The 72089-nt window shown below is 38.1% G+C and overlaps 1 protein-coding gene and 2 pseudogenes across 1 annotated transcript; all 3 read left to right on the plus strand.

Moving 5' to 3' along the window:
* Positions 1 to 3577: 3577 nt before the first annotated feature.
* LOC138080185 (olfactory receptor 4P4-like) lies at positions 3578 to 4492 on the plus strand (annotated as a pseudogene).
* Positions 4493 to 17108: 12616 nt separating this feature from the next.
* LOC138080186 (olfactory receptor 4P4-like) lies at positions 17109 to 18078 on the plus strand (annotated as a pseudogene).
* Positions 18079 to 27212: 9134 nt separating this feature from the next.
* Positions 27213 to 28140, plus strand: LOC138080188 (olfactory receptor 4P4-like). Its single transcript, XM_068973138.1, is given in 2 exon segments — positions 27213 to 27656; positions 27658 to 28140. Coding segments are annotated over 2 exon segments (927 nt in total).
* Positions 28141 to 72089: the final 43949 nt, after the last annotated feature.

Here is a 72089-nt window from a genome sequence, read left to right on the forward strand (position 1 = left end):
TAAAGAAATTATATCTGTAATCAAAAGACCAGATCACATCCCTGTGGAAAAAATTCATACTTCTCTGTGAGTTCAGGATGGATTCAGGGGTACCTAACTCTTGGTTTCCCTTGCAAAACAGCAGAGCTTCTCCCAGAAAAACAATCCTGAATATATTTGCAGAGAATTAATGTAGCTTTGTTTGCATCATGGGTTTGTAGTCTCCCATTTCATTTCAGGTTTATATGATTGAAAAAGGTTAGCACAGTGCTTACCAAAAGTGGAGAATGTACCCAGCAGATATTTTCCAGAAGAGCTGGAAACTAACCTGAAGACAACTCAAAATTGTCCTGATGTTTTTGCTTGTATTAGGCTAATAGCATATTATTTGCCTTTTGTTCTCCTTAACTGTTATTGTAAGGTTATACATTTAATTGTGGTATAGCGATAAGAGTACATGCTTTGGTGATGTTTAGCCTTAATTATATATTGCAGGCTGAATTGGAGTAGGGGAAGTAACATTAAAATTTTGAAATGTTTAGGTTGTCTATGACTTTTGAGCATCTAATCTACAGAGATCAAATGATGATTTTCCTAAAATAAATTAGACTGATTGAAATTGGTAAAGCTAAGTCAATGGTAGGGAAAGGAATCCTGTCTAGTTGTTATGCAGTAGGTACCATACTAGGAAGCTTCACATTATAATTTTATGTACTTCTCAATATTCTCTTTAAGAATGTATCGATATTATAATTGCACATATAAGGATCCTGAAGTTTAGACAGATTAAACATCTTTCGCAAAGAATCTCAAAAGAGTACACTTTGTTCTTGTTATAAGTTCTTAATAACAATTTTATGGAAAACAAAATATTTAAAATAATTTTGGAGAGTAAAATTGGTAGTATCTAAGCTTATGCAGGATGACAGTTGTTTGTCTTCCACTAATTCAGAAATAAATATTTGACACAATGGTACCATTTATTCAAACCCTAATATTGAAAAATTGGGTAATAAATTGGCCAGGCATAAGGATCTACTATTTCATCTAATGGCAAATATGCGTGTGTTGAAAGCCTATAAGGGCCTGACAATCTTGATGGAATTTACTATTATATATGGAGTTTGAATCAATGTGATTAGTTCTCTTTATTTTACACTCCTCACCTTTTCTAATTATTTTGCTGTTGTCTTTCTTAAAAACTATTTATACTTGCATAAATGTAATATATGAGTTTAATGTTTTGAAAATTTTTCTTCAGTCAAAGAAAGGTTAATTTTTTCATGATTATAATTTTATCCCCTCAATTTATTCATTAGATTAATTTTGTTATTGCCAGAATCTGTAGAAATACTTAATTGATAGTTCACCATAATTTCCTTAACAACATTCAATCAACAGTAAATAGCTAATCCTTTAACTGTACAAATTGGGACACTGAAAACTACGGTGGTCAAATTGTAGGCAAGATGTTGCAAATGGGTTTGAAATCATAAATGCTAATCTACATCTTAATTCTTTTAACTTCATAGATGTATTTTTAGAGTGACCTAGCGTATCACCTGTAATCTATATTGCAAAGAATTTGAAATATAGATTCAAATAATTCCCCCACTGCTCTCCTTTGTGATTCCTTGTCTGCTCTGTTTCCATCCAGAAGAGGTATCAGCAATCTAAATGTAAACCAGATTATTTCTATGAGCTCCTGTTTATCAGCTTTCTGATTTGGGAAATTGATTCAGTTACTTTTTCTCAGATTCTTTTGTAATGGAATAAAGGGATCATGTTCCCATGATTAAGCCATTCTAATAACTAGGCTCCTTCTTTAATAGTTGTCTTCATATCAGTGTACTTAAATTTATTAAAAACATGTTTTTATTTTATTGCTTATAATAGACATAACTTATAACTATAATTGTGACATTTTTTAAATGAACCACACAACATGAATACATGCTATTTAACTACCATGATCACTGAAAAATCTGAGGAAGAGATCTGCTGTCATTTTGTTTAAAATGGAGATTAGCAAAGAGAAATGTTAAGGATATCATATGACTATATCAAAAACTCCTTCCTCATGGAATCAAATAGATTAAACTAAAATGATACCAACTGTGTTTTATTGTCTTATCTATTCACTAGTTAAAATCACTTTAATTATTACCAGTAATATAGCTACACAGTGTGGTTAATGATGAATTTGTTAATTTCTACATAACTCTACAACAAAAAAATATATATTTTAAAAACATGTCTTTGATGGCTGGATATGGTCTTCACACCTGATCTAGGAGTAAGGTAGGAAGACCTTCTGGGTTTACCAGGGTGGAGAGCAGCATTTAGATGAGTTCTACTGTATGTAGTGCATATTTTTCCACTCCTGTATACTTTATGTCTTAAAAATCATGCAGAAATATGATGCAAGCAGATTCATGAATCAATCCCTCATTTGTACAACACATAATAGTCGAACACTTACTGACCATAAAGTATGCTTTATCATTTTATAACATCATCTTTTACTGAATTTCAGTGATTAAACACTAAAATATAAATATATAAAACACATAAAAGGTGCAGAAATTAAACATACCTATGTAATTATGAGCAATTTTCTTTTTCCTTTACTTATTAAACCACTAATTTTTAACAACTGTACAGTTTACTACAAAAGCAGTGACTTTAACACTTAAAGGTTAAATAGAAAAGATGCATATATTTTACAGGTATTTTTAGGATGTCAATCATTGACAGCCTTCCAGTGTTTGTGATCATGTATTCTAGTTATTTGACTTTTAAGATTGATTTGACTTATAAGACTTATTTGACTTATAAGATTATGTTTCTTTCACTAGTGGGAAAGAAATCAGCTATTTTGCAAATAAATTGTCCACTCAAGCACTTCAAAATTCAGAAAAAGATGTCATAAATTTGTTTATGCACTTATACATGAAGAAAATGCAGGGGGTAGCCAACATCCTGTTGGAGAAAGAAACATTATATTAAAAAAAAAAACTGTATCACGTACAAAAACATACATGCTTAATATATCAATATGTCACTTACCCAGAAATGAGTAAATAAATATTCATTTTTCCCTAAATATTATGCTGTTGCTGCTTAAACAATTCAGATGTGTCCAACTCTGTGTGACCCTATGGACTACAGCCTGCGAGGTAGGAAATAGTGATATGTTAATCATTAAATTCAAAAACTGAGGAATACTGAAGAGAATACATATTTAATTCCATCAATAGAATAGAATATTTTGATACAAAAGGAAGCTGTGGGGCAAAAATGTCTATAATTTCCCATAATAAATACAGTAAATACCTTATGAATTTGCTTCAATGATATGTTAATGGTTATAATTTTATAGTAAACTTGCTATAATTTTACTGTAAGTGTTTCATCCAAATGCATGTGCTGATTTTTCTTTCAGGTACTTAACAATTTTTGCATACTGCTGCTGCTGCTGCTGCTAAGTCACTTCAGTCCTGTCCGGCTCTGTGCGACCCCATAGATGGCAGCCCACCAGGCTCTCCTGCCCCTGGGATTCTCCAGGCAAGAACATAATACACATTAAATTTGCCATATGGAAAATCAGAGAAATGTATCAGAATTCATTTTTGTGGGGCTTTCCTCTGACCAAAATATACAGATTTTTTGCTTTGTTTTCTTGTTATTCTGTTATGTTGCCCTGTTGGTGGGAAATCTTCTGATCCTTGTCTCCATCCGATGCAGTGTCCTTTTTCACCAACCAATGTACTATTGCCTCAGCCACTTATCCTTCATGGACATCTGCTATACCTCTTGTGTTATCAGTGACCTGCTCCTGGGAAGGAAAACCATCTCTTATGGTAACTGCATGTTCAGGTCTTTTCCTTGCACTTCTTAGGAATGACTGAAATCTGCATCCTTACAATCATGGCCTTTGATCACTGGGTTGCCATCTGCAAGCCTCTCCACTACATGATTACCATGAACAGGAAAAGGTGCAATATCCTCATCCTGGCAGCTTGGGCTGGTGGGGCTGTCCATGCCTTTTCTCTGTTCTCTGTGACAATCAGTTTGGCCTTCTGTGGCCCCAGTGAAATTGACCACTACTATTGTGACATTTTTCCTTTATTAAAAGTTGCCTGTACTGATACCTATGTCACTGGTGTCCTTGCAGTTGCCAATTCAGAAATGGTTGCCTTAGTAACCTTTGTTCTCTTGTTTGGGTCCTATGTCATTATATTATTCACCTTAAGAAACCATTCAGCTGAAGAAAGGCACAAAGCCCTGTTTACTTGTGGGTCTCACATCACTGTGGTTGTCTTATTTTTTGGTCTTTCAATCTTTGCCTATTTAAGACCCCCTAAAACTTTCCCTGAGGACAAATTTTTTTCTCTCTTTTATATCATCATTGTTTCTATGTTCAATCCCTTAATCTACTCTCTGAGAAACACAGATGAAAAAGGCTATTAGAAAAGTTTGTTCTCAAGATATTTTCAGAGGGAAAACATAATTGATTTCTTCTACTTGATCAGTCCTGTGTTTTCATTGGAAGGACTGAAACTCCAATACTTTGGCCACATGATGTGAAGAGCTGACTGATTTGAAAAGATGCTGATGCTGAGAAAGATTGAGGGCAGAAGGAGAAGGGGATGACAGAGGATCAGATGGTTGGATGGCATCACCGACTCAATGGACCTGGGTTTGGGTGGATTCTGGGAGTTGGTGATGGACAGGGAGGACTGGCGTGCTGCAGTTCATGGGGTCATAAATAGTCGGACACGACTGAGTGACTGAACAGAACTGAACTCTATATGTTAAAAACTTTATGCAAGAGTAAACGGGGGCTTGGAATCATAGCGTTCTATGGCTTTGAGAATGATCTGAACTCAAATTGTCTACTCTATAAATGTCAGCGGTGGTGAGATGAAGAAATATAAGTGTCAATTTCTCTAACCCATAGTGAACCATGAGGCTAAAGAGAATTTTCATAATCATTCACATGTAAACTTGGGGACAAGTCAAGTTGCTGATATTCTCTGGACATGGGGAAAATTAAGAAAATTTAAGTTCATAAAGCTCTTCTCTGGTGGCTCAGCAGTAAGAATCCATCTTCAATACAGGAGACACAGGTTCGTATCCCTGGGTTGGGAAGATTCCCTGGAAAAGAAAATGGCAACCCACTCAAATATTCTTGCCTGGGAAATTGCATGAACAGAGGAGCCTGGTGGGCTGCAGTCCTTGGGGTTGGAAGAGTCAGGCCCAATTGAGTGACTAAACCACCACAAGTTCATAAAGGAGACATTATTTTTCAGTATTGAGCTCTGTTTGGTGAAATAGTTAGAAATTAAAGAAAGTGGAGAAAACCACTAGACCATTCAGGTATGACCTAAATCAAATCCCTTATGACTATATAGTGGAAGTGAGACACTGATTTCAGGGACTAGATCTGACAGACAGAGTGCCTGATGAACTATGGACGGAGGTTCATGACATTGTACAGGAGACAGGAATCAAGACCATCACCAAGAAAAAGAAACACAAAAAGCAAAATGGCTGTCTGAGGAGGCCTACAAATAGCTGTGAAAAGAAGGGAAATGAAAAGCAACGGAGAAAAGGAAAGATATAAACATCTAAATGCAGAGTTCCAAAGAATAACAAGGAGAAATAAGAAACCCTTCTTCAGCAATCATCACAAAGAAATAGAGGAAAACAACAGAATGGAAAGACTAGAGATCTCCTCAAGAAAACTAGAGATACCAAGGGAACATTTCAGGCAAAGATGGGCTCAATAAAGGACAGAAATGGTATGAACCTAACAGAAACAGACAATATTAAGAAGAGGTGGCAAGAATACACAGAAGAACTGTACAAAAAAATCTTCATGACCAAGATAATCACGATGATCTGACCACTCACCTACAGCCAGACATCCTGGAATGTGAAGTCAAGTGGGCCTTAGGAAGCATCACTATGAACAAAGCTAGCATAGGTGATGGAATTCCAGTTGAGCTATTTCAAATCCTGAAAGATGATGCTGTGAAAGTGCTGCACTCAATATGTCAGCAAATTTGGAAAACTCATCAGTGACTACAGGACTGGAAAAAGTCAGTTTTCATTCCAATCCCAAATAAAGGCAATACCAAAGAATGTTAAAACTACCACACAATTGCACTCATCTCACACGCTAGTGAGTTAATGCTCAAAATTCTCCAAACCAGGCTTCAGCAATACACTAGCCGTGAACTTCCAGATGTTCAAGCTAATCTTAGAAAATGCAGAGGAACAAAAAATCAAATTGCCACCATCCACTGGATCATCGAAAAAGCAAAGAGTTCCAGAAAAATGCCTATTTCTGTTTTATTGACTATGCCAAAGCCTTTGACTGTGTTGATCACAATATACTGTGGAAAATTCTGAAAGAGATGGGAATACCAGACCATCTGACCTGCCGCTTGAGAAACGCATATGCAGGTCAGGAAGCAACAGTTAGAACTGGACATGGAACAGCAGACTGGTTCCAAATAGGAAAAGGAGTATGTCAAAGCTGTATATTGTCACCCTGCTTATTTAACTTCTATGCAGAGTACGTCATGAGAAATGCTGGACTGGAAGAAACACAAGCTGGAATCAAGGTTGCAGAGAGAAACATCAATAACCTCAAATATGCAGATGCTGCTGCTACTGCTGCTAAGTTGCTTCAGTCATGTCTGACTCTGTGCAACCCCGTAGATGGCAGCCCGCCAGGCTCTGCCGTCCCTGGAATTCTTCAGACAAGAACACTGGAGTGGCTTGCTATTTCCTTCTCCAATGCATGAAAGTGAAAATTGAAGGTGAAGTCGATCAGTCGTGTCAAACTCTTCGCGACCCCATGGACTGCAGCCTACTAGGCTTCTCCATCCATGGGATTTTCCAGGCAAGAGTACTGTAGTGGGTTGCCAGTGCTTTCCCTGCAGATATGCAGATGACACCACCCTTATGGCATAAACTGAAGAAGAACTAAAGAGCCTCTTGATGAAGGCAAAAGAGGAGAATGAAAAAATTGGCTTAAAACTCAACATCCAGAAAACTAAGATCATGGTACCCGGTCTCATCACTTCCTGGCAAACAGATGGGGAAACAGTGGAAATAGTTGCTGACTTTATTTTGGGGGGCTCCAAAATCACTGCAGATGGTGACTGCAGCCATGAAATTAAAGGCGCTTACTCTTGGAAGGAAAGTTATGACCAACCTAGACAGCATATTAAAAAACAGAGACATTACTTTGTCAACAAAGGTCCGTCTAATCAAGGCTATGTTTTTTCCATTGGTCATGTATGGATGTGAGAGTTGGACTATAAAGAGAGCTGAGCACCAAACAGTTGATGCAGCATTTGAACTGTGGTGTTGGAGAAGACTCTTGAGAGTCCCTTGGACTGCAAAGCGATCCAACCAGTCCATCCTAAAGGGGATCAGTCCTGGGTGTTCATTGGAAGGACTGATGTTGAAGCTGAAACTCCAATATTTTGGACACCTAATGGGAAGAGCTCACTCATTTGAAAAGACCCTGGTGCTGGGAAAGACTGAGGGTAGGAGGAGTAGGGGATAACTGAGGATGAGATGACTGGATGGCATCACCAACTCAATGGACATGGGTTTGGGTGGACTCCGGGAGTTGGTGATGGACAGGGAGGCCTGGTGTGCTGCATCCCATGGGATCGCAAAGAGTCGGACACAACTGAACTTCAGTTCAGTTTACTCAGTTGTGCCCAACCCTTTGAGACCCCATGACTGCAGCCCACTGGGCTTCCCTGTCCATCAGCAACTCCCAGAGCTTACTCAAACTCATTTCCATCACATTGGTGATGCCATCCAACCATCTCATCCTCTGTCATCCTCTTATTATCACTAATTATTTGTTTGTTTTGTTTCCTTCTGGGTTTTTCTCCACTTCCCAAAACTGTTCCCAAGCACACAGTTTCTCAGCAAGTTCACAGCCCCAGGACAAACGTGCCCGTCACCTTGCTGCACCATCAGACCCTAGTGGAGCAGACATTTGCATCCCAGGCCTTGTGCCTGCCTGTCCATGACAAGGCTCCAACACATTTGCTCTATCGAGCATTCACCAGTCAACATCTTCCAGCCTAGGTCCAAATTGTCGTTGTTTTTTTCCTAGTTTCTTCTCTAAAATTTATACACACCTCAGACCACAGACACCCTGTATCCAGCTTGTTCTCTGTACTCATTCTCTGCATATGCTCTGGCCTACCTTAGCCTTTCTACTCTCTAGAGACACTTCCTGCTTGTTCTGTGATGGTGGCAGTTCTGGCTGCAGCTACATCAACATGTGCTCCAATTTTGAATTGCACCAATGCTGACTCCCAATTTTGAGGAGAGATCTTCTCTACATTCATTCATTAGTTATTAATCCTCAATCTTAGGTTACTTTCAACACTTCTAATGGCATATCATAAATTGAACATATTTAAACTGCACAATTTGATCAGTTTTGACAAATGTGTAGTCCTCCGAAACCATCCCCACAATCAAAATAATGAGAGTGTCTATCACTCCAAAGAGTTTCCTTGTGCCCAATGTAGCCCTCCTTCTTGTGCTTTACTGGACTCCTTTTCTCTGGTAACTGTTGATTTGCTTTCTGTCTCTATAGATTAGTTTGCATTCTCTAGATATTTATATATATTTAATCATATAGTATAAATTCTGTTTGCTAGTTTCTTTCATAATAATGATTTAAAGATTAATCCATATTGTTGCATGCATCAGTTGTTCATCCCTTTTGATTGATGAGGAAATGAATGCAAATCCCATGAATGCAAATTTTACAATTTGTTTCTTCTCTATGTTCTTAATAGGCATTTGGGTTAGGTCCAGTTTTTTCCTATTACAAATAACGCTATGTTCATTCATGTACAAGTTACTGATTTGGGATATAGTCTTGAAAGGTAAATATGTAGGAGCAAAATGGCTGGTCTTATGCACACTTAATATTTTAGGAAACTGCAAGCTACTTTGGAAAAGTGAGTGATTGTACCAGTTTACCTCCCCACAAGAAGTTTAAGAGTGTTCAAGATGCTCTTCAGTACTTGATATGTCACTTTTCTAAATTTTAGCTGTTATTAGAGTGGTGAACTGCCTTCTCATTATGGCTTTAATTTGTATTCATAGATGACTAATGCTGTTAAGCAAATTTTTACCCACTAATTTGACATTCAAATATCTTTTTTGGTGAAGTGTCTTTTCAAATCATCTGCTAATTTTTAAAATTTTTATCCAGATTGTTGAAATTTTAGGCATAACATTGCTTATATTATTTACTTATTACCTTTTTAATATCTGTTTATTTATAGTGCTATCATATCAGTTTTAGAATATTTCTCAAATAACTGATTTTGCTTTCATTTTCTCTCTATTGTATTTTTCTGGTGCTTTATTTTTATTGATTTTTCACTCTGATCTTTATTTCTTTGTCTAATTTTAAGAGGGAAATTGAGGACAAATGTGAGAATATTTTTCTTTTTCATTATAGTTGTTTGCTGCAACAAATTTCCCTATAATTAATGCTTTACCAGCATTGCATAGACTTTGTTGCATTTTGTTTTTATTTTAATTTATAGAAATCTACTTTGTAATCTCCTTTTGATTTCTTCTTTACCCTTGAGGTCCATTTGTACAGATGATTCTGAGTGTATACACCCTGCAGGACTAAAACTACTGAATGGAAAGTGCTCAATAGTAATGGGAATAAAAATACATATATTTTGTTGGTTTCTAACTTCATTAAGCTATTTAAAACTTCAATAAACAAATGTGGAGCCTATTCCAACCTATGAATAACAGGAATTTTGTTTTAAATTTTAATTATTTTGACAATTTTCTTTTAAAAAAAATATTTATTTACTTTCATTTTTGGCCACACCATGAAACTTGTGGGATCTTAGTTCTCCGACCAGGGACTGAACCCCTGTCTTCTGCATTGGTAGCACAGAGTCTTAACCAGTGAACTGCCAGGGAAGTCCCACAGATTATTCTTTTTCCTTTGTCTCTCACACCCCAACGCTTCATTGCAGCCATGGCACTGCATTGTTGTTTGTTGCTGTCGCTGGTCCCAGAAAGTAGTGAAGTGACAGATGATTGATTAAATTGTTAACTGACTCATAGGTATCTTCTGTTGTTTTTGTTCATAAAAAATGTTGGGACTCTGAATATCTCTTTCTGATTTTCCTCTAACCTCTTTTCTTCTTTGGTCTGGAGACAGAGGTCTTCTTCAAAGCAAACTCGGTGCTCCCAAAGGATTACCTAGGTTCCTTTCTGTTCTTCACAGGAGGAAATTAGACAGAACTGGCAGAATTTACTGAGCTTTTTTGGATCTGAATAACAGTACTGACCTCTAGAGACACTGCCCAGAACTTCGCTAACACAAAAAGTTAAATACATTTATATTCTGAGAATTCCCAGAAGGCTGTGAAATATAATCTTGGACAACTGATTAGCGTTCCTTGGTTAGAATATTTAAGGAATGCTTTTGGGAAAACAATTTATTTAACTTTCTAAGTCAAAATATTCTTATGGCTTCTTCTCAGGTTATGTTTGGTTCATGTAGAACAAGTTTCTTTCAGGCACAGGCATCAAAGAGATGACTCTGAGGGCATGGATGTGAGTGCTGCTTTAGCAGATATTTGAAAAAATATTCTTGTTTACTCTTTAGTATAAGCAGGTGTTGGTGAGTCATCAGCATTTAAAATCCTAGATCATCTTCTTGTGGAATGAACAAATGTTTCTCTGTGAACACAGGATAGTTTTCAGGGGTATTCAAACCACCACTCACTCTGTATAACAGTAGGATTTTTCTTCCTGAAAATCCAAGCAATATTTGAAGATATTTTTAGAGAATTGATCTAGATTTGTCTGAATCACTGCTTTATAGACTTACATTTAATTTTAAGTCTATACGTAAATGCTAGTGAATGGTTAGCAAACTGTGTAAATGAAGGCGTTGGGGGGGGGCAGTTGTGTGACCAACACATTTTCCTGAATAAGTTAAAACTAACTTGAAGACCATCTGCAAATTACGTGCAGGTAATCATCTTTACAGTATTTGTTTTAGGCTCACCAGCTCTATTTGGCATTAATTGTGTTACTTTAAGGGTATATATTCTGATGTGATATATAAAACATTTTAGCAAGGGTTAAAATGAGTTTTGTTTTGATACTATATTACAAACAGCATGTGTGCTTTGGATAATACATTTAAAAATGATGAAATTTTCAGTTTTTCAGTGATCCTCCAAACTCTAATATTTGAAGAAATTCCTATTTTTTTAAATATCAGTTGCCTATAATTGTCTAGATTCATCAGACTCAGGTTAAGCAAATGTATGGTTAGCCACAGGGTAATTTATATATATATATATATATATATATATGAAACATATCCTACTTCACTTCCTGAAGAATAGTTTCACAACACTGATAGTACCTCATGAAGGGTAAATAGGATAGTTAAGCAGTACTACAGCAGGTGCAAATTAACTTTTTAACTTAATATTGGTGGCATGAAATAACAGTCTACTTACTTCAAATTAAATATCAAAAAACTTTGCAGGGAGGAAGTGAGATAGCCAGGTTGAGTTTATTTTTTCAACAGAAATTCAACTTGGGTTTTGTTTGGGTTTCATTTATTTCAAGTGATTTCATTGAAATGTATGTCTATGCCTTTATTCAACGAAAGAAGAATGTAAAGAAAAGATACAGCATTGTTATGTATGGATTTTGTTTTATAAACTCATGTGTTCTTCTCTCATTGTTTGCTGGAAAGATGTGTTTATATCACAGGTGTAGTTGTTGAAATTCAAGTTTAAAGTACATTGTGTTATACAACCAAGAACAACTTGTGTGAATGAATAAATCCAAAACAGTTCTTTTTATACTGAAGATTTCATTGTAAATAGTAAAATAAAGGAGAAAGCAATGGCATCCCACTCCAGTACTCTTGCCTGGAAAATCCGACAGATGGAGGAGCCTGGTAGGGTGCAGTCCATGGGGTCGCTAAGAGTCGGACACAACTGAGCGACTTCACTTTCACTTTTCACTTTCATGCATTGGAGAAGGAAATGGCAACCCACTCCAGTGTTCTTGCCTGGAGAATCCCAGGGACGGGGCAGCCTAATGGGCTGCCGTCTATGGGGTCGCACAGAGACGGACACCACTGAAGAGACTTAGCAGCAGCAGCAGCAGCAGTAGCAAAATAAAGTAAAACATATAAAGCATCAAGAATAAGATGTGACAATCGCCCAGATTCATAAAGGATGATTAATTATCCAATCTAAACTGGACGGTCTTTTTAGGTTTAAATGTCCTCTTCTATATAAAGCATAAATATAAAAAACTGAAACAAAAAAGTAACTAACTTTCAGTTTACATTATTTCACTTGATATTAAACATCTGAATATCAGAAACATCTAGGTGACCAATATCCTCTCTGTAGCCATCAGAAGTTTACCAATGCTTGGATAAAAGTGGTTTTTCCTCCATTTTATTTTGGTATCTTCATCATATCTAATTTTGACCTTATCGCTTTTGCATCTCACTTGATTTTTGACTTAATAATGTTTTCTTTTCTTCACTTATGTGTTCAATGTCTTAACCTTCATGAAGGTCATTATTCTACTAGTGCCTTCAAGAAAGCTGATAACCTATTTTTATAAGATCAAAACATTAATATCTGTAGTGTTTAGATTGAAAGCTTGATGTTATGAAATGATTTTAAATCACAGACGTGCTACACCATGCATCTCTTCTTATAATTATCATAGTATGTTTTATAGTGATCTGGGAGTCTGTCATCTTTCATGAGATGAAAGTAACGATAATTCTTTTACTGCTATCTTTTATATGTGCCCCTTTCCTGTGGAAAGCAATGATATACATAGTAAGACCTGGAAGATCTAGTTTATAAATGCTGCGGTTTACTGGTTCTGTAGTTTGGGATATTCACTTATTTTATTTTAATAAATTCATTTGATACTGAAAATAATATTTGGATTAGATGAGTACTTTTACTCTTATGCTGCATAAAACTAGACATTTATTTTCAATAAATTTTAAGTCACTTTAGTTCCTTGTACTTTCAGTCAAAGGAATGCAATATAATATTTTTTCATAAATTAGTTAATTGCAATTGAGGTGATACATTTAAAGATATAACAAAACTAAATTTTATGGAGTTTATGGTATAAATTGACATTTTGTGGAATATAGGGTATAAATGGTACATAATTTAAAATATACAACCCTATTGTCTTCATGTTAATAAAAAGGAGACTATGGATATAATCTTCATGTTTAAAACGGTGTCTTAGGGATATAATGGCACAATATGATTGTTAATACTTGCCCCTTTTAATGTAGGCAAAGATATTGAGCTAAAATTGAAAAAAAGAATTATTCTCAACATATTTTGCAATGTGATTTAAAGCCATGTCTGTTTATCAGCTAAGATAATATTAAATATCACTAGCAATACAGCTACACAATTTGGAAAATAGTAAACATGTTAACCTATTCATTTTGTTACATTGAAAATTTTGTAATAAAAGATTTGTATAAAAAGAAAAAAAAAATCAATATCTATAAATTCATAGGTTTTTTTTGACCAAAACAAAATAAAACAGATGTCAAAAAAAAAAAAAAAATTGCCTATGGAGCCCAGCATGGCTACTACATCTGACAGAGGAGTCAGGTAAACAACTACCTGCATGCTACCTAATTCCTCATGAGTGACTGGAATGAAACTGAGAAGTGTGTGTTCTCAGTAGTACATTCTTTTGTCACCTTAGTGTTAAGTCCTACCTTGATCAAAAAGAATATACTACATGCAAATCTATTAAAAAGCCATGCAACAGAAAACAACTGAGCACTTCTTGACCACACAGTTTGCCTTACATTTACATTCAGGTGACTAAATTTTCAGATTTTTGCTGTCCATAATTTATTCTAGCAGAGAGCACAAGTACCAAATTTAAATTATTTGTTAATTTCAATTATTGTATCTCTTTATTTGCGCTGTTAATTTTAACGACTATAAAATTCACCTTAAACATTATTTTACATTAAATTTAAATATGAAATATAATTTTCTTTTTTAAAATACCAACCACTGACAATTTTTGCTCTATTTTCAAATAATATCCGTCTTATAAAATAGCTAGCAAGATTGGTTTCCAAAGTTCAATATGCAATACTTACTCTACCTTCACTCTTCTATTTCAAGGGACAACACATAATCCTAATAACACAGCTCAGAATTTAGGTGACTTTTATTATATGTACTGTATTCTATGATCATATGACTACAGACAAGTCCAGGAAAGTGTTCTATATCATGGTAGGGGAATGGAGCATCATGTAATTTAAAAAAAAAATTACCTTTCTGAAGGACACATTTGAAAATTATGTTAAAAAATGTCCTTTATTAAATTGTATTACTAGCACTGTTGTTTAAGTGTTAAAAGTAAGAATGGTATAATTTATCTGTGGGAAATAGTTCAGATATTCATGACATTCAATGAGATTACATCCCAATAAATTCATCATAACATGAAAATACAAGTTGAAAATGAATTGAATACAAAACTGGTTTTAGAAAAGGCAGAGGAGCCAGAGATCAAATTGCCCAACATCCGCTGGATCATAGAAAAAGCAAGAGTGTTCCAGAAAAACGTCTATTTCTGCTTTATTGATTATACCGAAGCCTTTGACTGTGTGGATCACAATAAACTGTGGAAAATTCTTAAAGAGATGGGAATACCAGACCATCTGACCTGTCTCTTGAGAAACCTGTGGCAGGTCAAGAAGCAACAGTTAGAACTGGAGATGGAACAACAGACTGGTTCCACATAGGAAAAGGAGTACGTCAAGGCTGTATATTGTCACCCTGCTTATTTAACTTCTATGCAAAGTACATCATGAGAAACGCTGGACTGGAAGAAACACAAGCAGGAATCCAGATTGCCAGGAGAAATATCAATAACCTCAGATATGCAGATGACACCACCCTTATGGCAGAAAGTGAAGAGGAGCTAAAAAGCCTCTTGATGAAAGTGAAAGAGGAGAGTGAAAAAGTTGGCTTAAAGCTCAACATTCAGAAAATGAAGATCATGGCATCCGGTCCCATCACTTCATGGAAAATAGATGGGGAAACAGTGGAAACAGTGTCAGACTTTATTTTTTGAACTCCAAAATCACTGCAGATGGAGATTGCAGCCATGAAATTTAAAGACGCTTACTCCTTGGAAGAAAAGTTATGACCAACCTAGATAGCATATTCAAAAGCAGAGACATTACTTAGCCGACTAAGGTCCGTCTAGTCAACGCTATGGTTTTTCCAGTAGTCACGTATAGATGTGAGAGTTGGATGCTGAAGAAAGCTGAGTGCTGAACAATTGATGCTTTTGAACTGTGGTGTTAGAGAAGACTCTTGAGAGTGCCTTGGACAGCAAGGAGATCCAACCAATCCATCCTAAAGGAGATCAGTCCTGGGTGTTCATTGGAAGGACTGATGTTGAAGCTGAAACCAATGCTTTGGCCACCTCATATGAAGAGTTGACTCATTGGAAAATACCCTGATGCTGGGAAGGACTAGGGACAGGAGGAGAAGGGGATGAAAGAGGATGAGATGGTTGGATGGCATCACCGACTCAATGGACATGGGTTTGGGTAGACTCCAGGAGTTGGTGATGGATAGGGAGGCCTGGCATGCTGCAATTCATGGGTTCACAAGGAGTCAGACATGATTGAGCGACTGAACTGAACTGAACGTACTGGACATCATAGTTTAGTCCAGCTTATCTTAAACATACTCAGAATACTAACATTAGCCTGCAATTGAGCAAAATCATCTCTAATACTTTTACTACCTATTGCAGACAGCCAACCCACTGGAACAGTCTCTTATGCTGGGAAAGATTGAAGGCAAGAGAAGAAGGGGAAAACAGAAGATGAGATGGTCAGATGACATCAGTGACTCCATGGAAATGAGTTTGAGGAAACTCAGGGAGATAGTGAAAGACAGGGGAGCCTGGAGTGCTGAAGTTCATGGGGGTCCTAATGAGTTGGACATGACTTAGCGATTGAACAACAACAATAATCTAACACAAAGCCTATTTTTAACAAACTAACACAAAGGCTATTTCTAACACAAAGTCTATTTCTAACACAAAGCCTATCTCATGTAAGTTATTGAATACTCCACTAAAAGTGAAAAACAGAATGGCTGTCTGGTACGGAATGGTTGTAATTGCGTCAGTTCTTTGCCTGTGTGATCACCAGGCTGCCTGAAGGCTATTATGGCTCAGTGCTCAGACCCAACATTATAACACAGTATCATAATCACCTATAGCTAGATCAAGGAGAAAATCAAAATTCAAGTACAGTTTCTTCTTGATGCTTACTATTCTCATACTATCATAAAGTCAATAAAGTTGCAACATGAACCACCATGAATCAAGGAATGTCTGTAATGCCTGTTCTGTACTGTAAACCATGTGCTCAGTCGACTTACTGCACACCCATGGATTCACAGCCCACTAGGTTCTTATTTTTAAAATATGAATTTATTTATTTTAATTGGAAGTTAATTACTTTAAAATATTGTATTGGTTTTGCCATACATCAACATGAATTTGCCACAGGTATACACGTGTTCCCTGTCCTGAACACCCAATTTTCCAGGCAAGAAGTCTGCATTAGGTTACCATTTCCTACTACAGGGGATATTCTCGACCCAAGGATCAAACCCATGTCTCTTGTGTCTTCTGCATTGGCAGATGGGTTCTTTACCTGTAGAGCCACCTGGAAAGCCTAAACAATTATATTTTGAAAATTTAATAAAATTTATTTTTATTATTACCAATATAATAAAATATTTGAAAACAATACTGAAGAAATGAGCTATGATTCCTAAGAAAATATAATATCATTAATTTATTAACTAGCTTCAGTAATTTGTTAAAATTAACTTTAATGTCTTGTTAGCAGCTTTTATATGACTGTGATCATATTGTAAATATTTTCTTTCTCTCTTTTTTTTTTTTTTTCAGTTACTCAACTCTTTGCAGATAGCATACAATACATGGAAGGTCAGAGGAACATCTCAGAATTTATTTTTGGAGACTTCCCTGTAACAAAAACATACAAATATTTTGCTTTGTGTTCTTATTTTGTTACATTGCCATCTTGGTGGGAAACCTTCTGATCCTTGTCTCCATCTGATGCAGCCCTCTTTGTCACCAACCAATGTACTATTTCCTCAGCCACTTATCCTCTATGGACATCTGCTATACCTCTTGTGTGACACCCAAACTGATCAGTGACCTGCTCCTGGGAAGGAAAACCATCTCTTATGGTAACTGTATGTTATAGGTCTTTTCCTTGCACTTCTTAGGAATGACTGAAATGTGCATCCTTACAATCATGGCTTTTGATCACTGGGTTTCCATTTGCAAGCCTCTCCACTACATGATTACCGTGAACAAGAAAAGGTGCAATATTCTCATCCTGGCAGCTTGGGCTGGTGGGGCTGTCCATGCCTTTTCTCTGTTCTCTATGCTAATCAGTTTGGCCTACTGTGGCCCCAGTGAAATTGACCACTACTATTGTGACATTTTTCCTTTGTTGAAAGTTGCCTGTACTGATACCTATGTCACTGGGGTCCTTGTGGTTGCCAATTCAGGAATGGTTGCCTTAGTAACCTTTGTTCACTTGTTTGGGTCCTATGTCATTATATTATTCACCTTAAGAAATCGCTCAGCTGAAGGAAGACACAAAGCCCTGTTTACCTCTGGGTCTCACATCACTGTGGTTGTCTTACTTTTGGACCGTCAATCTTTATCTATTTAAGAATCCCTACCACTTTCCCTGAGGGCAAAATATTTTCTCTCTTTTATACTATAATTGCTCCTATGTTCAATCCCTTAATCTACACTCTGAGAAATACAGAGATGAAAAAGGCCATGAGAAGGGTTGGTACCAAAAGATGTTTCAGAAGAGAAGCATACTTAATTTCCCCAACTCAATGTGTTAAAACCTCTATGTGGAAGTAAAAGTGGACTTGAGAATCAGAGAACTCAATTAACTTTCAAATCAAAGAGCCCAAATTATTTACTCTATAAATGTCAGAGATGATGAGCTGAAAAATTATGACAAAAATGACAAATCTGTTGGTCACTCTGAGATTTGGTAGAGACTTATGTGATTAAAAATGTATTAGCTTAAAGAAACAGTTGCTATGTTATATAGAGTATGCAATTTTGAGCGTTAACTAAAAAAAAAAAAAATAATTTGGTTATGATATTTGTAGATGAAGACTAAATAGGAAATACCTAAATTTGCTTTCAAGTTAATTCTTTGAAGACGTATCTAACCTAACACTCTGCCTCAGGTAGTTTCACTGACTTATGTATGGTTTTAAGGCATCTTACATATTTTTTCATATATTAATTATTACATATAATCCATAAGGAAATAAAACAAAAACAAAACAGAGACAGAACTATGAAGGAAATAAACCTGTGCTCTGTACCTAAATCAAGAAATAGAGCACAGTAACCATCTCCAAAGTCCATCACCTGTTCCTTCCTGTCCTCACTGCTTCCTTCACCTAGGACTAGCTGCCCTTCTGACTTTTATAGGTACTATCCTCTCTGCCTGGTGTCGGTTATGGAGAGGACATGACCACTGCTAGAGCAATTAGATGGGCTTGGGCATCAGAAGTTCCTCATTTGTCCACCCATTCTTGAATTTGAGTTCTATTTATTGTCCAAATTTTTGCCTTTTTATACTGTTCATGGGGTTCGCAAGGCAAGAATGCTGAAGTGGTTTGCCATTCTATTTTCTGGTGGACCACATTTTGTCAGAACTCTCCTTCATGACTCGTCCATCTTGAGGGGTCGTGCATGGGATGGCTTATAGTTTCATTGAGTTAGACAAGGCTGTGATCCATGTGATCACTTTGTTTAGTCCATCCTAAAGGAAATCAGCCTTGAATATTCATTGGAAGGACTGATGCTAAAGCAGAAGCTCCAATAATCTGGCCACCTAATGTGAACAGTTGACTCACTGGAAAAGACTGATGCTGTATGATCTTTTTAATGTGTTGTTGGATTCTGATTGCTAGAATTTTATTGAGGATTTTTGCATCTATGTTCATCAGTGATATTGGCCTGTAGTTTTCTTTTTTTTGTAGTATCTTTGTCAGGTTTTGGTATTAGGGTGATGGTGGCCTCAGAATGAGTTTGGAAGTTTACATTCCTCTGCAATTTTCTGGAAGAGTTTGAGTAGGATAGGCGTTAGCTCTTCTCTAAATTTTTGGTAGAATTCAGCTGTGAAGCTGTCTGGACCTGGGCTTTTGTTTGCTGGAAGATTTCTGATTGCAGTTTCAATTTCCGTGCTTGTGATGGGTCTAAGATTTTCTATTTCTTCCTGGTTCAGTTTTGGAATATTGTACTTTTCTAAGAATTTGTCCATTTCTTCCACGTTCTCCATTTTATTGGCATATAATTGCTGATAGTAGTCTCTTATGATCCTTTGTATTTCTGTGTTGTCTGTTGTGATCTCTCCATTTTCATTTCTAATTTTATTGATTTGATTTTTCTCTCTTTGCTTCTTGATGAGTCTGGATAATGGTTTGTCAATTTTATTTATCCTTTCAAAGAGCCAGCTTTTGGCTTTGTTGATTTTTGCTATGGTCTCTTTTGTTTCTTTTACATTTATTTCTGCCCTAATTTTTAAGATTTCTTTCCTTCTACTAACTCTGGGGTTCTCCATTTCTTCCTTTTCTAGTTGCTTTAGGTGTAGAGTTAGGTTATTTATTTGACTTTTTCTTGTTTCTTGAGGTATGCCTGTATTGCTATGAACTTTCCTCTTAGCACTGCTTTTATAGTGTCCCACAGGTTTTGGGTTGTTGTGTTTTCATTTTCATTAGTTTCTATGCACATTTTGATTTCTTTTTTGATTTCTTCTGTGATTTGTTAGTTATTCAGACGTGTGTTGTTCAACCTCCATATGTTGGAATTTTAATAGTTTTTCTTCTGTAGTTGAGTTCTAATCTTAATGCATCATGGTCAGAAAAGATGGTTGGAATGATTTCGATTTTTTTTTTTTTAATTTATCAAGGTTAGATTTATGGCCCAGGATACAAGCAACTTATGCAACTCAATTCCAGAAAAATAAATGACCCAATCAAAAAATGGGCCAAAGAGCTAAATAGACATTTCTCCAAAGAAGACATATGGATGGCTAACAAACACATGAAAAGATGCTCAGCATCACTCATTATTAGAGAAATGCAAATGAAATCCACAATGAGGTACCACTTCACACCAGTCAGAATGGCTGCAATCCAAAAATCTGCAAGCAATAAATGCTGGAGAGGGTGTGGAGAAAAGGGAACCCTCCTACACTGTTGGTGGGAATGCAAACTAGTACAACCACTATGGAAAACAGTGTGGAGATTCCTTAAAAAATTGCAAATAGAACTGCCATATGACCCAGCAATCCCACTGCTGGGCATACACACCAAGGAAACCAGAATTGAAAGAGACACATGTAACCCCGATGTTCATCACAGCACTGTTTATAATAGCCAGGACATGGAAACAACCTAGATGTCCATTAGCAGATGAATGGATGAGAAAGTTGTGGCACATATACACAATGGAGTATTACTCAGCTGTTAAAAAGAATACATTTGAGGCAGTTCTGATGAGATGGATGAAACTGGAGCCAATTATACAGAGTGAAGTAAGCCAGAAAGAAAAACACCAATACAGTATACTAACACTTATATATGGAATTTAGAAAGATGGCAATGACGACCCTGTATGCAAGACAGCAAAAAAGACACAGATGTGTATAGCGGACTTTTGGACTCAGAGGGAGAGGGAGAGGGTGGGATGATTTGGGAGAATGGCATTGAAACATGTATACTATCATGTAAGAATCGAATCGCCAGTCTATGTCCGATGCAGGATACAGCGTGCTTGGGGCTGGTGCACAGGGATGACCCTGAGGGATGTTGTGGGGAGGGAGGTGGGAGCAGGGTTCATGTTTGGGATCGCATGTACACCCGTGGTGGATTCATGTCAATGTATGGCAAAACCAATACAGTATTGTAAAGTAAAATAAAGTAAAAATAAAAAAAAAATAAAAAAGAAAACCACCAAGTTATAAAATCTTACAATAAAATTAAGGCCATTTAAAAAAAAAAAAAAGGAAAAGACTAATGCTGGGAAAAATAGAAGGCAGGAGGAGAAGGGGATCACAGAGGACAAGATGGTTGGATGGCATCACCCACTCAATGGAAGTGATTTTGAGCAAGCTCTGGGAGATGGTGAAGGACAGGGAAACCTGGCTTGCTGTAGTCATGGGGCTGCAGAGTCAGACACAACTGAGCGACTAAACAACATCATCCCCATAGGTGGAGATGTTTTCAAGGATGCAGACTTGAGATAATAAAGTGTTATTGAGACCATCTGGACTGAATATGTGAATGAACCCAGGAAAGGCCTCTATATGATCTTAAATTTTCTGACATAAAGAGGCAAAGATCTGCTTGTCTTGTAGCCATCCATGACGAGCCCCCCATGTAAGTCCCCTTATTTAAAGTGCCACCTTCCAATCTGGAGTCGTCTGCCTCTTCTTTCAGTCTCTCACTGCCTCCTTAATGGGGGTCAGTTTGCCAAGCAACACCTGGAAATGTTAGGCAAATTATAAATTAACTTATCTCATTGATTTTACTCATAGGTAAATTTAGGAGACTTAGTGCCTTTCTCACTAGGACCATGTTAAGATGAAAGAGAACCTTTAGTATATGACACACAGTAAATCCTCACTATGCATTTGCTATTATTTATTTTGCTCATATAGCACATTGTAAGGCAACTGAATCTTCAGAAACACATGGGAAAGAAGGAAATAAGAAAAGAAAGGCATTTGGAAAAGATATGTTTGGGGAAAAATTAAAACATGTTCAACTGAAAAAATTTTATATTATTTTTGAAAGTTTTCAAAATTCGTAAAAATAATACCAAGCTTTATTAGTTTATAATTTTTTAGGAAATCAATACTTGAAAATAAAGTAAAACCCATTCTAACTCTCACAGGGAAGACAATCTTTTTCCAATAAGTTTTAGCTCAACTCACTGCTTAGCCATGTCCAACTCTTTGTGACCCCATGAATTGCAACCCACCAGGCTCCTCTGTCCATGGGATTTCCCAGGCAAAAATACTCAAATGGGTTGTCATTTCCTCCTCCAGAGGATCTTTCTGACTCTGAGAGTGAACCCTAGTACCAGAGCTGTCCTTTGTTTCTCACTCAGATTACAGAAATTGTGGAAAGGATAAGCCCCCTCAAGGCAAAAGCCCCACAGTGTTGTTTATATCAGAAAATTCTGAGTGAAATGCAAGGGAATTCAGTCACTGAGGCCCAGGAGAAATGAATATCTAATAACTGAGCTTCCTAAATCACACACAAAAGCTAATGGTGGTTTTCATACTATTTATAATACAGATTTGATATTCACATCAGTGGATCTGATGACTTGGATCTAGAGGAAATCCACCTGGTGAACTCATGATTCAGGAACATAAATCCAAACAACTTGCAAAAACTAGTATTCTGGAATAAGATATATATAGTTTTAAAATGTACACTTTATTTTTGTTTATTAGTTATAATTTGCTTTCAGACAGTGATAGGGAAATCATGTTTTGCTGAACAAGAGGAAAATAGTATTAAGACTTTGGTAGAAAATGGGCAAAGTAGTCATTAAAAAAACAAATGACTCACAGATTACCAAGAAAGTGAGAAAAAAACAAATCCAAAAGAAAAAGGAAATCCTTCCAGTACCCATTGTCATGATCCATGATCACCATCCTGACAAAAAAAGAAAGAAAAGATGGTTCAAGAATTAAGTTAACCAATACAATATTGTAAAGTAATTGACATCCAATTAAAATAAATAAATTTATATTAAAAAATTGTTTACCAAAGACTCTAGGCAGGCCACAAAAATCGAAAGGAGATATCTCAAAATTTGAGTCTGTTTACTTTATCTCTATGTACCTTGCTCTCCACTTCTGTTTCCTGTACTAAATGTGATGCTGATAACTTCAAGTGATTTGAATACTTTACATACTATTTTTAAAAAATGAAGTTATTTCAACAAATAGTTATTGATTATTGGTTAAATAAGCGGTATCTTGTAATCATTTAGGCTCCACACATTTGGGTAGGATCATGGAAAGGAGGAGATGTAACTTCCCACACATGTTCTTCCACTTCAATTGTTGTGAATCCATTCATATCATTTCCTTTCGGTCCTGCCATTCTTTCCTCATTCTGGTCATTCACCTACTGTTCAGAGTATTTCATTCCATGGTTTGAATTCACATTTCTCTCAACGTCATACATTAGCCATTCATACGAAAAAAAAAAAAAAAAGATTACGGAGATACAGCAAAGATAAAATCACTTGAAATATTTACTGAGCCTCTAATGCATACGGGCTGAATCACACCTCTTATCTAATTAATTCTCACAGTGAATATGGAGGTAGATATGCTCATCAACAAAGTGCATGTTTCATGAACTATGGTAACTATGTAACATTTTACCAAGTGGATTGCTAAGTAAGATATATGCTGTTTTAGCTCTTGACTCTACCACTTATTAAGACCATCTTGCACTAGTTTTTAATTTTCCTAAAACTTAATTTCCCCATTTGTAAGCTAAGTTTACTACTAATATTTATTTATTAGAGTTATAGAGATGATTGAAAAGTTTGTTTAGACAATGTTTAGAAGAATGTTAGGCACATGAAAATGTGAAATTGTAAACTAATAAAACATTATTAAACTGCTGTTAGTGTAATTAAATAACATATTGAGGCCATATATTCACTCTTAGCAAAGCCAGAATATAAATCCATGCAATTTCACCTCCTTGATTTTAATATTTTCCCAAACTTTACCTTTAATAATAGTGGAGAACCCCAGGGTTGTGTAAAATCTTAACTGAAGAATATTTTATTAAATTGTCAAGATTGTATTCAACATTTGGTATTTATGTCAAATTGAATTTAGACTGTTTCATTTGTTAACTTTTTTACTTTTTTCAAAGTTTCCATCTGTTTTAAAATTTGAATCTCATAATTCTCTGAATTATTTAGGGAAGAAGCTATTTCTCTACAATTTAGATACAGAAAAATGTTACAGGAAATATAGTTAAGAGTTCACACTTGAAACTGATGACTGTGTCAAAAATAAAAGTTAGAGATCTTTCCCCACTAAAATTGAGAAGCTAGAAATCTAAGCACTAGTTTAAGCATTGTGGGATACAGCTGTATGGAAAGTTAGCAAAAAATAAAACTATCAAGAAAGGAATTAAAGAAATGTTTGTGGCCTTGAGAATTGCGAAAATTTGAGATCAAACACATGTTTAACAAAACTGTTTGGTTAGAAAGTCAAATTTAATTAGAAGAAATATTAACACTGTATGAAATGGAGACAGTTGGCTTTGGTAAATTATTGTAAAAGCCTTAGTCTATTTATAGGCTTAATTTATTTATGTATAAACTAAAATGTTCCTGTTTAATTTAGGGGTGGGAAAAATTTTTCAGCTGGTTGTTTTTCCCCATGCCCATAATTAAAATAATGGCTTTGTTTATGTCTATTCAAATGAAAAAGTGATTGCTTCAAGTTGACCAAATCAGTATTTTGAATATCATTTTAGATTAACCATTATATAGGGGAGAGAGAGGGAGAGATGAGGAAATATTTCTATAATATAACTGGAGGCATGAAACCTTACTTTTCAATGGCTACACTGTAAACTAATTTTAAATCTTAAAATTTTACCATAGATATAATTTAATTGTGTTAAGGCTTCATTGAAAAGGACTTTTTCTTTTTGGATGTGACAGAATTAATTTTGTCTGTAAAAAAGAGTGATAAGCAGAGAATTTATAAATTAACTGATAAAATATAGCTACAAGATTAGGGCAGAAGACATGTAACAAACTTTAGAAAAGGTTTTAACTACTTATAATGTATTTTGGGATCCACATTGATAGTAAGGATGCTTGGAGTATGTAGTTACCAGTTCTTTTTTTCTTAAAAAAAATTTTTTTTCAAAATTTTAATTGGAGGCTAATTACTAGTTCTATGTAATATATGCCATTATTATTGAGACACAAACTACATTCTTAGAGACTATGGTCAACCCCAAGTGAATTGTTTGTATTTCCATATGTCAAATCCATATTAAATCCATATGATTTAACAGATTGTTTATGAAGTGTTTCAAGCTACCTGTATTCATTTTTTAAATATTTTCTATAAGCTTTGAATTAAAATTCCTCCTATTTAGAACTAGAGGATTTGTCTAGTATACCTCAACATTTTCTTCCAGTTTAAAATAATTGTATGGCTTTAAAACTTAAATTTCTATATGAAAGTTATATTTAGTTAACTTTATTATTGACAGCCTCACTGGTAACACAAGAATACATATAATAAAAATATCAATTAATACTTCAATGGCTAATAAAACAATGACTATTAATTTGAGTGTTTTGTGACAAAATATAAAATATTTCACCATTTTACAAATGTTGTTCAGTTGTTAACTCATATCTGACTCTTTGAGACCCCATGGACTACAGCACGCCAGGCTCCCCTGTCCTTCACTATCTTCTGGAATTTGCTCCATTGAGTTGGTGAAGCTATGTAACCATCTCATCCTCATCCACCAACACTCTTCTCTTTTTGCCTTCAATATTTCCCAGCAAGGTCTTTTTCAATGAGAGATAGCCTAAATTTAGAGGACTAAAGTGTTTTGTACAGATTTCACACACCGCAGTGTAATTAATAATGGATTCTAGACCCCAAATGTTTGTCTTCAGAAAGCCTTTCCCACACACCTCCCATGAACTTTTTCTCTGAACTATACAGTGTAAAATTTTTATATGTGGGTTCTAAAAAAGTCTTAGATTGGACAAATAAGGAGGAAAAAGTCATACTCCAATTCAAACCACTGAGAAAAATATTGCTCTTAAATTATTATACAGTGAGTTAAGGGCAAAGTCGTGAAGGTAAAACTTCCTTTTGCTTCTCTGTTTTTAGTTTTAGCTACTATTCTATTCTGTGGTTGATTTAGTATATGATTTTTATTGATGTGCCAGAAATAAACATACTTCTGTTATAAATGTTAGAACTTTACTATCTCAAATCAGTAATAAAAATATAACTAAGCAATTAAAATTTTTCAAACCAATTGCATTGGCTTCTTGCATAGTTTTCATCTTCCTCTTTGTAAATATACATGTATTATATAAATAAATATTTAATTTTATATTCTACCTCATTTTAAAATTATTTTGAGGGGCAGGATATTTTCTACTAGTGAATATTTTTAGGTTTTATACTTTCTTCTATATCATTAAAGGTAAACTTTGTAATACTTATGCTTAATTGTGTCTTTAACAAATTTGAGTTTGTAGACATACAGAGCAATGATTCTTTTCAAGAACTTGTATATTTTTTTAGACGTGGGAAATATTCACAACTATTATTTTTAAATAATTTGACTGATTAATCAAATGTATTTATATTTATTAACATTTATTTTGAACCTGATGTTCTTAAAGATGGATTTGTGAAAATGATGAAACTAATCAGAAACAAAAAATGCTATCAAATTTTCATTTTGTGAGGCTGGAATTATGTTCATTAAATATAGTTTCATGATATTAGTTTGCTTTGATTAATTTTTATTGGACTAGGGTTGATTTACAATGCTGTGTTTACTTTCTGCTGTACAGCAAAGTTAATCAGTTATACACCTAGATAGAGCCATTCTTTTAGATTCTTTTCCCAGTGGGTCATTATAGATTACTGAGCAGAGTTTCCTGTGTATAGAGCAAGTCCTTATTAGTATCCATTTTATTTATAGTAGGTTGTTTATGTCAATTTTAGTCTCCCAGTTTATGTCTCCCTCCTTTCCCCTTGGTAACCATAAGTTCTTTTTATCTACATCTAAAACTCTATTTTCATTTTTGCAAATAACAGAAATAGCAGACATTAGTGTTATCATAGGTTTTCTCCATGAATATTTCTGATATCAACTTATGCATTATGTCCTTTCAGGGGACTGTTATGCCTTTTACTGCACTGGACCATGGAAAATAGAAATAATGTCACTCTGTTTATTCTCTTGGGACTATCTCAAAATAAGAACATTGAAATCTTCTGCTTTGTCTTATTTTTATTTTGCTACATTGCTATTTGGATGGGAAATTTGTTCATAATGATTTCTATTATATGCAGTCCTCTCATTGACCAACCTATGTATTTCTTCCTTAATTATCTCTCACTCTCTGACCTTTGCTACACATCGACGGTGACACCCAAACTAATGACTGATTTACTGGCAGAAAGAAAGATCAATTCCTATAGTAACTGCATGACACAGCTTTTTATCCTTCACTTCCTTGGAGCCATCGAGATTTTTATCCTCACAGGGATGGCCTATGACTGCTATGTGGCCATCTGCAAGCGCCTGCACTACACCATCGTCATGAGCAGACTAAAGTGCAACACAATCATCATAGCTTGTTGTACTAGGGGGACTTATACACTCTGCCAGTCAATTTCTTCTCACCATCTTTTTACCAACCTGTGGCCCCAATAAGATTGATCACTACTTCTGTGATGTGTACCCTTTGCTGAAATTGGCTTGCATGGATACATACAGGATTGGTCTCCTGGTAGTTGTTAATCCAGGTCTGATTGCTTTGGTGACTTTTGTGATTTTGATGGCTTCTTATTTTCTGATATTACACACAATCAAGGATTACCCTGCAGAGAGCCGCACCAAAGCTCTTTCTACTTGCAGTTCTCACGTCACCCTTGTGGTTCTATTGATGCCTGTCCTCTTCATCTACATTAGATCAGCTGAAACTTTTCCAGAAGACAAAGTGTTTGCTCTTTTCTACACCATCATTGCTCCCATGTTCAACCCTCCGATCTGTACATTGAGAAACTTGGAGATGAAGAATGCTGTGAAGAAAGTGTGGTATCATCCATTTGTTAAGAAAGGGCAGTAACCTGCATGGAAAAAAAAAAAAAATTCAGAAAGTCACTTTAGGGCTAGAAATATCATGAGCCCTGGATAATACGGGATGATATACAAGGAGTTTACATTGATTGCAAAAGCTGGGTATAGAATCTTCAGCATTTTCTCAGGTCTCTCCTGGTTGGGAAATTTAATTTTTTTCATGTTTATTTTCCCTCTTTTCTCTTCTCATACCTGTCTCAAGAATTTCTTAATTTGACATTATATTTTGACTGTACAATAAAATATTTTATTTATATATATATATGAAAGTTTTCTTTTTTACTTTTGAAATGCTTAATTTTCTAGGAAATCGTAGGTGGAGAATAGCGGGAAGTGGATGTATTGATGTTTTATTCAAATTTATTAGATTTGAGTAAAATAATTATGTTGGTTCTTAAAGTGAAAATGATAGTTATGTCCAACTCTTTGCAACCTCATAGTCTGCCATGAAATTCTCTGTCCATGAAATTCTCCAGGCCAGAATACTGGAGTGGGCAACTATTCCCTTTTCCAGGGGATACTCTTCACCCAGAGATCTAACAAGGGTCTCCCATTTTGCATGCAGATTCTTTACCATCTGAGCTAACAGGCAAGCCCTCCTAAAATATCAGACCAATATTAAATAAGCATCCTTAATTACTGAAACATAAATTCTCTAGTAGCATATAGCCAATTCTCTAATTTTCTCCTTTGGATTGCCAATCTTATTCTAGGGTGCTCTTAATGACATAAACTAATACGAAGTCATCTAATAGAGGACAAATATTGTGAGATTTTACTTCCAGTTTCTCAAAGGAGAGCATTTAAAGGCAGATTTTTGAGCTGGGTTCCCTTACCCTACTGCTCTCCACTTGGGTGCCCTTTCCCAATAAAATCTCTTGTTTGTCAGCACATATGTCTCCTTGGACAATTCATTTCCAAGTGTTAGACAAGAGCCCAGTTTCGGGCCCTGGAAGGGGTCCCCCATACTGCAACAAATGGCGACTCTGGCGGGACTCTTCTTCGCTGAGACTGATAACCTGACCACTTGGTGTACTCAGGGGCCAGCTTGCCTGTCAACGGACCAGACCCAGTGGCCGCAACTCGGACCCTTTGGTCCCTGGTCTCCTCCTGACCCGGACAACTGGCCAGAGTGCCCCGACCGGTAAGGAAGAAGATACTTTATTGACCTCACTCACCTTCCCTCTCTCTTTCCTCTCCTTAACGCTTCCTATCCTTCCCTGTCTTTCTAGTCCCCCAGTCCTGGATTCACGAATCTGATCGAAGGGCCCTCAGCCTGAGCTGAGGTTTGGAGACTGGTCACCTTCTCTTGGCAGAGAACTTGAATTCTGGTTCTGGTCTGGTCTGATTTCTGGTAGGGCCAAGTTCCAGTACTCCCTTCTCTGGAGGCCCAGGGAAACGTCCCATATTGCCTGGGTGTCTGTAGGTGACAGGAGATGTCTGTAAGGCCACCCCTTTCACCACCCCCCTCCTGCCTCCTCCCCCTTCTTCTTTCAACCTGGCTTCCTTTCCTCCCTTGAAATCTTTGAAGTTAGTACTTGGATCTGAAGTTCTGTGTCTCTACAGGAGGTTTTCTGAAAGACTATATTCTTATATTTAAGGGCTTCCCTGGTGGTGCAGAGGTTAAAGTGTCTGCCTGCAATGTGGGAGACCTGGGTTCGATCCCTGGGTCGGTAAGATGCCCTGGAGAATGAAATGGCAACCCATTCCAGTATTCTTGCCTGGAGAATCCCATGAACAGAGGAGCTTGGTGGGCTACAGTCCACGGGTCGCAAAGAGTCGGACACAACTGAACGACTTCACGTTCATTTTTCACTTGAGTTGAGACTAATAGGTAAATGAGTGTAACATTGAACTCCTGTGGCTACTTAGAGTTTATTACCACTCTTCTACATTAAATTTGAATCTCCTTATAAAAAAACAATAACATCTCTGTTTTTGCCAAACAAGATGCTTCTACAAAGATAATCTCCCTCTCTCTCCCAAAAAGGAAATACAAATCCTAAACCTTCTGGAAAATGTTAGTTTCTCTTCTAGTTTAGGTTGCAATCTTTCTTGGATAATCTGTCACAATGAGAAGAGATTGTAAAATTAATATGCAAAACTTAAAAAAGAAAAAAAATAGTATGTAATTAAATGTATGAAACATATACAATGCTATATTAGTCTTTGTTTCTGTGATTGGGATCTGGAATTTAGATATACTGAAGACGGCTTATCTAACTTCCATGATGTCTGAGGTTGCAGCTTAGATAATTCAAAAGTTGGGAAGGCGCTAGAAGAGGGAATATACGTATACCTATCCCTGATTCACGTTGAGGTTTGACAGAAAACAGCAAAATTCTGCCAAGTAATTATCCTTCAATAAAAAATAAATTAATTAAAAAAATTCACTAACTGGAAGCTGAAATCTTTTTAACACCTTGAATTGCATTCCTGGAAGTTGAGGTTGGCTGTGAGCTGGGACCTCAGCTGAGCTGCTGGCCATAAAACTCTGCATCTGTCCTGTATGTGTCGGTTTTCAATGGACTAGTTTGGGCTTCTGTATAGTACAGAAGTTGTGGGAAAATATGTCTTATTTTCACACCTTCTATGCTATGTTTTCTAAATAGTTATTTTCCCAGTGAAACCATTAACAAATGCCATGTTTAGGAACAGTCCTACACATCTAGATATCTTGTTGTCTCTACAAACTAGACAATCAAGTGCATTGGCTGAGGTTTTGACTTACTGAGAAGAATTTCTTCAATGTTACCTTTTTTTGGGAATATTCATGTTTGAGGCTGTAATACTATAACATTCCATGTTGAGTCAGTGCCAGATTTTCTTGTAGAACTAAATGCAAACAGATGTAAATGTGTGTTTCCACCTTGGCCAGCTTGCCATAAGATCACAGTTGTTGACTGAGGGAAAAGAGACAATTTGGCAAGGGTTTCATGAACATTTCTTAAGTGTATGAGACATGTTCAAACCTAACCTCTTAGAGATCATTCTCACTTGATGATATGTTGCTGGCGATCACTGAGCTTCTTCATGATGGAAAATTTACTACTCTGTTTTTCAGTTCAGTTCAGTTCAGTTGCACAGTTGTGTCTGACTCTGCGACCCCATGGACTGCAGCACGCCAGGCTTCCCTGTCCATCACCAGTTCCCAGAGATTGCTCAAAATCATGCTCATCAAGTCAGTGATGCCATTCAACCATCTCATCCTCTGTTGTTGCCTTTCCTGATGCCTTCAATCTTTCCCAGCATAAGGGTCTTTTCCAATGAGTCAGATCTTCATATCAGGTAGCCAAAGTATTGGAGTTTCAGCTTCAATACCTGTCTTTCCAAAGAATATTCAGGAATAACTTCCTTTAGGATTGACTGATTTGATCTCCTTGCCATCCAAGAAACTCTCAAGAGTCTTCTCCAACACTACAGCTCAAAAATATCAATTCTTCGGCACATAGCTTTCTTTATGGTTCAACTCTCACATCCATACATGACTACTGGAAAAACCGTAGCTTTGACTAGATGGACTTTTGTTGACAAAATAATGTCTCTGCTTTTTAATATGCTGTCTAGGTTGGTCATAGCTTTTCTTACAATTTCATGGCTGCAGTCACCATCTGCAGTGATTTTGGAGCTCAAAAAAATAAAGCCTCTCACTGTTTCTATTGTTTTCCCATCTATTTGGCATGAAGTGATGGGACCGGGTGCCATGATCATAGTTTTTTGAATGTTGAGTTTTAAGCCAACTTTTTCACTTTCCTCTTTCACTTTCATCAAGAGGCTTTTTAGTTATTCTTTACTTTCTGCCATAAGAGTGGTGTCATATGCCTATTTGAGGACACATTTCTCAGGAGGCAGTTCAGGTTTTCTGGTATTCCCATCTCTTTCAGAATTTTCCAGAGTTTGTTTTGACCCAGACAGTCAAAGGCTTTGGTGTAATCAATAAAGCAAAAGTAGATGTTTTTCTTTCTTTCTTTCTTTCTTTCTTTCTTTCTTTCTTTCTTTTTTTTTTTTTCTGCTTTCTCCACGATCCAGTGGATGTTGGCAATTTGATCTCTGGCTCCTCTGCCTTGTCTAAATCCAGCTTGAACATCTGGAAGCTCACGGTTCATGTACTGTTAAAACCTGACTTGGAGAATTTTGAGCATTACTTTGCTAGTGTGTGAGATGAGTGCAATTGTGCTGTAGTTTGAACATTCTTTGGCATTGCCTTTCTTTGGGATTGGAATGAAAACTGACATTTTCCAGTACTGTGGCCACTGTTGAGTTTTCCAAATTTGATGACATATTAGTGTTTCAGGTGGGAGGGTCTATATTCTTTTGCCTCAGAGACCGTAATCCTTAGACATTAACATGAGTTTTTGTTTGAATTACTGAATCTGAACCAGGAGGTACAGTTGAAGTCATCATCTAAAGTAATTTATAAACATCCATTGTCAGTGTTCAAGGTATATCTATCCACAAGCTAAACAAGTAATTTGAGAAGTACTTGTAGTAACAATTAGTGCCCCCTATTGTTTATGTTTTGTTTTTGTTGTTGCTATTATGGTGACCTTAATATATGCACGTCCATCCGAGATACAGTGTTATTTTGGCTACATAGTAATGATAGAGAAATTATGTTCCATGGGCTTACATTTGGGCATAATAAGAATCAAAAATCCAATGAAAAGATTCTGTCATCAAGAACGTCTATTTTAGCTTTGCATTTAGGAACTGTGGAAACAAACATAGTGTGAAACTTTGTTCCCATGGAAACCAGTATAAGATGGCCTGGCACCACCTTATCTCTAGCAGTGAAGTGCTTTCACTTGAGGTCTACCACTTCAGAATCCTATGATTCTTATTGAACAAAAGAAGTATATTTCTTGGGACTTACTGATCTATTATAAATTGCTATTCACAGTAATTGGAACCTTTCTTCATATTATAAAATTTTTGTTACACTATCTGGTACCAACACTAAGACCTAAACCACTGACAATATCAGTGAAGTTTATGCCCCTTAAACTGTATGGACTGCCACAGAAACTGAGAAAAAAAAATATTCTTTTAAATAATAAATAAGATTCACATGTGACAAATTTCTATAGCAATGACAGAAATGAAAATTTCCAAAATTTCAGAAGGGGAAAACAAACAAATTTCTTCTTAACAGACAAGAAAAGATGACAGATTAAAAATAAAAAAAAAACAGATATAGAAATATATAAATTAATCCATGAAAATACATCAGACTGCTTGATTTAAATTATTCAGCTAAAAGATAATAATTTCAGACTAGACTTTAAAATATAGTCATATATTTTAAAAGGGCTTCCTGCTTATCTCAGTCCATAAAGAATCTACCAGCAATGCAGGAGATCCAGGTTCAATTCCTGGGTCGGGAAGATCCCCTGGAGAAGGAAATGGCAACCCATTCCAGTATTCTTGTTTGGAAAATCCCATGGATAGAGGAGACTGGCAGGTAACAGTCCATGGAGTCGCAAGAGTTGGACACAACTTAGCAACTAAACCACAACCACCATACATTTTAAAGAGATTAACCTAAACAATAAAGATGCCAAGTGGTTAAAAATAAAGGAAGAAGATCGATTGGGTAAGTACTAATGAAGAGAAAGGTAGTATTCATATTAGTGTCAGAGCAAAATTAACAGAAATAGTTAGTTGACAGTGTTAATAGTGTCGATAGTGTTAATGGCATTTCATAACATTAAGAAACTACAAAAATTCTATGGAAATAGAAGTTTGTATATTCTATGGAAATAGAGGTTAATAAACCTGATGAGATTTCATGGACAGCTACAGTTCACTTGAACCAGATACTCTGGAATGTGTATTCCATTTAAGCACACAGAGATTACTTTTAAAAATATCATATATTGTGCTATAAATTAATTTCCTTCAAATACACATTACTTTGACCACCTCACCTGATGGCAATGCAGTTAAGTTTCTACTGCAATAAGCACATATTTTAAACAAGTTGAAAATTAAAACTATACAATAGAGCATCTAGTGAGGTTGAGAGGGTGCTTTAAATTTGAAGCAACACAGAGAATGTTTTTCATTCTCTTTCCAAACAGTTTATTCCATAGCAAACCAAACTTCCAAACTTGGTCTGGAGTTTCCCTGACAGTTCAGTAGACTTTGGCTTCCAGTGCAGGAAGTGTGGCTTTGATCCCTGGATTGGGGAGTTAAGATCCCACATGCCTCATGACTAAAAACCCAAAGTATAAAACAAGCACAGAAGCAACACTGTAACAAATTCAATAAAGATTTTAAAAATGATCTACATCAAAAAATAAAATAAAAATCCTGTTTCTAATTTGCTTGGCCTTTGGCTTCTTCAGTATTTTCTAATATTTCCTCTGTTCAGATATTATCTCTTAGTTTTTCCTCAAATTTTGTTTCAATGTAAAGGACATGATTTTAGTCTCAGTATTGAACAAAAGTGGGCTTTCAGTTTGTACTCATATTCCTCAGAATATAAGGAATTAATAGCTGTGACATAGGTATGTTTGAAGGACTTGACCAGCTTTTCTTTGGGGAACTGTCTCATCCTTACAAAAAGTGAGAAGGAGGTTGGTGGTTATAATCTCCAAGGTCATCTATTTAAATACCTCTTAGAAATCGAACAGAAGGCTTATGTATACATTTCCATTCCCAGAACCACAGAGGAGATATAACTTTTGGTAGAAAACAAAAGCACTATTCAACATAAATGCCAGTGATGATTCAGTTTTAAAAATCTAAATGATTTTTAGATCATCTAAAAATTTAGATGATTTTAGTTTCAAAAATCAGGAGAGCAATTAATATTTCTGTAAGGACAGCAGAAAAGCCCCAGAACCAAGATTCATGTGATTTTAAGATAAAATTCATTAACTTAAGCAGTGTGGTTAAGATTCTGACTGCATTAAAAACATTGCTAACGTTTACTCAGAGATAAAGGATTTTATCTAATGAGATAATCACCTGGTAAGTAAAATTTCAATCAACCTATAGTAAATAATAATTACTTTCAATACAAAAGATAAAATTTGCATATACAATTTAAATTAAATTTTATCTATAAACATGCTGATTACATATGTTAATTTCCCTTGTCATATGCCTCAACAGATGTCAAAATTAAGCAGATTTTTGGTATGATTTTGAGAAATTCATAGAGAAATGATAGCATTTGTGTCACATAGGGGTTATATTAAAGAAAAGAAAAAACTTAAGACAGAAGAGGAAAAAAAAATTGAAGAGAAAAAAATATTAAAGAAAAAAAGGGTACAGATAAAATAAGGGAATGTACTGATATAGAGATTCATCACTCTTCTGCCTGCTTTGTTACTCTGCATAATATGTATTTAGTGAGTAATTAAAAAAGCAAAATGTTACAATACAGAAAACCTTAGTATCAGAGGATCCTGAATGTCAAGGTAGAGCAAACTCATTCAGGAAGATTGAGAACAGGATGAACAGTTACACAGAGAGCAAATACAATTAGTTTAGCCAAGAATTGATGCAGGTGTTAAGAGAAAACTTTGAAGCTGTTAGGAAACATTCAGCTTATTCATAACTTTTTCTGTGAGACAATTTGGTTATGAAAGGAATAACAAAAATAAACAAACAAAAATAACATGTCCCTAGAATCATAACACTAATTTGTACCTGATAACCAAATTAGCAATATCTGGATAATGAAAGAAAATTAAAATAAACCTAAAAACAGTCTTTAGTATTTATCAGTATTTACCCAAATTTTTAAGTATTTGGCTTCCTTTTTTACAAAAAAAGAGATAACACAATGATCACTGGACAATTATTTGGATTAATGGTTCAATTCATATGAAATGTATAAAACTTCTTCCAGGAAATATTAGGTATTATTATCATTACTTATCTTTTATGTCTGTGAAAGATCTGTAATAAAAATCAATTTGATATGAATTGCAAAGGCTTCATTTTTAGCTATTAATATTTCAGCACATTTTTACTTTTTATTATGCTATATGAGATACTCAATCTATACACAGTGATATGAAGAAAAACAAACTGAAAGAGAAAATAATTGGTGTCCATTGCACAGTATGTACCTGCTAATTCTACCTGCACTACCATGAAATATTTATATTTATACTAGAAATGCTCATATTAAAAAAGAGAAACTTGTCATAAATAATGAATTTGTCTTAGCAGCAATTCTAGTCCTTGTAGTTTATCATATGAAATGTTCTCTTTAAATCAAATAAATATGAAATGAGGATATTGTGTATATAAAATCAGTAACTCTAATATTAAAAAAGGAAATTGGAAATAATGAAAAGGTATTAGAAATGTAAGTTATAATTTAAATAGCATTATTATGAAGCCTTTGATATTAATTTGGAGGCTATCAAGGAGAGACTTTTAAGGGAAAAAAAAAGGAAACTAGTTAAGTGTTTTAATTATTTTCCCATTTTGTTAAGATAGCATCTAGTTAACACAAGAGAGACAGATTTTCAAACTATCCTGACTATGAATTAATGGAATGTTTCTACTCTTTTTTTTTTCAGTTAGAATATGCTTTTCTCCAGGATCATATGAGCAAATTATCAAAATGATCTTAAATTCTTGGATTAAAAATATGCTTATAAACTATAGAAGCATATTGGAAAATTAATTGGAAATGAAAGTATCTACAACCTAAACGAAAAGAATTTAAGAAAGCAACTTTTACTTATTTTTCTGATTATAGAAATGCTATGTATGATATTCTAAAAAATATTTCCTTAGGATATTTATTTATGAAACTGTCACTATTTCTTTTTTTTTTTTTTTCTCTTCTATCCAGGATTTTTTTTTTTTTGGTTCTTTTTTTTTTTTCTTTTCCTTTTTATTTTATTTTTTTTAATTTTAAAATCTTTAATTCTTACATGCGTTCCCAAACATGAACCCCCCTCCCACCTCCCTCCCCATAACATCTCAGTGGGTCATCCCATGCACCAACCCCAAGCATGCTGTATCCTGCGTCAGACATGGACTGGCGATTCAATTCTTACATGATAGTATACATGATAGAATGCCATTCTCCAAAATCATCCCACCCTCTCCCTCTCCCTCTGAGTCCAAAAGTCCGTTATACACAGCTGTGTCTTTTTTCCTGTCTTGCATACAGGGTCGTCATTGCCATCTTTCTAGATTCCATATATATGTGTTAGTATACTGTATTGGTGTTTTTCTTTCTGGCTTACTTCACTCTGTATAATCAGCTCCAGTTTCATCCATCTCATCAGAACTGATTCAAATGAATTCTTTTTAACGGCTGAGTAATACTCCATTGTGTATATGTACCACTGCTTTCTTATCCATTCCTCTGCTGATGGACATCTAGGTTGTTTCCATGTCCTGGCTATTATAAACAGTGCTGCGATGAACATTGGGGTACATGTGTCTCTTTCAATTCTGGTTTCCTCGGTGTGTATGCCCAGCAGTGGGATTGCTGGGTCATATGGCAGTTCTATTTGCAATTTTTAAAGGAATCTCCACACTGTTCTCCATAGTGGCTGTACTAGTTTGCATTCCCACCAACAGTGTAGGAGGGTTCCCTTTTCTCCACACCCTCTCCAGCATTTATTGCTTGCAGATTTTTGGATCGCTGCCATTCTGACTGGTGTGAAGTGGTACCTCATTGTGGTTTTGATTTGCATTTCTCTGATAATGAGTGATGCTGAGCATCTTTTCATGTGTTTGTTAGCCATCTGTATGTCTTCTTTGGAGAAATGTCTATTTAGTTCTTTGGCCCATTTTTTGATTGGGTCATTTATTTTTCTGGAATTGAGCTGCATAAGTTGCTTGTATATTTTTGAGATTAGTTGTTTGTCAGTTGCTTCATTTGCTATTATTTTCCCCCATTCAGAAGGCTGTCTTTTCACCTTGCTTATAGTTTCCTTTGTTGTGCAGAAGCTTTTAATTTTAATTACATCCCATTTGTTTATTTTTGCTTTTATTTCCAGAATTCTGGGAGGTGGATCATAGAGGATCCTGCTGTGATTTATGTCTGAGAGTGTTTTGCCTATGTTCTCCTCTAGGAGTTTTATAGTTTCTGGTCTTACATTTAGATCTTTAATCCATTTTGAGTTTATTTTTGTGTGCGGTGTTAGAAAGTGATCTAGTGAAACTGTCACTATTTCTTAAAGAAATCATTGTAACCTAAAAGATAACAAAGCAGGGACATTATGATTAATCAAGTTATAAAATATTCTATTATAAAAATCATTGAAGCCTGATCCCTATAAAGCAAGTGCCATTCACTTCTATATTATTGTTATTAGTCATTTTGGCAACATTTGTTTCTCAATTTTATGTATAATTACTGTTATTTTTCCTAATTTAAACTAAAAAAAAAAAATGCCACAACTACTTTTGCTTCACCTGATACAGCATTTTCTTTACTATTCTCCACAATGCTTGTAAATATATCAGACTTTTTTCCAGAATCAAGGTTTATTCTTGTCCAGTCGCTAAGCATGTCCGAATCTTTGTGACCTCATGGACTGTAGCACGTCAGGCTTCTCTGTCCTTCGTTGTCTCTTGGGGTTTGCTCAAATACATGTTCATTGAGTCAATGATGCCATCCAACAATACCCTTCTCCGTTATCATGAATCTTTCCCAGCATCAGGATCTTTTCCAGTGAGTCATCTCGTCACATCAGGTGAACAAAATTTTGGAACTTCAGCTTCAGCATCAGTCCTTCCAATGAATATTCAGAGTTGATTTCCTTTAGGATTGACTTGTTTGTTCTCCTTGCTGTCAAGACTTTCAAGAGTCTTCTGCAACATCATAGTTTGAAAGTCTTCAGTTTTTGGTGCTCAGCCTTCTCTGTGGTCCAACTCTCACATCTGTACATGACTATTGGAAAAACCATAGCTTCGACTATATGGACCTATACTGATAAAGTGAAATGTTTTATGCTGTCTAGGTTTGTCGTCCTTTTCTTCAGTGATGCAAATGAGTCACTTATCTTGTGTGCAAGCAACTCAAAGATAATAATGATTTAGTGCAATATTTTTATTTATTTTTTATTTTACTTTAATTTACTTTAAAATACTGTATTGGTTTTGTCATACATCAACATGAATCCACCATGGGTGTACACGTGTTCCCAATTCTAAACCCCCCTCCCATGTCCCTCCCCATAACATCCCTCTGGGTCATCCCACTGCAGCAGCCCCAAGCATCCTGTATCCTGCTTTGAACCTAGACTGGCGATTTGTTTCTTATATATTATACACGTTTCAATGTCATTCCCCCAAATCATCCCACCCTCTCCCTCTCCCACAGACTCCAAAATACTGTTCTCTACATCTGTGTCTCTTTTGCTGTCTCGCATGCAGGGTTATCTTTACCATCTTTCTAAATTCCATATATATGTGTTAGTATACTGTATTGGTGTTTTTCTTTCTGGCTTACTTCACTCTGTATAGTTGGCTCCAGTTTCATCCACTTCATTAGAACTGATTCAAATGTATTCTTTTTAATGGCTGAGTAATACTCCATTGTGTATATGTACCACAGCTTTATTATCCATTCATCTGCTGATGGACATCCAGGTTGCTTCCATGTCCTGGCTATAAAGAGTGCTGCAATGAACACTGGGGTACACGTGTCTCTTTCAATTCTGGTTTCCTCAGTGTGTATGCCCAGCAGTGGGATTGCTGGGTTATAAGGCAGTTCTATTTGAAATTTTTTTTAAGGAATCTCCACACTGTTCTCCATAGTGGCTGTATTAGTTTGCGTTCCTACCAACAGTGTAAGAGGGTTCCCTTTTCTCCACACCCTCTCCAGCATTTAGTGCCTGTAGACATTTGGGTCGCAGCCATTCTGACTGGTGTAAAATGGTACCTCATTGTGGTTTTGATTTGCATTTCTCTGATAATAAGTGATGTTGAGCATCTTTTCACGTGTTTGTTAGCCATCTGTATGTCTTCTTTGGAGAAATGTCTATTTAGTTCTTTGGCCCATTTTTTGATTGGGTGGTTTAATTTTCTGGAATTGAGCGGCAGGAGTTGATTGTATATTTTTGAGATTAGTTGTTTGTCAGTTGCTTCATTTGTTATTATTTTCTCCCATTCAGAAGGCTGTCTTTTCACCTTGCTTATACTTTCCTTTTTTGTGCAGAAGCTTTTAAGTTTAATTAGATCCCATTTGTTTATTTTTGCTTTTATTTCCAGTATTCTGGGAGGTGGGTCATAGAGGATCCTGCTGTGATTTATGTCAGAGAGTGTTTTGCCTATGTTCTCCTCTAGGAGTTTTATAGTTTCTGGTCTTACGTTTAGATCTTTAATCCATTTGAGTTTATTTTTGTGTATGATGTTAGAAAGTGATCTAGTTTCATTCTTTTACAAGTGGTTGACCAGTTTTCCCAGCACCACTTGTTAAAGAGATTGTCTTTAATCCATTGTATATTCTCGCCTCCTTTGTTGAAGATAAGGTGTCCATAGGTGTGTGGATTTATCTCTGGGCTTTCTATTTTGTTCCACTGATCTGTCTTTGTGCCAGTACCATACTGTCTTGATGACTGTGGTTTTGTAGTAGAGCCTGAAGTCAGGCAGGTTGATTCCTCCAGTTCCATTCTTCTTTCTCAAGATTGCTTTGGCTATTCGAGTTTTTTTTTTGTATTTCCATACAAATAGTGAAATTATTTGTTCTAGCTCTGTGAAAAATACTGCTGGTAGCTTGATAGGGAGTGCATTGAATCTGTAGATTGCTTTGGCTATTGTTCTCGTTTTCACTATATTGATTCTTCCAATCCATGAACATGGTATGTTTCTCCATCTATTAGTGTCCTCTTTGAGTTCTTTCATCAGTGTTTTATAGTTTTCTATATATAGGTCTTTAGTTTCTTTAGGTAGATATATTCCTAAGTATTTTATTCTTTTCGTTGCTATGGTGAATGGAATTGTTTCCTTAATTTCTTTTTCTACTTTCTCATTATTAGTGTATAGGAATGCAAGGGATTTCTGAGTGTTGATTTTATATCCTGCAACTTTACTATATTCATTGATTAGTTCTAGTAATTTTCTGGTGGAGTCTTTAGGGTTTTCTATGTAGAGGATCATGTCATCTGCAAACAGTGAGAGTTTTACTTCTTCTTTTCCAATTTGGATTCCTTTTATTTCTTTTTCTGCTCTGATTGCTGTTGCCAAAACTTCCAGAACTATGCTGAATAGTAGCAGTGAAAATGGGCACCCTTGTCTTGTTCCTGACTTTAGGGGAAATGCTTTCAATTTTTCACCATTGAGGATAATGTATTTCAGTTAAGTTCAGTTCAGTCACTCAGTTGTGTCCAACTCTTTGTGACCCCATGAATTGCAGAACGCCAGGCCTTCCTGTCCATCACCAACTCCTGGAGTTCACTCAGACTCACATCCATTGAGTCAGTGATACCATCCAGCCATCTCATCCTCTGTCGTCCCCTTCTCCTCCTGCCCCCAGTCCCTCCCAGCATCAGAGCCTTTTCCAATGAGTAAACTCTTCACGTGAGGTGCCCAAAGTACTGGAGTTTCAGCTTTAGCATCATTCCTTCCAAAGAAATCCCAGGGCTGATCTCCTTCAGAATGGACTGGTTGGATCTCCTTGCAGTCCAAGGGACTCTCAAGAGTCTTCTCCAACACCACAGTTCAAAAGCATCAATTCTTCGGCACTCAGCCTTCTTCACAGTCCAACTTTCACATCCATACATGACCACTGGAAAAACCATAGTCTCAACTAGACGGACCTTTGTTGGCAAAGTAAATGTGTCTAATTTCATAAAAAACTATCTGCAAATCTCACTGTTTATTGCAAAGTATTTTATCACATACTTTCAAAACTTGGTGTTGGGGAAGACTTGGGAGTCTCTTGGACAGCAAGGAGATCAATCCAATCAGTCCTAAAGGAATGGAGTGTGTTCTACTGAGATATTTCTTTGGTATGTCTTTCTTGTTCTTAAATATTTTCACGTGGTAGTTAGTAAAGAAGCATGTATTATCTAGAAGTTTCTTGTGTTCCTAATTTACCCTTTTTCTTTTTCAGCACTTTACTATCACATCTGGAGTTTTTAGAGGTATCCTTGTTTCCTACTTATTGCCTATATAACAATTAATGATCTGATCCTGCTTTTCTTTCTTTCCATTTAGCTGCATTCTTAGTAAATGTGATATTAATGCATCATTATTCCACCAGAAGACCTAATTCCCATTCCTGTCTCTGCTTTCTTTCCTCCCTTTTCCATGAAGCACTAGTTTGTTATAGCTACCATTCTGGTTCCAGATAGTTCCCAGTCCTTCTCTGTAATTTTCCAGGCCTTAAGTTCGTCAGCACTTTTGGTAATTTGTTCTGCTTTTCTGTGTCCCCCATGGTCCTCTCTGCTGGTACAGATTCTCTCATCACACCTTTCCTGCTCTTCACACTCAAAAGCTTGGTGGTGGTGGAAGCTGCATGGAATTTGAAATTTGGTTTACAGGTTTGGTAATCTCTCTTTTCTGGTGATGCTGAAAGTGTATCTCTTGTGTGCTTTTAATCACTCATGTGTGGGAAGTTGTGTGGGAAAATTTGATATTGGGCAGTTGTCATTTTACTACAGATTTGAAAGTTGAGTAAATACCAAAGTAATTGTTTAGTAATGTCCTCTCTATTGTCTAGATTGCTCCGTGATTTTCCATCTCTGATAATTTTAGTCTCTGCTGTTGTTTTGACTTGCTTTCTGAGAGTTTCTTAGACTTCTTTGCAAATTTCTTTGTTTTGTCAGCTCAGAAGGCTGTAACAAAAATATCATAGACTGGGTAGCTTAAATAGCAAACTCAATTTCTTACTGTTCTGGAAGCTGGTGTCCAAGATAATGATGCCAGCAAATCTGGTATTTGATTATCAGTCTCCTCATGATTTGCAGACTGTCATCTTATTGCTGTGTCCTCATACGGCAAAGAGAAAGAGAGAGAGAGAGAGAGAAAGGAGGCTCTGGTCTCTTTTTTCTTATAACAACACAATCCTATCATGGAAAATTCCCTCCCAAAGACCCATCTCTGAGGACCATCACATTGGGTGTTTAGGCTTCAAGCTATGAATTTTAAGAGGGCATAAACATTCAGTCCACAGCATCCTTCACTTGAGTTCTTTTTTAAGCTATCATATTTCCAACTTTAAATAGTTTTACCTTGTTTTTTAAAATTTTTATCACAGTGTTGTGTTATTTCATGTTTAGAGTACATTTTTTGTATCTCTCTGAGAGTATTTATAAATTTTTGGAAGTTTCCCCTGATCCCCAAGTTGTGATTGTTTTTCCGTTTTTCTATTTTAGTCTCTAGCCATTAAATCCTGGCCCAACCAGGATTGTTTCTTGCCTGGACTAAAGGAATTGCCTCTGTATCAATTAGGGTCTAACAGGACAATCATAACTGCTTGAGGCATTTCAAATAGAGGGGCTTTTTGTACTGCATAGGCAACACAGGAAATTGCTTATGCATCCATGGCTGACAAGGTGAACAGGATTGTGGGGCAATGTCAACAAAAAATACAATAACTGGGCTAGAGGTACAAATGGTGAGTTGATGCTCCCAGACTCCAAAGCCAGAGTATCCCAGAAAACCTAGAATTATGAAGAGTCTGAAACAGTGGATTTTGGCTGCCTGGAAGACAAAAAGGGAGGCACACCCAGCTTCTCCCTTGACCTGTCTCCATCTTTCCTAGACCGTTTTCTGGCTAACTGGAAGGGAGCAGCAAAGTTGAGTGCACTGAAATCCTGAGGAATTGCAAAGACCAGGCCTCCCTGTCTTCCCTTTCCAGACAGAGAGCAGAACAGAGTGTCAGGAAACCAACAGTAATTAAAAAGCAAAAGCAATAGAATATTACTCTGCTATAAAAAGTATCACATTCAAGTCAGATCTAATGAGGTGGATGGACCTGGAGCCTATTATACAGAGTGAAGTAAGGTAGAAAGAGAAAGTCAAATACAAAGATGGTACTGACGATCCTACATGCAGGGCAACAAAGGAGACACAGATAAGAACAGACATTTGGACTCAGTGGGGAAAGGTGAGGGTGGGATTATTTGAGAGAATGGCATTGAAATAAGTACATTACCATATGTAAAATAGATGACTAGTGCAAGTTCAGTGCATGAAACAGGGCACCCAAAGCTGGTGCTCTGGGACAACCCAGAGGGATACAGTAGGAAGGGAGGTGGGAGACAGTTTCAGGATAGGAGGGGACACATGTGTCAGTTCATTTCGATTCAGTCACTCAGTCGTGTCTGACTCTTTGTGACCCCATGAATTGTAGCACGCCAGGCCTCCCTGTCCATCACCAACTCCTGGAGTTCACTCAGACTCACGTCCATTGAGTCAGTGATGCCACCCAGCCATCTCATCCTCTGTCGTCCCCTTCTCCTCCTGCCCCCAATCCCTTCCAGCATTGGAGTCTTTTCCAATGAGTCAACTCTTCTCATGAGGTGGCCAAAGTACTGGAGTTTCAGCTTTAGCATCATCCCTTCCAAAGAAATCCCAGGGCTGATCTCCTTCAGAATGGACTGGTTGGATCTCCTTGCAGTCCAAAGGACTCTCAAGAGTCTTCTCCAACACCACAGTTCAGAAGCATCAATTCTTTGGCTCTCAGCTTTCTTCATAGTCCAACTCTCACATCCATACATGACCACAGGAAAAATCATAGCCTTGACTAGATGGACCTTAGTCGGCAAAGTAATGTCTCTGCTTTTGAATATGCTATCTAGTATGCTCATAACTTTTCTTCCAAGGAGTAAGCGTCTTTTAATTTCATGGCTGCAGTCACCATTTGCAGTTATTTTGAAGCCCCCCAAAATAAAGTCTGACACTGTTTCCACTGTTTCCCCATCTATTTGTCATGAATTGATGGGACCAGATGCCATGATCTTCGTTTTCTGAATGTTGAGCTTTAAGCCAACTTTTTCACTCTCCAATTTCACTTTCATCAGCTTTTTAGTTCCTCTTCACTTTCTGCCATAAGGGCGGTGTTATCTGCATATCTGAGGTTATGGATATATCTCCTGGCAATCTTGATTCCAGCTTGTGTTTCTTCCAGTCCAGCGTTTCTCATGATGTACTCTGCATAGAAGGTAAATAAGCAGGGTGACAATATACAGCCCTGACATACCCCTTTCCGTATTTGGAACCAGTCTGTTGTTCCATGTCCAGTTTTAACTGTTGCTTCCTGACCTGCATACAGATTTCTCAAGAAGCAGGTTAGGTGGTCTGGTATTCCCATCTCTTTCAGAATTTTCCACAGTTTTTTGTGATCCACACAGTCAAAGGCTTTGGCATAGTCAATAAAGCAGAAATAGATGTTTTTCTGGAACTCTCTTGCTTTTCCCATGATCCAGCAGATGTTGGCAATTTGATCTCTGGTTCCTCTGCCTTTTCTAAAACCAGCTTGAATATGTATTCTGTTGCCAATTCATGTTGATGTATGGAAAAAAAAATCAAAATATTGTAAAGTAATTATCCTCCAACCTAGGCGCCACCCTCCAAAGGTACCAGATAAAGTTGCATTCCTATAGGGTGAGGGTGCAGGGGGTTATAATCAAGAAAGGAATTTACTTAGCCTAAGGTTTAACATGATTAATATCAAAGGTTAATACTTATTTCTCCTATATGCTAATTATATTCATTATAAGGGCAGGGAATATGGAGATTTAGCAGCAAATATTGGCTCAACAAATGAAAAACCCTTCACCAATATAATTTCTAATCAACCCACTATACTATACTAATAATTTTCTAACTTCTCAAAAGAATCTGTATTTAGAAAGCTTAAAGCATCTCGTGCCTCTCACTGTTGGGAGGCTATAAACAATCACATGTGGCCAGACGAATCTATTCAGGCAGGTTAGAGAACCTTCAGAGGAGTTTGTTAGTTGAAACACTCATGTCAATTTTTATTGGCTGGAGCTGCAAGGTAACTCCTTCTCTGAGAGAGGTGGTGGGGGAAAGCCCCCCATAAAGTCAGAGGTGTAGGTGAGAGCATAAAACAGTAAAGTAGGCAGACTCTGGTTTTGGGGGTAGATGCTTGGGAACAGGGGGTCTCCTAAGGCTTGATCCCAACTTTGCATAATGCCCAGCCTCTTTCCTCATGAGCTTTGCCATGGGCGGAGTTCCTCACGCTGGCTCCCGGCAGTAACTTTGGTTTGCAACTTCAAATCTTGTTTTCTATAAGTACATAATTTAAGAAACTAATGCATTTAAAAGAATTATTAGTTTATGGTTTTGGGCACACTGTGTATGAAGATATATTTTTTTGACATTGTTAACTGAGAGGGACAGGGATGAGTTGTAAAGAAGAAGAGCTTTTTGTGTTATTGAAGTTACTGTAATATAAATTTGAAGAGTTAGGGATGTGAAATATAATTCCCATGGTAAGCATAAAGAAAATACCTGCATTATATATATATATATAATATATATCTGATATATCTGTAATTGAGAATGATTTTAAACATTTCAATGCAAAGAAATCAACTAAACATAAAATAAGAGAGTGATGTAGGAAATGAGAGACCAAAAAAAGAAAAGAAAAAGCTGTAAGGCATGTAGAAAGCAAATAGAAAAATGACAGATGTCACTTTGTATCCATAATTACTAAATGTAACAATTATACTTTCCAATCAAAGAAAAAGTTTGGCAGAATGGATGAAAACACATGGTCTGGTTGTAAGTTGTATACCTAAAACTTACTTTAGATTCAAAGACACAAAAAATCGAAAGTGAAACAATGGAAAATCAGTAAAGTTAGTAAAAGACAAAGTCAATACACAAAATCAGTTGCATTTCTATGTACTAACAATCAACAGTCTGAAAGGATATTACAAAACAATTTCATTTACAATAGTATCAAAAGTAATAAAATACTTAGGAATTAGCCAAGAGGTGAAAAGCTTTTACAATGAATACTATGAAACATTTCTGAAATTATTAAAAAAAGGGAAACATATTCCTTGTTCATGGATCAAAGACTTAATATTGTAAATATGTCAATACTACCAATGCGACCTATGTGTTCAATGCTGCTACTGCTAAGTCATTTCAGTCGTGTCCAACTATGTGTGACCCCATAGACGACAGCCCACCAGGCTCCCCCATCCCTGGAATTCTCCAGGCAAGAACACTGGAGTGGTTTGCCATTTCCTTCTCCAATGCATGAAAGTGAAAAGTGAAAGTGAAATCGCTCAGTCGTGTCTGACTCTTTGGGACCCCATGGACTGCAGCCTACCAGGCTTCTCTTCCATGGGATTTTCCAGGCAAGAACACTGGAGTGGGGTCAAGGGGCTGCTAGGGAGGTTAAAAAAGACAAAGTCTGTGGTCAGAACTCGGCGACTTAAGCTCCTGCCCAGATACCTCCAGAGAGGTCTCCATTACTTAGTTATCTCCTTGCCTTGCCACTGATTTGGTTGTTGAGCACACACTGTCTCCCTGCACCTGAAATTAGAAATGGTTCAGGGCCAGAGAGATCTCTGCTATCTAGACTTTGACATCTGGATCCCTAGTGCTGGCAGTGAGGGTCTAAGCAGGTTTCAGCAGATGGTCTGAGAAAGGGCTTCAATTACAGAGATTGGGAACAGGCCAGTCTTAGGGCGAGCAGAAAGGGGTCTGGGGCAAAAACCCCAGAGCAGATCTAAAGATCCTCCACCACAAGTATAAAATCAATACTTTTTCTCTCTCAACACATGCTCAGGCCCCAATTAGGACACATGTACTACCAAATGTTCAGCAAACCTGAACCAGGACTCAGAGAGCTTCAGAGCTTGCCTGAGATCTCTAAACTGCTGATTTTGAAGCCTAAGCATTCTCTACCACCCAAACCAGAGACGGTTTGAGGTAGGAGCCCTGGAGCAGGCTTCAGAGTCGGCAGCCGCAGGGTCAAGTCATCAGCATGAGGAGAAGGTAGGGCACAGGATGCTGGGGCCTGTGAAGCTTCCTAAGAGGGATTAACTGAGAAATCCCTAGGAATATAAAAGAGAAGCATCAGGAAGCAGTTGCCTGAGCCTCTGGAGGATCAGAGGGATACAGGAAAGGGGATGTTAGAAGTCTGGGGCGGGGGGGCGGGGGTGGGGTGGGGGTGGTGGACAGCCAGGGTGTGACTGGGCAAGGTTGTTAAGACTCAAATCCGGGTCTTTGGAAAAGGAGCTTTCAGGAAAGGGCGGGGAAATTGCACTGGAGGCCCCATTGGCTACACAGGGAATGGATGGGGGATTCTGGGGCCCAAGGAGGTTTCAGGAAGATGATGGGGTCTGGGGACAGGGGTGCTCTCCATGAGGGGGATGCTGGGGCCCTAAGGGTCTACACTGGTGGCAGAGGGAAATCTTTGACCAAAATTAAGAGACTTGCAGGGGAAAAGGTGTCTCTGACCTTGATGTCAGAGATCCAGGAGGCTACAGGTGTGGATGCTGAGGCCCAGGGTGGGGTTATGGAGGGATTTCTAATAGAGCACAAAGGCCTCGTGTTGATCTCTGATTGGTACATGCTAGGTACCACAACTGCTCCGAGGAGTGGAAAGGAGAGGTTGAGCCCAGACCGTTTGGGCCCTTAAGATTTCAGTAGCAGGGTTTCTCTGACCAATTATGTGGAAGCCCATGGAGGCTCTGAGAGTCGGTGTTGAGGAGGGGTTTTCTATTCTGTGGAGAACTAGACCTGTTGTGGGAAGGGACAACTGACCATGATGTTGGGGTTCTATGAAGCTGAAACTCTGAATGAAGATGCTGGGATCCTGGAAGGCTCTGAGGGAAGAATCTGAGGCCTGATGCAACCTTAAGCAATCTGAAAAAAGCTAGAACCCTGGCTGGCTTTTGAAGGCAGAGGTTGAGTGAAGGGTGGGATTTGAGAGGCAGGTCTCTGATACAAGGGGCTAGCCAACAGGGTCTGCAAGGGCAGAGGCTGGCAGAGAGATCTCTGATGGAGGATTATGTGTCCAAGCAATTCCTCCTTGGTGTCTGGTCCCCTGGGAAGCTCTGAGGGAAGATACTGGGGGTTAGGAGTGTCTGATGGGAGAGATGTTGAGGCTCACAAAGGATAGTCTCTAAAGAGAATACTGGGACCACAAAAAAAAAAAAAAAAAAAAAAAAAAGGAGGCATTCTCTTAAAATAAAGGAAGACTTTAAGGACAGATTCTAGGAATGAAAGCCGTCTCTAAAGGTGAATGCTGAAGTGGACCTCTGAATAGATATGCTGGCCCAGAAGGGTTTCGGAGGGAAGTTGCTAGAGCCAAGGTGGGTTGGGAGACCTGTGGGATGTGGAGGCGTGGTCTCTGACATGGAGGCCAAGCACAAATAGCCTTTTACAGTGTCTAGACTCCTTGAAAGCTGTAAGTGCTAGAGAAGGTTAAATGAAATCAAATGGACCCTCCCTGAGGTTTGGACCCTCTTGGAAGCTGCGAGGACAAATTCTGAGGAACGAAGGGTGAATGAAGAAAGATTCTGGGGGTAGGTCTTTAATGACATACCCTGGTAGGAGGCGTTGACCAGGAATGTCGATCCCGTTTAAGTCTCCATTGCTGGGGGAAGTTCCGATCTGCCATGCAAGACGCAGGACAGGGCCAGTTCCTTGATTAGGAATGCTGGCTGAGTCACTACTAGCAGATTCTGGAGGTCTGAGCCTAAGGTCAGATTTTGGAGCCCGAGGGACTGGGCTGGTCCCAGATGGGGAATATCGGCCCCGCCCAAAATGTCCCTCCCCCCCCCCTTCTCTTCAACGATCCCTCCGTCCGAGTCATCACCACCCGCCCCGACATTAGCTTGGCCCAGCACCGGCCCAACACCATCCAATCCAGAAACCCCTGTCCCGGCCAAGGCGCTGAGAAAGGCCATTTGTTACCAATGCCGGTTCCCCGGGTCGCGCCGCCGCCAACTCCTCTAGGAGCCGAAGCCAACCCCGGCCACCACCCTCCTCCTCCTCCTCCTCCCCGCCGCCTGGGCCACCTAGAATCGCCGCCGCCGACTTCTCCTCCCCGGATCGTAGTGGTTCTGCTCGTTCCTGCCACCTCCTTCACCTCCGCAGCCGCTGACACAAGAGGGCGGCCGCGGAGCCCCAGGCCAGAACAAAACCTTGGGGCCCACCCCCCCAGAAACCCGTATATAGGCAGGCCGCGCCCATTAATGAATCATGACTCATTCAAAGGGGAATAGCACCATCTGGTGGCTACTCTGGCAGTAACTAAGCAAACAGGTAAAACGACATAGAGGGCACGCCCGGGAAATGTAAATAATGAATACATTGTTACAGCCAGGCTACCATGGAAACCCAAAAAGGCCACCAAGGACACGCTTGCCGGAGTTCAACTCCAGCAGCCAGGGATTCAACCTGAAGAGGTGGACGGTGTCGGCGAATGAGGCAGCCTTTCCCAATTTTCTTTTGGACTGCCTGTTTATTTCAAGTTTAAGATTCTCTTTTATACTTTTATAAAAGCATTAGGCCAGAGGTTTGACATTTCAGTTCCCTCTCTCCCAGATTTATTATCTCCATAAATCATTGCTCTTCAGAGTTCCTGCTTCAGTGATTCTCTCGGAACCAGCCTTATCATCTATTATCTACCTCTTCTAATGTGTCCTATAGTTAACTTCTGATTACATTGTAACTCATGCTACATTCCTTAGTTTACTACCTCTCTTCCTAAATCCTGTTTGCCCCTAACATCCTGAGCTCACTATATCTTAAAAAGGCTTCTAGCTATAGCGTCTCTGAAAATTCCTAACTTCTATTAGCTATAGTAAAATATGCTAACTTTACAACACTCCTTAAATCTTTAACTTCTAACTTTTTAAGTTATTTCTAAGCCCTAAATTCAGTAAACTCCTTTGCCATAAATATTCTCCTTGCAAATAGGCTTCAGATATCAATGTCTCCCATGGCCTCCAGCTGCGGCCTATGTGCTCATCCTGGAATACTTTTTTGTAAAAGTCCTTGAACAAATGTCAATGATTATGAATTATTTTCTGAGCAATGCTGCAGCAGGCTTTGTGCCTTCTCATGCTCCTCTCAAGAACAATAAGCACCTTAATATTCCTTTTCAGTCAGTTCAGCTGAGGAGAGTAAAAGACAAGTCAGAATTACAAGGCCTAACTCCCTCATCCCAGGATCCGTGCCTGCAGAATGAGGAGAAGGGGCTGGGGACTGTGCCTCCATTTTGTCAGTAACGCCTAACACGGCTCCCAACAACACTTTCTGATCGTGAATTATGTATGAGGCCAGGTGGCTGGTTGACTAACACCCTGCAACCAGAAAGCCAATGTTGAAACATGGAAGCCACACCCCAATGCTCATGAATAATGAATAATCTTGTTGCAGCCTGGAAGCCAAGGAGACTGAGACCACATCTCATGAATAATACATAAGATGGGCAAGGACAAAAGAGACAGGTCCACCCACTGCTGCATCTAATACCCTGTAAACAGGGAAATAGGGCTAACACAAGAAAACAATCTCACCTGGCTCATGAATAATGAATAGTGATACTGCAGCAGCCCAACCTGGAAACTCAGAGAGGTCAAGAAAGGCCCCACCCAGTTACTATAAATTATGCATGAGGCTGGATGGACAGAAATGCTCCAGACAGCCCTTGCCCAGCAAGTAAGGATTATAGTATAAACTATGAAATAAACTCAGAGCAGTGCTGGCACAGAGAACTGTTACATTTTTTAAGTATTAATGTAAAGGTAACATGTAAATATAATATTTTTATTGATGTAAAATTAGTTATGGGTGAGGGTATACCCAGACACCAGAGAAACCCCCAACTTGGGGCATTATCTAAAAAATAATGCCTTGAAATACCCTTCCAGATTTACACTGTAAAACAGCACTAAGCCACTAATGTTCATTAAATAGGTAGTGCAGACTACCAGGTCACCAGAGATACAACTGTTTACCAAAGCCCCAGGCACATGATAAACACCCACTATATTTCTATTTAATAATAATAGATCATGTTAACCGATTGCCTGCTATGTGGTGGTTCCTTTGGGGAGTCCTTTCCAAGGGTTTTGCCATTTGTCTCAGGAGTGCAGAGCAGGGAATCAGTTCCTTCAGGTCTCAGGTCAAAGGAGACCTCCTGAGTTCTCGAATCATCACAAAAATCAGTTCCACACATTGATGACTAGCTTTCTGATCTGGGACCAGACACATCTCTGGGCCATTGTTTCCCCACCCATAAAATGAGAACAATAGTCACCTACCTTGTGATGAAGTTTAAATAGGCTCAGAACAGTGCCTGGCCACCTGGTGCTATACGACTAACAGTAGTAGATATACCAGTGAATTGGGTGGGTGGGAGAGAGACATTATGGTATTGAAAACTACAGACTCTTGAACTAGACTAACTGGATTTCAATCCTGGCTCAGCCACTCACTAACTGTGAGTAACCTTAAGCAAATTACTTAGCCTCCTGGTGTCCCAGTTTCCTTATCTACAAAGTGGGACGATAATAACTTACCTCCCAGGGTTGTTGTGGGGATTAAACGGTCTAATAAAGCTGCTAAATGAGCGCAAACTAACCTGATCACCATTATGTTCAGACTCATTTTTCAAGTTCACAGATCTGCCAAAGATCACACAGCCGGCAAGGATTGATGTGACTTGAATCTAGAGTCTTTGTTGATAATCTGGGATTATTGGGCAGCAACGAATGAACAATGTGCCAGGCCTCATCCCTTCACGATACACAAAACTTAAATCCTGAAACCTCTAAGGAAAGGCTAACAGCTGATTATGCAGATGAAGCCCTAAAAGCTACGCCCCTCATGAATTGTGCACAATGCCCCTAGACAAGCCACAGAAAACTTGGGCCACTACTCACCTTTTTATGCTTTATCAGCGTGATCTAAATTTGCCCGGCAGACTGCAAGGCGCCCCTTTCAGCACGCCCCTTAAGCAAAATGAACCACTCCCTTGTGAATAATTCACAAGCTGATACTTCCAAGGAACCAGGTGCGAAAAGGGCCAAAATGGTCTCCCTCAACACCCCATCTCCTCATGCATAGCAAATAAAACCATGGCAAAGGAAAGCCGGTGACACTGTCCCCTTGCGTTCCTTCTACAGCCTGGGCTGGGGGCTCCTCTTCCTAAAACAACATGTGAGCCCCAGTGTGTCCGGTCTCTCAGCCTTTAATACCCAAGACATCATATTAGAAGCAGAGGTCACAAAGGTCATTAGATACCTCCACATGCCACGTCGGTCCCGCCTGTTCCCACCATCACCAAGACCCTTCCTGAATCAAGCCCTCCCCAAATTCCGCCTTAAGTTCAGGAACCTCAAAATTTGCCTCTCTCCTGGGGAAGCACACCATATCCTACCCCATGAACAAAAGTATTCACACACGGATCCTAAGGGTCGCCCCAAACATCCCCCTAAACCCAGTCTCTATAAACCTTGCCTCTGAGGGACGCTCAGAAGACAGACTTCAAAGTCCTACCCTTGAGTCCCTAATGCCACTTGCTTCCCCTCAAAAACAGCCACCTCTAAATGCCACACCGGGTTCAGAGCTCCCAAATGTGTCCCTTCGAGGATCCCTGAAATTGAGCCCCTCCTTTGAATGCTGTTCAGGAGACTGGAGGGACTGTGAACCAGCTCAACCCCTGTGCCAGTAGGAAGCCTCGCTTTCCTGCTGGAGATGAACTGAAGCCACAGGGCAATGGAAGAGCAAATCACCTCGGTCATAGAAGAGCCAGAGTTTTATGTGTTCGATGCAGTCCCTTTCAAAATCCCAATGATGGCTTTTGTGGAAATAGGAAAACTCATCCTTAAATCTCAAGGGACCCTGAATAACCAAAACAATCTTTAAAAAAGAATAAAACGAAAGAACTCATACTTCCTGATTTCCAAACTTACTACAAAATCAGTCATCAAAACAGTATGATAATAAATACAAAATGAACAAACAAAAAACCCAGTGTGGTATTGGTACAAAGACAGACATATTGACCAATGGAATAGAATAAAGTCCAGGAGTAAGATGTTGAATTTAAGGTCAAATAACTTTTGGCAAGGATGCCAAGACTATTTAGTGGGGAAAGGGCAATCTTTTCAACAAATGGTGTTGGAGAATTGGATATCCACGTGCAAAAGTATGAAGTTGGACACTTAACATCATGTACAAAAATTAACTCAAAATGAATCAAAGGCCTAAATGTAAAACCTAGGCCAATGAAACTTTAAGAAGACAACATAGGACAGAAATTTCAGAACACTGGATTTGGCAATGATTTCTCAGGTATGATACCAGAAGCACAGATTTAAAAAAAAAAAAAAAAGGAAAAATAAACGCATTGAATTTATTTTAAAAATTAAAACTTCACCATAAAAAGACACTATCAACAGTGTAAAAGAGACAATCCACCAAATGGAAGACAATATTTGGAAATTAGGTATCAGGTAAGCAAATCATGTTCAGATATATATAGAGAACACTTTTGTAGACGATCTGCTTCTGGGTCGGGGTTTTGTACATACCAGAGCAGCTCTCTCACCGCTATCTGTTGAAAAACAGCCCTTGACACAAGGCTTTGAAGGAACAGAAATTTTGGGAAAAAAAATTAAAAATAAAGAGAATAAAATTAAAAAGAAAAGAAAAGTAAAAACAGAAAGAATATGTAGAGAATTTATAAAACTCAGCAACAACAACAACAACAACAAACAAACAACAGATTCAAAAACAGGCCAAGGGATTGGATAGACATTTCTCCAAGGAAGGTATATAAGTGGCCAATAAGCACATGGAAAGATGTTCAACTTCACTATTTATTAGGGAAATACAAATCAAAGCTACAATGACTTGTCACCTCATACTCATTCAGAACAATATGGAACAGCAGATAGGTTCCAACTAGGACAAGGAGGACGTGAAGACTGTATATTGTCACCCTGTTAATTTAACTTATACGCAGAGTACATCATGAGAAATGCTGGGCTGGAAGAAGTACAAGCTGGAATCAAGGTTGCCGGGAGAAATAACAATAACTTCAGGTATGCAGATGACACCACCCTTATGGCCGAAAGTGAAGAATAAGTAAAGAGCCTCTTGATGAAAGTGAAAGAGGAGAGTGAAAAAGTTGACTTAAAGCTCAACATTCAGAAAATGAGGATCATGGCATCTGGTCCCATCACTTCATGGAAAGTAGATGGGGAAACAATTGCAACAGTGTCAGACTTTATTTTTTGGGGCTCCAAAATCACTGCAGATGGTGATTGAAGCCATGAAATTAAAAGACACTTACTCCTTGGCAGGAAAGTTATGACCAACCTAAACAGCATACTAAAAAGCAGAGACATTACTTTGCCAACAAAAGTCCATCTAATCAAGGCTATGGTTTATCCGGTAGTCATGTATGGATGTGAGAGTTGGACTATAAAGAAAGCTGAGCACCGAAGAATTGATGCTTTTGAACTGTGGTATTGGAGAAGACTCTTGAGAGTCACTTGGACTGCAAGGAGTTCCAACCAGTCCATCCTAAAGGAAATCAGCCCTGGGTGTTCATTGGAAGGACTGACGTTGAAGCTGAAACTCCAATATTTTGGCCACCCGATGCGAAGAGCTGATTCATTTGAAAAGGCCCTGATGTTGGGAAAGATTAAAGGCAGGAGGAGAAGGGACAACAGAGGTGGTTAGATGGCATTACCTACTCAATGAACATGAGTTTGGGTAAACTCCGGGAGTCGGTGATGAACAGGGAGGTCTGGCGTGTTTTGGTTCATAGAGCGACTGACCTGAACTGAACTCGTTATGATAGTCACTATAAAATAGCAGAAAACAAATGTTTCTGAGAAACTGGGAAACTTGTGCACTGTTGGTGGAAACATAAAATGGGATAGTTACTGTGGTAAGCAACGCATTATGATGGCTCCCCCCACCCTCACCAAAATATAATTTTCATATGATCTAGAAATTTCTTAACCCTAACCTTAACCCATATATATATATATATATATATATATATATATATATATATATATATATATATATATTCCAAAATTGAAACAAGATCTCAAAGTGATATTGGTATACCTAGATTCCTAGTGACATTATCACAAGAGCTAAAACATGGAAACAACCCAAGTATCCATCAATGAATCAATGGATAAAAAAATGTGGTGTATATGTGCAATGAAATATAATTCAGCATTAAGGAAGATAACATGCTACAGCACGTTATCTACAGATGAAACTTAAAGATATTATGCTAAGTGAGATAAGCCAGTCACAAAAAGGCAAATAATGTGTGATTCGAGTTATATGAGGTATCTAAATAATCATACTTATAGCCATAAAATGTAGAATGGTGGTTGCCCAAGACTTGGGGGAAAAGAATGAGAAGTAATTGTTGGATGGTTATAGAGTTTCAACTTTACAAGATGAAAAGGGTTCTGAAAATGGATAGTGGTGATGGTTGTACAATATTGGGAATATGATTAATACCACTGAGCTGGGTACTTAAAAAAGTTTGAGACTGGAAATTTTATGTTCTGTGTATTTTACCGCAATAAAACACGTTGGAAAAAAGTAAAATTGCTGGATTAAAATATATGCATATTGTCAAAATCATTGATGTCCATTATCAAACTGACAGAAAGTTTGTACCTCTTTGCTGATTGGAAGGGTCATTTGTCCTTTAAGAAACTGTTATGCTAAAGTACCTCTCTCGTGTGTGTCTTTCCCACCCACTCTTTAATTAGGTCCCTTGAGAGCTTGTAAAACACTGCTACCTTCTCGAGGGTATATATGATTATGGAAGTTTTAGGAAGGGGACACAATTTTAACAATCACAATGTGGAGGAAAGTGCATGTACATGTGCATGTTGCATGGCTATCCCTTGCTGGCTATGGATGCTCATGAAATTAAAATGGTCCTTGGGTTTAGGAAGCATGAGAATATGCTGAAACAGCAGAGGTCAAGTCAAAGACCCATCTAAGACAGAAGATGTGAGAGATAGGTTATGGCCACCATACTGGATAGAAGGGTGCATTTTTCAGAATGGTCTGAACATAGATAGTCCTGGAACTCTACCTGTCATTCCATTCCTGATTAATATCTATTGCCTTTGAAGATTTGATTGTAGGTTTGCTAATTATTATATTATTAACAAGGTGACTGGACTTCCTTGGTGGCTCAGACGGTAAAGTGTCTGCTTACAATGCGGGAGATCCAGGTTCAATCCCTGGGTCAGGAAGATCTCCTGGAGAAGGAAATGACAACCTACTCCATTATTCTTGCCTGGAAAATCCCATGGACGGAAGAGACTGGTAGTCAACAGTCCATGGGGTCACAGAGTCAGGCATGAGCAACTTCACTTTAGCAAGGTGAGAACATCCAGTAACCTAAGCAACCATCTGTGGTGCTGATGTGGTTTAATGTTAGCCAGCAGTTTTTTCCGCTTGTTGGAATGTTCTTGACTCATTTTCTTATAATCAAAAGATTGTAAATATTCCATCACCTCTTCCTTCTTATCTTGCCTATTTCTTCTTACATTTTACTAACCAAGCCTGACTTCCTAAGGTCATTGATAATTTTGATATTAGGTTCTGTTTCTACAAAAATAATATACAGAATGCTTCCAAACATATACTTATTCATTACATTCCAATTTCGTTTTTTATAGTTTAATTTTATCTTTAATAAATTTTGAGACGAATTTGAAATAAGGTTCCATTTTTCTAACTACTTAATCAATAATCCAATTATTATGCCTTAAGTAATTTATATTTTCTCTATTGACCTAAAAAAAAAATTCTATCATATGCTGTTATCTTGTTCTTCAATTCAGTTCAGTTCAGTCGCTCAGTTGTGTCCAACTCTTTGCGACCCCATGAAATGCAGCACGCCAGCCCTCCATGTCCATCACCATCTCCCGGAGTTCACTCAGATTCACATCCATTGAATAAGTGATGCTATCCAGCCATCTCATCCTCTGTTGTCCCCTTCTCCTCCTGCCCCCAATCCCTCCCAGCATCAGAATCTTTTCCAATGAGTCAACACTTCGCATGAGGTGGCCAAAGTACTGGAGTTTCAGCTTTAGCATCATTCCTTCCAAAGAAATCCCAGGGTTGATCTCCTTCAGAATGGACTGGTTGGATCTCCTTGCAGTCGTAGATTTCTGCATTTTCTCTTCAGTTTGATCATTGTGTCTTCCCAGTTTGATAGTGATACAATATTGTTAATTGTATTATAACTATGCATTATGGCGTCTGGCAATGAAAGTGACCTTTTATCTGCTTGCTTCTGCATTGTGTGTGTGTGTGTGTGTGTGTGTGTGTGTGTGTGAAGGGCTGGATAATTTTTTTTCTCCACTGTATGTACTTTAAGATGACCATTAACTTCATTTTGTTGAGTTACAAGATTATCTATCTGATATTTTGTATAGAGCTATCTGAAATTTTAAAAATTAACCTTGGAAAAAATTATTTCTTTACAAATATTGCTTTTCCCTTGTCTTCCCCACCTCTATTCCAGTAGGAACATAGTATGCTTCTCAGTTTATATGATTTTAAAAGTATTCCTGGACTTCCCTGGTGGCCCAGTGGTTGAGAGTCTGCCTGCCAGTGCAGGGGACATAGGTACAGTCACTGGCCCAGGAGGGTTCCACATGCCACGAGGCAACTGAGCCTGTGCTCTGCAACAAGAGAAGCCACTGCCATGAGAAGCCTGCACACTGCAATGAAGAGTAGTCCCTGCTCTTCGTTACTAGAGAAATCCCATGTGCAGCAAGGAAGACCCATCTCACCCAAAAATAAATAAATAAATCTTGGGAAAAAAGTATCCTTAAGTAATTTTGTTATTTTATTCATTTAAGACCTGAATTGTCTTTCCATCTGAAGCTTCTTTCTACATACTTTATATTCTTGTTTCAATACATAAATTCAATATCTAATAACCATTACTTATAATGCCTCAAACCACTCACTTATCTTATTTCACTTATTTTTCCAAAATGTCTTATGATGTGGATATTTTCATTATTTGTTTTTTGAAGGGGAACAACAAACAAACGAAACGAAAGCTTAACTAGTTTTACACTTGATACTACACTTGATCTTAGCCAAAAGGCCAAAACGAAGATCATGGCATCTGGTCCCATCACTTCATGGGAAATAGATGGGGAAACAGTAGAAACAGTGTCAGACTTTATTTCTGGGGGCTCCAAAATCACTGCAGATGGTGACTGCAGCCATGAAATTAAAAGACGCTTACTCCTTGGAAGAAAAGCTATGACCAACCTAGATAGTATATTCAACAGCAGAGACGTTACTTTGCCAACAAAAGTCTGTCTAGTCAAGGCTATGGTTTTTCCTGCGGTCATTTATGGATGTGAGAGTTGGACTGTGAAGAAGGTTGAGCGCCGAAGAATTAATGCTTTTGAACTGTGGTGTTGGAGAAGACTCTTGAGAGTCCCTTGGACTGCAAGGAGACCCAACCAGTCCATTCTGAAGGAGATCAACCCTGGGATTTCTTTGGAAGGAATGATGCTAAAGCTGAAGCTCCAGTACTTTGGCCACTTCATGCAAAGAGTTGACTCATTGGAAAAGACTTTGATGCTGGGAGGGATTGAGGGCAGGAGGAGAAGTGGACGACAGAGGATGAGATGGCTGGATGGCATCATGGACTCAATGGACGTGAGTCTGAGTGAACTCCGGGAGATGGAGATGGACAGGGAGGCCTCGTGTGCTGTGATTCTTGGGATCTCAAAGAGTCAGACACGACTGAGCGACTGAACTGAACTGAACTAGTTTTAGGAATTTGCTCAATTTCACATCATATGTGTCCTCTTACTTACTGTGTCAGGGAACCTAAATTTTAGAGAACAGAAGAATTACCTGGAAAATAGTTTAAAATTTCAGATTCCTTGGCCTATGTGCTGAGATTTTGATCCTGAGGATTTCAAGAACGTGTACCTGCCTTCCCTCAGCCTGGTGTGGATATTGTCATCTACACCTTGGACAATATTGCACTGAGGTTGGTATCATGTGAACGGTGTCTTTTTCCATTCTGTTTTCTTATGGTTATATTGCTAGAATATTAATAGGAAATAAATTGGTGTTTGTGTATTTTATATCTTGCCACTATCTAAGCCACCATATACATTCAAAATATACAAAAATTTTCACTTCATCCATTTGGGATAATGAGATAGATGATCAGTACCAGGCACAGTTTCCCAGTAGCTGTTAAATAAATTACTTGAAAATATTGCACATTTCCTTTCGTTGATAGCATTTATATTCACATTGGTGAGGTATTTTCTATTAGCTAAAACATCCAGAATAACTTTAACTCACAGCTTCAGCATTTTGTTCTCTTTTGTCCCTGCTTCTCAACATTCATCACAGACAATAAGGTGTAACAAAGATAGAAATTCTGATAGACTATAGGTATTTTCCTTAATAGCAATTGAGCTATTATCCATTTTACTGAATGTAATTAATTTTTGTAAATATTTGTATAATTTAAAATATTTTAAAAAACATATCTTGAAATTTACTTTGATATTGAAATTATTAAGAGAATAGTGTCCATAGAGTATTTTGCCAAAACAAGCCATGAAGTTAAGAGAAAAAAAATAAATATAGTCTAAAAGATTTGCTTTACATTGTTACCTAAGGTCTAGCTCCTGAGGTCAACCCCCTTAATTTCCCACCAAAAGACATAAATTCACCACATTATTAAGAGACACAGAAAGAATGTTTTCAGAACTTGGAATGAATCTCAATGGTGTCAATTCCTGTAGGTTTTACACAAAGCCTATAGCAACATGGAGCTAATTAGCATGGAGAGAACAAAAATCTGATTGGTGTAGATATGAAAAGAATTGAAGGAAAAAAGTTGGAAATGACAAGTGTATAGCTGTGAGAATTGAAGGAGAAAAGTTGGAAATCACAAGTGTATAGTAGCAAGGACTTTATAAGAAAATTAGTTGCACAGAGGAACTGAGAATTTAAACAAAAGGGGGAGGCACAGTGGTGTCAAAAGAAGAATTCCTTTTGATGGGAAGGATAATAAAGCTGTTTTAAAAATTAAGGAGTGACCCAGCAGAGTGGGGAAAAAGTTATTGATGCAGGAGAGGGGGATCAGAGAGAGAGAGAGGCTGGGTGGAAGTAAGCAAGAGGAAATGAGATGTGGTGAACAAGTTGAGATGTTACCTTCAGTATTCTAATAGGAGAGAAAGAACTCTGTGGGCACAGATTCAGGTGGATGGCTAACTGTGAAGAAAGGAGCTGTGGACATCCTGCCTTAACTGCTTTATTTTCTCAGTGGAGGGAAGTCGGGTGACCATTGAGAAGGATGGGGGGAAGGCATGGGAGGTGTGAAGAGTAGGAGTCCACCAAGAGGGAGGGAAAATGAATGGTGAAGGAAATTCTGTATTATATCCCATAAGATGAAGAAAGGTCATGTCACAGCCTCTGAGGCTAGTGGCTGTGAACTTGATGGAGACAGAGCAGTATGACAACATGATTTCCCATCCAACTGAGTTGCCTAGCCTCCAGTGCAGAGTAATTCTGTCAAAATAACAATGAGGTTACAACATGTAGTAAGGATACTCCCTGTCCTCCAGCCTCTGAGGCCTCTTCTTCCATTCTTCCCACTTGATAGGACACCTGAAAAGAGCTGCACTCTTCAGTGAATGAAGAGTGTGGTGAGTCCAAAGGGAGAGAAGGCAAAAGGGACTTGCCCAGGTGAAAATCTCATTCCTGTCATTAATAAAAGAACGAAAGAAAACTTGACATGGTCAGAAAGCACTGAGACAGATATGAGATGTGGCCAACTTGTTATATACGAAATTCAAAGTTAACATTATTTGAAATTGATCAAAAGATGGATTGTTCACACACAGCAGGACTGTTCCAGGTTAGTAGCATCAAGTATATTTATGCAGATGTAAGTTTCATTGTGAGAAAACTGATGCTGGGAAAGATTGAGGGCAGGAGGAGAAGGGTGCGACAGAAGATGAGATGGCTAGATGCATCACCAACTCAATAGACATGATTTTGAGAAAACTCTGGGAGATGGTGAAGGACGGGGAAACTTGGCATTCTGCAACTCTTTGCATGGGGTGGCAAAGATTTGGACATGACTTAGAAACTGAACAACAAAACTCTTGGTGTGTGCATTCAACAAGAGCCTGCAGCTTGGGCCATAAAACAGGCTCAAATAGTGTATCAATAATGTTGCTAACTTTTTCACTGATCCTATAAAATCTCCACACTCTTTGCCTTTACTTTGTGATCTTCTAAAAAATAGACTTGTTGCATTAAATGTTCTAAATAGTCAAATAAATGTAAATAGCTCTTTCTGGGTAAATATCTCAATTAGTAAAGAAAGCTAATCAACCAAACAGTCCCCAAGGTGTGTCAAGACCTCCAGGCAATTGTGCTTGGGTGGGAGGATGGGTGACTCTGAGGCAGCCATTCAGAGTCACCAGAGGGGCATCTGCCATCCTCACAGGCTTTGGGCAGCCTCCCGTGGTGCTCACCAGCTGCTGTGAGCTGACCTGAGGATTTGGGGCCAGCGTGGAAGAAACTGCTGCCATCTTGCCCTGTGACCACCCTTCCCTGCAGGGGAGGCTGGAGACCTGGCGTGTGCTGGCTTCAGGAGTGAAGGCAGCTTGGGGCAGCAGTCTCTACTGTCCTGCCATTGGTTGTCCTGAGACAGACCTATTTTGTATGTTTTAGTTTTAATTGGAGTTCTGGACTTAACTCCCTGATACACTGGACAAAGTAGTATATGGCTATTGATTTCCTCACTTCAATTCTATCCACTCAGGTGAACTCTATCTAAAGATCGTGAAGTTTATGAAATATAGGGCTTCATAAGAACTCCTTTTGGATTCCTGTTCTACAGGAGGCAGACAGAGGGTCAGAGTAGCTGGATGGTTTAAAAACAAAAATTCAAGAACAAGCACCTGATTTGAGAATTGCAGCAAGTGGGGTGAATCTAAAAGTTCCTGTGCTCATGTTAGTTATCCATCCTGCTTCTGGATCAGTAAGGAGACCAGAGACTCCATCTGGGGCAATAAACCATCAGTCACTTTTAGAGAAATCATTGCCACTTCCACACTTTGTATACATTTAATGTTTTCAGTTCTATGGTGTAGCTTGCTAAAGATGTGCACAGATGGATTTCAAACAGATTTCAAATTCTATGCAAAGCATGTCTTACACTTACAGATGTGGAGAAATAAGCACACAAAATTCTTACAAAAATTAGTGTCCTAACTCTAGTTGAGTAAAACCCACGTGACTAATCAAATGAAGATAGAAAGAAAACAGGGAAACCCTGAAAACAATTTCACACACTCACTGAACTTTCTCTATACCAGAGTGGGAAGGCTGAACGGGTTCCCTTTTTTTTCTTTCTTTCTTTCTTTTTTTTTTTTTAATTCTAAATTATCTGTACAAGAAAGGTTGTTGTTTTCTAATTTTCTTAGTACTCAAACATCTTTTATTATTGCCAGTTGACTTGACAGGACAAAAAAAAAAAAAAAAAAAAAAAGAAGGTATCCTCCAAGGGTGCCTGCAATTTGCTATACTGTGGCAGGCTGCTATTCTGATTCATAGCAAGAGAAACACCAGCTCAGGAGAAGGGAAAGAGCCAGTGCTCATATGTCAAGGAGATTTGTGCCTCTTTGAAAAATAGCAACTTTCCCTTCACATTATAAAAATCTCAAGTTCAATGTGAACAATTTGTAAATGAAACAGAAAAAATATATACTTTCAAATCTACTGCTTACAGATTGCAGATTACTGCCTCATTGCTAAGGCACAGGGATTTTCATTCTAATTTTTTAACTAAATCATTCTTCAATTCGTTTTGTGTCATGATGTTTTTAAAACCATGTAGTTGTTCTCATACTGGTAGATCGATCTAGTCTAAAGGTTCCTAAGGGCAGGTTGGTGCACATCATTTCCTCAGTACAATTTTTAGTATGGTGTAGACATTTAATAGGGGCTAAACAAGGAGTCCCTATTTGTCAGAACTTTGGAAAATTCTGAAAGAGATGGGCATACAAGACCACCTGACCTGCCTCTTGAGAAATCTATATGCATGTCAGGAAGCAACAGTTAGAACTGGACATGGAACAACAGACTGAGTCCAAATAGGAAGAGGAGTACATCAAGGCTGTATATTGTTACACTGATTATTTAACTTATATGCAGAGTATATCATGAGAAATGCTGGGCTGGAGGAAGCACAAGCTGGAATCAAGATTGCTGGGAGAAATATCAATAACCTCAGATATGCAGATGACACCATCCTTATGGCAGAAAGTGAAGAAGAACTAAAGAACCTCTTGATGAAAGTGAAAGAGGAGAGTGAAAAAGCTGGCTTAAAGCTCGATATTCAGAAAACTAAGATCATGGCATCCGGTCCCATCACTTAGTGGAAAATAGATGGGGAAACAGTGGAAATAGTGTTAGACTTTATTTTTCTGGGCTCCAAAATCACTGCAGATGGTGATTGCAGCCATGAAATTAAAAGACACTTACTCCTTGGCAGGAAAGTTATGACCAACCTAGACAGCATATTAAAAAGCAGAGACATTACTTGGCCAAAAAAGGTCTGTCTAGTCAAGGGTATGGTTCTTTCCAGTAGTCAAGTATGGATGTGAAAGTTGGACTATAAAGAAAGCTGAGTGCCGAAGAATTGATGCTTTTGAACTGTGGTGTTGGAGAAGACTCTTGAGAGTCCCTTGGACTGCAAGGAGATCCAACAAGTCTCTCCTAAAGGAGACCGGTCCTGAGTGTTCATTGGAAGAACTGATGTTGAAGCTGAAACTCCAATACTTTGGCCACCTGATGCGAAGAGCTGACTCATTTGAAAAGACCTTGATGCTGGGAAAGATTGAAGGCAGGAGGAGAAGGTGATGACAGAGGATGAGATGTTTGGATGGCATTACCGACTTGATGGTCATGGGTTTAGATGGACTCTGGGAGTTGGTGATGGACAGGGAGGCCTGGCTTGCAGGTTCAGGGGGTTACAAAGAGTTGAACACGACTGAGCAACTGAAGTGAACTGAAACAAGGAGCAGGTGCTATTAGTATTGCTGAAATGTAGTGTTTTCCTATTCCATAGCTTGGTTCTTTGACATAGTGGGCAGATGAAAAACTCTGATGCCTGTTAGAAGTTCCCACAGGGCATCATTCTGTGTCTGACCTGCCTACAGCATATTGCTTATAGGGGCTACACCTTCCAAGATGCAAGGTGTTATTAACAGTCTTCCCTGAAAGGCTACTGCAAGGGTGTGTGACTTGGGCAATGGTAAAGGGCCCCCTCAAAGTGCCCATTCTCACAATGGTCCTGTGCTTGTTTTCATGCTCTGCTGCAGCAATCTTGAAACTCTTAAAAATTTGTCTCTCACTCACAGAGTTAGAGAATGAACTTATGGTTGTTAGGGGAAAGGATGGGACAGAAGGAATAGTTACAGAGTTTGGTATGGACATGTATACACTAGAGTTTCCCAGATGGCCCTAGTGGTAAAGAAGGTGCCTGCCACTGTAGGAGATGCAAAAGACGTGGGTTTGATCCCTAGGTTGGGAAGCTCCCCTGGAGAAGGAGGTGGCAACCCACTCCAGTATTCTTGCCTGAAAAATTCCATGGACAGAGGAACCTGGCAGGCTATGGTTTATGGGGCCACAAGGAGTTGGATGTGACTGAACACACACACATGACACGCTGCTATATTTAAAATGGATAAACAAGGACCTACTGTATAACACATGGAACTCTGCTCAATGTTATATGGCAGCTGGGATGGGAAGGGAGTTTGAAGGGGAATGGATACATGTATATGTATGACTAAGTCCCTTCACCGTTCATCTGAAACTATCACAACGTTGTTAATCAGCTATACCTCAATACAAAATAAAAGTTTCAAAAAATAATAAATTTTATACTGAAAACAAAACAAAACAAAAACCCAGTCACTCAAAATTTAAAACAATCACCAATCAAGAATTCTCCACCCACCTTGGGAGATGATTTCATGTAAACAGGGTTTGTTCATTAACACTAACTCTAGTTGGAAGAGCTAGACTCAGGCTGTAATTTTCCAGGCTTCAGAGTTCCCCCCTTAAAGCCTACTTGTCTGACTGGAGTCCCAAGTGGCTGTCATCATGCTCCCATTCTAGCTCAGGATGGCTGTGGCCTGTGCTCTGTATGAGCAACATGAACAGGAACATGGAGGCACAAGCATCCTCAGGAAGAAAGGGTTTAGCGTCAAGTCTTTCAGAGTTGGATCCCCAGTCAGGTTCCCAGGAGTGGCGTGCAATTACCTTGTGGTTTAAAATTTTTTCTACCACATATGAGCAGATGCAGAAGGAAGTTCTCTGCAAAGACCAAGAATGCTATAACAACAATGGCATCTTAACATATTTTGGAGAAAAAAAATGAGAGAATAAAGTCTTGCCAAAAGATTTCAAGAGTGCAAAGAACACTTTGATGTCATTTTCACATGTCAGGAGAGCATCTACATCAGTGTGGCAGAAAATCTGTGCACCTGAGAGCAGGAGACCTGTCAACCTCTGCGCATGATTAGCGTGGACATGGCATATACCCTGAAGAATGCCAGCTTTGGGTCTCTGACCATCTGTGAGCTTTGACAAGGTCTTCAGTAGGTGGAAAACAAAGAAGGCAGTCTGACTGAGCTGCTCCTGGCAGTAGGGGGAAAGTAGGAAGGAGCTTTGTGCATATCTTCTGCTTCCATTGAAGATCTTGGCTAATTTGAATTCCTTCTTGGTCAATCCCCCACCGCTAAAGGAAGGAAGTGAAAGAGATATGTTTTTCATGGAAAAGAGAACATGGGAAGATACCAGGAGGCATAAAACCCTTCCAAGAATGGAGATGATGTTCCAGGTTCTTTCCATGGAGGAAACAATTCAGTGCTCACTTTTTCCGTAAGGAAGTTACTGTCAAGGAGCTCCATTTCCAGATAAGCCCACTATGGCTGATCCTCCTAGCTCCTCCCTTTACCTTGGTCACATTATATGACACCAATTTGTATAATAGTCTTAAAGAGTTTTGTGAGAACTCTTCATTATGACCCTTCCATATTGGGTGGCCCTTTACAGCATGACTCATAGCTTCATTGAGTTATACAAACAGCTTCTTTAAGACAAGGCTGTGATCCATGACCCATCCCAAGATAGGCAGATCATAGAGAAGAGTTCTGACAAAACTGTTGTCCAGTGGAGAAGGAAAAGGCAACCCATTCCACTATTCTTGCTTAAAGAACCCATGAAGAGTATGGAAAGGCAAAAAAGATATGACACCAAAAGAAAGACCCTCAGATTTAAAGGTATCCAATATGCTACTGGGGAAGACCTGAAGACAATTACTAATACCTCCAGTTAGAATGAAGTGACTGGACTAAAGGAAAAATGATTGTCAGCTGTGGATATGATTGTCAGCCTAGTGGTATAAGTAAATTCTATTGTTATAAAGAATAGGAAACTTGAATGTTAGATCCATGAATCAAGGTAAACTGAACATAGTCAAGCAGGAGATGGCAAGAGTGAACATTCACATTTTAGGAATCAGTGAAATGGATGGGAATGGGAGACTATAATTCTGATAGTTATATCTATTATGATGAAGCAAAAGTAATTATGGTGGTGCAAACATAATTGGATTCTGGGGTCCAGCCCCGGTGGATCCAGGGAATTCAAAGGAGAGATGACGTCGGCAAGGAGAGACATTTATTTAGAGATATAAAGGGAGATTAGGAAAGAATAGTGTAGTGGAGAAAATAGAGGAGAAAAGAGGCTGTATTCCTTGATTTACATAGAAAGCCAATAAAGTCCCAAGACAAGGGACTTGCACCATCTACGTAGGCCACAGGCGCCCACTTGAATAGCAAAGGGTGCTCCACCTTGGGCTCCCTCTCACGTGGGTCTTAGAAGCCCAGGCAAATAAGTAGATATGGCGAGCCTCTATGCTCCAAATGGAAATTCAGCCTGGAAAGGGCGAATAAGAAAAGAACGACGTGGGGGAGCCAAGCATCGGTGCAAGACCCACAACTTTATTTTCAAAGGCAGCTTATATACCCCAAGTTGTACATAAAGAAATAATGGAATATGCAGAGTTATGCAGGGGCAGCCGTCCTGACACTTATTGAGACCAGGCTTTCTTTTTGCATACCTTCCCATACACAAAAGGTCACAGGTGATTTACATTATCTTCTGGCCAAGAGGCCTGTTAACATTTTTATGGCTCTTTTCCTAGATAAATGTCTATCAGCCAGAAAACTAATTTTCTCCTGAAGTGCTTTTTCTTTAATCTCCATCACCCTCAAAGTATTAAATAATGTTACATTCCTGTAGAACAAAGGTGCAGTGGGTTATAACAAAGAAAGTACTTAACTCAAAGATCTAATGTTGCTAATGCCAGGGCTACTACCTGTTTTTTCTACATACCAACTATATCAACATATAAAAGATATGAAAACTTGGCAGCAAGTATTGGCTCAACAATAAAACCCTTAATCAGTCCTATTCTAATGATTTTGACTCCTCAAAAGCCCTTACATTCCTAGGATGATTTAAGCTTCTTATGCCTCTCACAGTCAGGAGGCTGTAAACAATCACATGCATAGCTGTAAGAGTCCGGATAGGCAGGCTAAAAAACCATCAGCGGGGTTTTTGGATTGAAGCACCCTTATTATGCCCAGAAGACTTATTATCTAAAATATCTAAATTAACTTTTTTCCAGAAAAAGGTGGTGGGGGGACAGCCCCCTGTTAATGTCAGAGGAGTTGGTGAAAGGCATAATATAGTAAGGCAGACAGATTCTGGTTTTGGGGTAGATGCTCGAGTAGGTCCAAGGAGGTTCCCTCGAGATCCAACTCACCTTTGCCTGTCGGGTCTCTTCCTCTCTTTGCCATGGGTGGGATTCCTCGTGCTGGCTCCCGGCAATTGGAGTTCAAAGGAATTGCAGTTGGTAATAATAATTGCTATTGGTACAAAAATAACAGAGATTCAAAATTTATTTTGTGCCTAATTGCACCAAATTGTGGCTTTGAACCTCAATTACTTTTGCAGTAACAACAATTACTTTTGCACCAACTGTCAAAATTTTTGCACCACCAACCACAATTACTTTTTCACCAAACTAATACTACTGTGGGCAAGAATCCCTTAGAAGAAATGGAGTATCCCTCTTTGTAAACAGTGAGTCTGAAATGCAGAAATTGGGTGCAATCTTAAAAATGGCAGAATGACCTCAGTTTATTTCCAAGACAAACCATTCAACATCACAGTAATCCAAGTCTGTACTCCAACCACTCATGTCAAAGAAACTGAAGTTGACTGGTTCTATGAAGACCTACAACACCTTCTAGAACTAACACCAAAAAAGAAAAGAAAGTCCTTTTCATCATAGGGAATTGGAATGCAAAAGTAGGAAGTCAAGAGATTCCTGTAATAACTGTTAAGTTTGGTCTTGGAGTACAAAATGAAGCAGGGTAAAAACTAATGGAGATTGGTCAAGAGAAAATGCTGGTCATAGCAAACACCCTTTTCCAACAACACAAGAGAAGATTCTACAAATGAGCATCATCAAATGGTCAATTCTGAAATCAGGTTGATCATATTCTTGGCATCTGAAGATGGAGAAACTCTGTACAGTCTGCAAAAACAAGAACAGGAGCTGGCTGATTGTGGCTCAGATCATGAGCTTGCTATTACAAAATCCAGACTTAAATTGAAGAAAGTAGGGAAAACCACTAGGTCATTCAAGTATGACCAAAGTCAAATCCCTTGCAGTGGAGGTGATGAATAGATTCAAGGGGTTAGATCCGGTAGACAGAATACCTAAAGAACTATGGACAGAGGTTCATAATGGAGGCATAATGTAAAGGAGGCAGTGACCAAAACCGTCCCAAAGGAAAAGAAATGCAAGAAAGCAAAGAGGTTGTCTGAGTAGGCTTTATAAATAGCTGAGGGAAGAAGATAAATTAAATGCAATGGAGAAAGGGAATGATAAACTCAACAGAATGCAAAGTTCCAGGGAATACCAATGAGAGATCTGAAGGCTTCCTTAAGTGAACACTGCAGAGAAGAGAGGAAAACAATAGAATGAGAAAGACCAAAGATCTTGTCAAGAAAACTGGAGATTTCAAGGGAATATTTCATGCAAAGATGGGCAAGATAAAGGACAGAAACCATAAGGACCTAACAGAAGCAGAATATATTAAAAAGAGGTGGAAAGAATACACAGAAAATCTCTACAAGAAAGGTCTTAATGACCCAGATAACCATGATGATGTGGTCACTTACCTAGAGCCAGACATCCTGGAGTGTAGTAGCAAGTGGGACTTAGGAAGCATTATTACGAAACTGGTGAAGGTGATTTAATTCAAGCTGAACTTTTTAAAATCCTAAAAGATGATATTATTAAGGTGCTGCACTCAACATGTCAGTTTGAGTGCATAACTTTGCCAGCAAAGATAGGTATAATCAAAGCAATCATTTTTCAAGTAGTCATGTACAGATGTGAGAATTGGACCATAAAGGAGGCTGAGTGCTGAAGAATTGTGTTTTCAAACTGTGGTGCTGGAGAAGACTCTTGAGAGTCTCTTGGACAGCAAGGAGATCAAGCCAGTCAATTCTAAAAGGAATCAATCCTGAATATTCATTGAAAGGACTGAAACTGAAACTGAAGCTTCAGTGCTTTGGACACCTGGTGCAAAAAGCTGACCCCCTTGAAAAGACCCTGAGGCTGGGAAAAATTGAGGGCAAGAAGAAAAGGGGGTGAAAGAAGATGAGATGGTTGGATGGCATCATCAACTCAATGGACATGAGTGAGCAAACTCTGGTAGATAGTGAAGGACAGGGAAGCCTGGGGTGCTGCAGTCCATGAGGTCTCAAGGAGTCAGACATGCCTGAGTGATTGAACAAAAACAAAAACAAAGAAAAGACAAACAAACAAACAAACAAAAACAATATGTCTGCAAATTTAGAAAACTTATCAGTGGCCAGAAGACTGGAAAAAGTCAGGTTTTTTTTTTTTTAAATTTCATTTATTTTTATTTTTGTTTTTATTTTACTTTATTTTACTTTACAATATGTATTGGTTTTCAGTCCCAAAGAAAGGCAATGCCAGAGACTGTTCAAACTACTGTACCCATATGTTAATTCCACATGCTAGTAAAGTCATGCCCCAAATCCTTCAAGCTAGGCTTCTGCAGTATGTGAACTGAGAACTTCCAGATGTACGAGATGGCTTCAGAAAAGGCAGAAAAACCAAAAATCAAACTAACAACATTCATCTGATCTAGAGAAAGTGAGGGGACTCCAGAAAAGCATGTACTTCTGCTTCATTGACTGTGCTAAAGCCTTTGTGTGGATAACAACAAACTGTGGAAAATTCTTAAAACAATGGAAATACCAGGCTACCCTACCTGCCTCCTGAGGGACCTGCATGCAGGTCAACAAGCAACAATTATCATAAGATATAAAACAATTGACTGGTTCAAAATTGGGAAAGGAGTAAATCAAGTGTATATATTATCACCCTGCTCATTTAACTTATATGCAGAGTACATCATGAGAAATACTGGATTAAATGAATCACAATCTGGAATCAAGAGTGCTAGGAAACATTTCAAGAACCTCAGATATGCAGATGATACCACTCTAATGACAGACAGTAAAGAAGAACTTAAGAGATTTGATGATGGAGGAGAATGAAAAGGCTGGTTTGAAACTCAACATTAAGAAAACTAAGATAATGGCTTCCAGTCCCATGACTTCATGACAAATGGAAGGGGAAAACATGGAAGCAGTGACATATTTTATTTTCTTGGGCTCTAAAAATCACTGCAGAGTGACTGCAGCCATGAAATTAAATGATGCTTGCTCATTGGAAGAAAAGCTATGACCAACATAGACAGCATATTAAAAAGCAGAGGCATTACTTTGCCAATAAAT

The sequence above is a fragment of the Capricornis sumatraensis genome, chromosome 5, assembly GCF_032405125.1.
Source record: "Capricornis sumatraensis isolate serow.1 chromosome 5, serow.2, whole genome shotgun sequence".
Classification (NCBI taxonomy): Eukaryota; Metazoa; Chordata; class Mammalia; order Artiodactyla; family Bovidae; genus Capricornis; species Capricornis sumatraensis.